The 70873-nt window shown below is 48.1% G+C and overlaps 2 protein-coding genes across 21 annotated transcripts; one reads left to right on the plus strand and one right to left on the minus strand.

The window, feature by feature from the left end:
* The first annotated feature begins 23762 nt into the window (after positions 1–23762).
* LOC135320876 (GDP-fucose protein O-fucosyltransferase 2-like) lies at positions 23763–31264 on the plus strand. 9 transcript variants are annotated; one of them, XM_064484021.1, is made up of 5 exons: positions 23782–23990; positions 25376–25612; positions 27736–27902; positions 28730–28859; positions 29768–31264. In XM_064484021.1, exons 1-3 carry the CDS (start codon positions 23792–23794, stop codon positions 27741–27743), a joined length of 444 nt encoding a protein of 147 aa, XP_064340091.1. In that variant the 5' UTR covers positions 23782–23791; the 3' UTR covers positions 27744–27902; positions 28730–28859; positions 29768–31264. The 9 variants fall into 9 exon arrangements, with proteins under 9 accessions (XP_064340090.1, XP_064340083.1, XP_064340085.1 ...); XM_064484022.1 differs by having other exon boundaries at positions 27736–27837; XM_064484020.1 differs by lacking the exon at positions 27736–27902 and having other exon boundaries at positions 23763–23984; positions 28802–28859.
* Positions 31265–43855: 12591 nt separating this feature from the next.
* Positions 43856–51319, minus strand: LOC135320873 (GDP-fucose protein O-fucosyltransferase 2-like). 12 transcript variants are annotated; one of them, XR_010380212.1, is made up of 5 exons: positions 51132–51316; positions 49509–49741; positions 47218–47384; positions 46261–46390; positions 43856–45352 (listed from the first exon to the last, which is right to left on the minus strand). XR_010380212.1 is itself a non-coding variant. In XM_064484010.1 (5 exons), the coding sequence occupies exons 1-3, from the start codon at positions 51241–51243 to the stop codon at positions 47377–47379; spliced, it is 357 nt and encodes a 118-aa protein (XP_064340080.1). In that variant the 5' UTR covers positions 51244–51314; the 3' UTR covers positions 43856–45352; positions 46261–46390; positions 47283–47376. The 12 variants fall into 12 exon arrangements, 11 of the variants coding, with proteins under 11 accessions (XP_064340080.1, XP_064340079.1, XP_064340078.1 ...); XM_064484010.1 differs by having other exon boundaries at positions 47283–47384; positions 49509–49745; positions 51132–51314; XM_064484009.1 differs by having other exon boundaries at positions 49509–49745; positions 51132–51314.
* Between the last annotated feature and the right edge of the window lie 19554 nt (positions 51320–70873).

Below are 70873 nucleotides of genomic sequence, written 5' to 3' on the forward strand. Positions count from 1 at the left end.
GTCAGATTTGTTCTTTTCTATTACCAGGGCAGAAGACACATGAGGATTTAAATCCCTTTAAGTTAAAAATAAGTAATATTTTAAAGGAATTTACATACATAGGTCGGAATGTGCATAGCATATCTGGAAAACACACAAAGGTTTGTAAACAGTGGCATCTCCAGGGAGGGCTGAAAGAAGAGAGGATGAGGGAAAACTTCTTTCACTTGTGTATTTTTGTGCTCTGTTTGAAATTTTTTAACCACATGCATGTATTTCTTTTTCAGTTAAAAAAAATGTGTAATGGAGCAAAGGAGTAGCAAGCTCAGCAAATAAAGCAGCCATGGAATCACTGAGCCATCACTTTTGATTTCAGCCAGGAAGCATTTATTGACTCTCTCCTATGTGCCCAGTGCTGTTTTAAGACTTCTTTTATTTTTTTTCATAAAATAATAAAGTGCTATTCCTCACCCCTGCCCATGGCTGGTGGAAAACCAACTGAGTTTTTATTGAGTTGTTTTCCAAGAAGTAGAGATCAGTTATAAACAGAACACATCTTCAGGGCAAAACAGGCGGAGTGGTTTTCCAGCAGGCCAGATAGCTATGAAGGGTTTTCAACAGAGGCACACAGAGGCTGAGAGAGAAAGCCTCCAGGACCCTACAAAAAGCTGCCCAAACTGCCTTCTCCATGGCACTACTGAAATAGGAAAGAAAAAATCTGACTCCATATTAGATCTGTTCCTTTGACTTTAACCCTGTGCCCTGTTTCCTAGGCTTAGTCTTGTTGGTTCTGCACCTTTTGTAAAACAATGTTGCCTAGAGCCTGAAATATACAGGAGACCCTATTCTCAAGGCTCTGACTTTGAAGGATATTAACACTTTTCTATTCACATAAAGATAACAAGTTACAGAATAGAAAACAACATTTGTTTGTTGGAGGTTTACACGGATGTGACCCAGGTGAAGAGCTGCAAGAACAAAGGATTCTAACAACAAAGAATTCATACACCAAGTTTGCAACAACCAAGCATTCCCACTTCCCATTTTTAATATAAGAAGAGCCTGAAATCTGACTTGGGGTGATGGTTCCCCAGGACATTATTCTACCATTTCTCAGCTGGCTTTCCAAATTAAAGTCGCTATTTCTTGCCCCCAAAACCAGGTCTCCTGATTTATTGGCCTGTAATGCACGAGCAGAACAAGCCTGGACTCGGAAACACACACATTGAAAGTACCCATTTGGTATATTAAATGACCTGCTTCTACTCATCTTCCTGACGTTTTATTCTCTTGACCACTCCTGCTATGTTTATGAAAAACCTGTCATGTGGACACATTTCCACCTCTAGCCACTACCCTTCCAGGTAAGAACTGATGCCAAGAAGGCAATGGAAGTTGCTAGAAGGTATTACCTGGACAAAATAGAGCAGAAGTGGGTTCTGGCTGATGTTCAGGAGCAGGCTGGAACACCTGACAAGATGTTATAAGTACGGATAGACAGCTGGGCACCAAAGGAGAAGCTTCTAAACTTCCATGAGGGACTTGTTGGATAGGAAGGAAAAGTCCCAGACTATAGCTCGGATCCCACCACGAGCTTCCTGGGCGAGTCTGGGCAAGTAATTTAAAATCTCTAGGCCCGTGCTGTCCAACATGGGAGCTACCAGCAACATGCAGGATTATGAAGTTATTCTGTAGCCAGACAGAATTATAAAAAGACATTTTATTGCAAAGGCCCAGCAGGTATAATATTTAAAAACGTTATTGGTTATCTTGACCTAACGAGATATTTTTGTATGTGTAGGTTTCTGTGGTTTGTAAGGCCTGTGACTAATGATTCCGTTACAGTGAAGTATTTTGAAATTATAAGTTACTGGACACAGTACCCTCATATCACAGTTGAAAAAAACTGATCCACATAAGCAAGGTGATCTGACTTATTAGTTATGAGCAGGGGCTCTGGGGCCAGCCTGCCTGAGTATAAATTCTCACTCTGCCTCCAGGGGGTTCTGTGTGAATCTTGGACAAATTATTGTTGTTTTTGTTGTCGTTGTTATTATTTGTGCCTCTTTTTCCTTACCTTTTAAGTAGCGAGGAATATGTAGACTCTATCTCCTACTGTGTTGGCAGGATTAAATGAGTAAACGTCTGTGCTGCCCACTTCCCTGGGTTTCAGCATTCTCCAGGCAATCAGTGCCAAACTCAGAGGCATTCTCCACTGTCTTCGTCAGTCTGGGGTGCTGTAACAAATTACCGTGGGTCGGGTGGCTTAAACAACCAGCATATTCCTTATGGTTTGGAGGCTGAGACTTTCAAGGTCAATGTATCCTTGAGAGGATTGCCAGCTCGAAGATGGCTGTCTTCCCAATATCTTCATATCCCAGAGAGCAGAGAGAAGCAAGCACTCTGGGGGCTTGTATAAGAACACTAATCCCATTCATGAGGGCTCTACTCTCATGACCTCATTTTATCCTACTAATCACGTCCCAAAGGCCCCACCTCCCAATACCATCACCCTGGGAGATGGGGTTTCGACATATGGATTTTGAGGGGATGCAAACATTCAGTCCACACATCGGCTAAGTCTCCCCAACATGCAGTCATCAAACCTGTAGCTAATTTCAAAGTAATATTTATGTCTCTCTGCCCATTTCCATTCCTACATCCACTATCACTGAAGCCCTGTTACATTTTATTCCTTATTTTTCTGGTAGAGATTTAATTGATTCCTCTAACTCCAATGCTCCCCTCGCTCCAGTCTGCTTAATAGCCCTGCCAGGTAGGTCTTCCTTAAAACACCTTCCACTTCACCTGGTTGTTTTTTAGTTGTAAATGTCAGAATCCTCTCCACACCCCATCCTATACCTTTAATCCGTTACACTACGGCTCACTATGTTATTTTCCTCTTACCAATGTAAGAAATTTCCATAAGCTTAAGAGCTTAAACCAGCACAGATTTATCAGCTTATGGCTGTGGAGGTCAGAGATCCAACACAGTTCTCATTGGGCTAAATTCAAGGTAGCAGCAGGGTTCCTTCCTTCTAGAGGGTCTAGAAGAGAATGTTTCCTTGTTGTTGTTGTTTTTTTCCAGTTTCCAGAGGTCACCCACCTTCCTTAGCTTGTGCCCCACGACTTCCTCCATTTTCATGGTCAGCAGCCTTTCTGAACATTGCTCTATGGCTACACCTCCCTCTGATTTTAAACTCAGCTGGGAAATGTCCTCCATTTCAAGGACCCCTGTGATTACATTCAGCCCACCTGGACAATCCAGGCTACTCGCCCTATTGTCTCATCTCAGGATCCCCTTGTCCCATCCCATTCAGGCATTATGAATGTGGCTGTGACACTCACCTTGTGTAACATTTCCTCTCATGGGCATTTTATGGTTCAAGGCACATATGAATGACTTTTTGTTTTTCTTCCTTAGCCTTTCTACATTCAGTATGTCTGGTGAGATTATATGAATCCTTTTTATTTGTCCCCCTGCACTAATCTTTAATAATGTATCATGGGTTTAAAATGCTAACTGATAGACAATTTAGAAGACAGAAATCCTCTAAGATTTTTGTCCTAAAATATCTGTCATGCATTTTGCCATGTACAGTAACATGTCACAGGTGGCTACCCTGTGGCCGGGGAGGGACATGATTCTGCCATAACACTCCCCTCATTCTCACCAATGTGCTGATCACCTAACCAAGGACCTATGCTCCCCGCTTCGCTCACTTCCTCCTCCTTTCCATTGACTACCCTGTTCCCATCGCTTCCTTCATTCAGCACATCAGGATTTCATGACCACATTCTTCTCTAAATGGAATGGGTATCTTGAATCTAATGTCTGACAACTGTTCTTACTGTATATGCACACACTGACCTGCACATAACCCCGTCCAGCTCTTTATTTTCCTAGAATCTCCCAGAGGAATCAGTTCCATGATGATGGTGATGATGATGATGATACTGACAATGATGACAGGGACCTCTCAAGGATTCTGATAAAGAGGGAATTAATAAAGGGAGGGAATCATTGCAAAATTGCCCCAGAGACAGGCTTAAAAGTAAATAACTGCTGTAGTGTTTAATGAAATTGACTAATATTTAACTATTTTTAAAACTTTATATCACTGAATTTAAAATTTTAACGGGAATTCTCATTCACCAGTAACCAAGATTCAACTCTAGGACCAAAGTCTAAGGATTTCAATCTTCTAACAAATTGTCCACTAGCCTTTTAAACACGTGATCCTTTTAAAAAGCTTAGTGCTGGGCTGAAAATAAGCAGGATTCATATAATCTCACCAGACACAGTGAATGTGGAAAGACTAAGGAAGAAAAACAAAAAGCCATTCATAACGTCTTGAACTTCACGTTGCTCACAGGAGAAAATGTTAGCCAAGGTGAGCGTCACATCAACATGACGCCTGAGTGGGATGGGGAAGCTGATCTTCCTCATCAGACATTTATCCTGATTTGTTAGATGCCAACACAGTTTCCTCATTGGATTTGCTTCTAACAAGTATGGAAGAATTTACGTTCTACCAAAAGCAGTCTAAACATTTTCCCCTGCTGTCAGGTCTCTGGACTGAATGTCCCCACAAGAAGGACATGAATATGTTTCATAGGGAATTCTTCCTGAGAAACAACAGGATTTTCGAGGGAAGAACTGCAGGCCCCCCATGGAGGGCTGGAGGAGTGCTAGAGGGGGCACTGGAAAAACAGCAGGAGTGAGTTCAGATACTACCGCTCAGGTTGCCAAAGACAGCATTGCTATCTCTGAGGATATGACATTCTCCCAAAAGTTCCATGAGTGAAGGTACCTGTGAACACTAAGCAGGTTGTTAAGAAACAGCAGCACATAATTTGCGTCACAGCTCAATTACAGTATGTTTAGATATTTGGAAAATAATTAGCCCATTTTCCTTTGAAACTGCAGCAGTAGCAATAGAAATAAAAAAGGCTGAGCCGTCTTGGAGACAACAATCAATAAACAATTCTAAATCGGCAGGATTCCTTGACGATATGCAAGCAATGAGCTAGATGTGTGCTGCAGATACCTCTTACTGCAGGGCTCACTCCTGCAAAGCATAGAACTAGTTTTCTCAGCAGACAGAGGGAACCAAGTCAAGATTCCAAATCTTGAGAGATTTACTATATGGCAGGAAAGATCACACAAGTACATCCAGCCAAATATGAATAAATGTAATCAAATATTATCAAATGTGATTGGAGCACAGATGAAACAGAAATTCCTTTCACCTGGGATCTAGAGAGACTTCTTCAGAAAATGTGGCTTTGGAGATGGCCAAAGACATGGGTGGAAATTTGGCAGAACAGGATGTAAGGAATTTTAAAACTGATTCTAAAATTCATATAAAAATTCAAAGGATCCCAAATATCCAAAACAATTTTGAACAAGAAAAACAAAGTTGGAAGACTTGCACTATCTGATTTTCAGCCTTTTTTTTTTTTTTTTTAAACTACAGTAATCAGAAAGTATGGTGTTGGTGTAAAACAGGAAAATAGAATAATGGAGCAGAATAGAATGTTCAGAACTAAACCAACACTTATATAGACAATTGATTCTCAAAAAGGATGCAGTGGAGAAAGGATCTTTTCAACAAGTAGTGCTGGAAGAATTAGATAGTGATATGCAAAAAAAAAAAAAAATGAACTTTGATCCACACCTCACAAAATATACAAAAATTAAGTCACAATGGATCATAGATCTTAATAGGAAATCTAAAACTATAAAACAGCTAGGAGAAAAAGCATAGGCTTAAGCTTTATGACCTTGGGTTTGGCAAATATTTCTTTGCTATGACACCAAAAGTATAATCTATTTTAAAAAGAAACTGATAGAGTGAACTTTATCAAAATGAAGACTCTTCAAAGCTGTTCTAAACACTGCTAAGCAAATGAAAAGACAAGCCTTAGACAGAAGCTATTTGCAGATCATATATCTGATAAAGGTCTCTCTTTGTATCTGATCCAGAATAAAGAGGTCTCAAAACTCAATAATAATGCAAACACCTGAATGAATGAATGAGGCCAGAAAACACACTTCAGTAAAGATATCCAGATGGATAATAAGCATATGAAAAGATGCTGATTAAAGATGCCATTAGTCATTAGAGAAATGCTTTCAAAAACCACAGTGAGATACTAGTACACATACATACAAGAATGAATACGATTAGAAAGACCGACCTTACCAAGTGCTGGTAAGGAAGTAGAGCAACCAGAGCTGATACACACCACAAGGAATTTACAATAGTACAACCATTTTGGAAAAGTCTTTAACAGTTTCTTTAAAAAAGGTAAATACCTATCTACCATATAACCCAGATATTCCTCATGTGGTGCTTTAGAAAAGAAAAGCATATGTCCATATAAAGACTTGTAACCAAATATTCACTGCAATTTTATTTATAATAGCTCAAGTTGTAAATAACCCATGCATCCATCAAGAAGTAAATGGAGAAACAAATGATGGTCTATCCAAACACTGCTCACAACAAACTCTTCAGTAAAAACTCAGCACTAAACAATACTCTGCTATAAGAAAAATAAGCTATTAATACAGCAACACAGATGACTCTCAAAATAATTACACTGAATGAAAGAAGTCAGACAACATAGAGTAGATACTGCATTAATCCATTCATACAAGGATCTTGAAAATGCAGACCAATATGTTGTGATGGAAAGCAGATCAATGGTTTCCAGGGGAAGAGATGGGGAGGGAGGGAGGGACAACAAATGGCAGGAGAGAAGCTTTGTGGGTGATGGGTATGTTCACTCTCTTGAATGTGGTCATGGTTTCTTGGGGATATACTTATGTCAAAACGTATTAGCTGTACACTTTATACGTGTGAAAATTACTTTGCCAAGTATACCTCAAAGCTGTTTTAAGAAAAAAGGCACTTCAGTCCTGATCCACCTCAGCGCCTGATTGGAGCGACATGATCAGTCCCTCACCCTGTTTGCCTAACAGGAAGGTAGAAAACCTCTCACGGAAAATAACATATGGATTTTTCATTTGCAATGTCTGCCATGTAATAAAGAATTTCAAGACATGCAACATGTCAAGACTATATAACGGATAATATGAGAATAAGAAACATTAGACAAAGGATGCAAACCCCCAGGTGATGTAGGCATCAGAGTTACCAATAAAGGCTATAAAATACTTTTAATATATTCAAGAAAATAAGGAAATTATGGGAGAATAGACAACAGGGTAAAGACTTTCACCAGAGAAATATACTGGAATGTATTTTTAAGAGAAATCAAACAGATAATCTAGAACTGAAGCCTTCAGCTCTGGAAACAGGTAAACAGAGCTAATTAGGATCCATTTTAAGTAAAACTTTCAGTAATGCCGGGTAAAATACAACAACAAATGTAACACAGAGCTAACTATGGAAAGAGAAGTTCCCAGGTGTCAATACAAAGAGGACACTTAAAGCCCAGAGTGGTAATCTTGTGAGCTGATGCCACCACACCCTGGAGGGAAGGGGTTTTAATCTGCACATAAATAGAGATACAATGTCCATTTAGGAAAAAGGGTCCATACCAGATGTCGAAGACTCTTCCTTTATATCTATATAGTCAGAGACAGAGATGTAAAGTGGCAGCAGAGGTCACAGTGACACAGGGCCCTGGGCCAAGGAGTGTGAACACCTCTGCAAGCTGGGAAAGGTAGGAAGACGAATCCCTCCCTAGAGCCTCGGTGTGGAACGTAGCCTTGGCCACACGTTGGTTTAAGCCCACTGACAATGACTTTGCACTTCTGCACAAAAGAACAGTGAGATGATGAATGTGTATTGCTTTAAGCCACTGAGTCTGTGGTCCTTTGTTAGAACAGCAAAAGGAAAGAAACTCAGGAACCAACATGAACATGAACCCCAAGCTGCCTGCTGTGCTGGCAAGAAGTTCTTTGTCTCTGAACCTGGGGGAGTCTCCTGTCTTCTGGCAGCATCCACAAACTACCTCATGCTAACTTGAGAGCTTGCAGAGGGTTCAATCTTAACCCTGCACAGTTCTTGATATTTAGTTAATAAAAATGATGGTGTCATCATGGGTATTTTTCCATCTTTTAAATACCCTTCAGTCTTCTAATAAAGCTACCTCTAATTGAGAGACAGTGTAAATAGTTTTCAAACTTCATAATAAATAACTGTGGTTTTATTTGGTTACTTAAATTATGAGTAATAATATTCACATTAGTAAAAGTTATTAAAATCAACATTGTTTAATGAAAATATCATTTCTTTTTGCATGAACATGTATTAACTACAATAAATGTTCCATGCTTTGTTCTACGATTTACTGTTAGAGCCTTAAAGAATAATATTTTCCTCAAAAGATATTATGGCAAAGGGATTTCTTTTGGTGGAACAGTTCCTACATCAAATCTGGTGCATGGCTCAGGCCACTGGGAACCTAGAGATGATAGATATTAGGAGGCATTATAAACACAAAATGATTTTTAAAGGAATTAAACAACTGGATGTGTGAAAACAAAGAATCTGAGAATATTCTAGTGAAATAAATGTATTTTTCAGCTTAAGCAAGACACTGGGTGAATAAATCTAAAATGAAAAAACCACCCAGAGATCAGCAGTGAGTCATGCATGCAGTGTGACTGATCAAAACCAAGTTGTTTCCAAACCAGTGTGCAGGCTTGATGCCTTCATGAATCAAGTCTGTGTGGCACCAGGCCATCTCGAATACATGTTGATGAGGTATTTATAAGCCCTTCACCATCCCAGCACAAAGCCCACACATGAGCCACAAGACCATCACCTACACATCTGCAAAAGACACAGCATGGTGAATAGCACTTTTCTTGTTCAGTAGCCGGTGGCAGGGCACTGTGAGCAGACAGAGATACAGGGACACAGAGACACAGAGGCACTTCCCCTCACTCAGCTGATAACCTTCCGTGCATTCCTGGGGACAGGATTGTCATAAAATGCACCATGGATTGATCCTCCTCCTAGGAAAGGAACGGTAGGTCTGTCCTCAGGTTGGAGCAAGGGTGGCCGGAGGATCTCAGAAGAGCTGTTTCAGCACAACCAATAGAAATGTCTGCCACCGTGACCAGGAGAGACAGGTCTCCTGCCATCCCGGTAGGCACTTGGGCTCCTGACAAAAGCTGGGCTCAGTAAAGGCTTGAGTAGAAGGCACAGACCTGAGGGATGCCCCAGCAAGAGACAGGAGGTAGGGCCTGGTTTATGCTGCTCTGGGTGTATCCCAGCCTCATCCGAATACGAAATCAGAAATTTGCAAAACAGCAGAGCTGGGATGGATCATCTACTCCAGACTCCTCACCTTACAGTTTAAAGGGTGGCAGCCCTGGGAGGCAAAGCAACGTGCTAAAGGCAGAGCGTGGAAGTGGCAGCGCCAGATGAAAAGCACCATGGCAACCCCGTTCAAGGCCGCTGACACTGAGGACGGGGCCAAGGTTTCCAACGAGGAGAATGAGACAGTGTAAATACTTTGTTCCCCCCAAAACCCCAAATGTTTACTAAGGCACAAAAACTCACCTTAACTAGCTCTCTTCTGAGGGGGCTCTCTTCTGTCTCCGTCTTTCTGTCTGTCTCCATTTCTCTCTCTCAGACACAAACACATACAATTTTGTGAAAGGGGACTTCCTGCCATACAAAGACAGACTTCACATCTTCAGAGAAACACTTGACAAAGCACATTTCCAATTCAAGTCTTTGTGTGAGGTCTGGGCAACTGGCTTATTTTCTAGAACAATCGGTGGTTCCAAAATCAGGAGATCATCTTCCCCAAAGGAAGAGTTCTGGTCCGTGTTGATGAAGCTGGGGGTGTCACATTTCATGAGCCCGTTAGGCTCCTTCTCTGGCCACCTGCTGCATCTGATGGCTTCCTGGAGCCGAACATCACTGTCAAGGGCTATGGTTGGGATACCAGCTTTGGCCTTGTCCATGCGGTCCACTTCATTGACGTAGCAGTGAAAGAGGGACCTAGATTCGTCATTGTGCTGCCAGAGAACCCCTTGGGCACCAGCGGTCTTCCAAAGTCCGACACAAAGCTGTTCAGTCTGAATCTCTTCTCGGGAGACTCCGCATTGCAATAAAGAAAACCAAAATAAAAGATCGCCCACACTCTAGCTCGGTGACCTGAAGACTTATAGTTTTTGATATCTGCTGAGAGCAAATCCCTGCACAGAGCATGCTGACAAGCACTGGAAGTGAGAGACATCACTTTCGAACACATACAATTACACCCAAGGCAAAAGTCTCGTGAGGGCCCTTGGACCATCCTGAAAAAACATCGCTCCCTGAGAATCCTCAATACTGGTGCATCGCACACCAGTGTTTCTCAGTGGGACACTCAGATCATCTTCATCAGAATTAGTTAAAGTGCTTCTTAAAATGCAGAATTCCGGGGTGCACACCCTCAGAGTCTCCAGAATTAGGGACCGGCAGTCTGTATTTTCATAGCCACCAAGATCACTAAACATGCTCAGATTTAGCACCGCGGTCTACATCGGGTCACCTAAGCATCGACAATGCTGTCTCATGGGGTGGGGGAGGGTGCCATATGTGTCAGTGTGCTGTCCTACCCACGTGTCTCCCCTGATTCTCAGAACTGACAGTGCAGTCCCATTGGGCAAGAAATACCACCATTTCACAATGCATACGCAGGGCGCCTGACTGACAGATACAATCAGTGCTAGGAAAGGGGACAAAACTCAGGTTCCTCATCGCTTGTTTCACTTACTGTGGGACAAATGATCAATTCAAGGGTAATAAATCAGTGTATGAGTGAATAACATGACTCTCGTTAGTCCCACGAGTGCCTGGAAGAGCGAGCCTGGGCACACTGAGAATCATAACAGCCCATCTACTTAATTGTCATCCTCCCCAGATTTATGTAAAGGTTACTTCCACCCAGGCAGTGACCCCTGAAGGGCAAGAATCATGTCTGAACACACTCTCAAATCCAGAACAGAACCTGACAACAATTAGGCTCTGGGGTCTGTGTTTAGCGAGTGTGGAATCTCAGTGATGCCAGCTCTTAGACCCTGCCTTCCCATCCCACCCCTCACGATATGGCCCTTATGACCAGCTCTCCCGGGGCTGGGGCCACGGAACCCATTTACAGGACTGGAAGAATCTGATCATATAAACCATCCCCCAGATTATCATCAAGAGTCACCTGCATTTCAGGGATCAGTAATCCCAGAAGCTTTGCAGTTCAGGCAGGTGAGGGATTTTTATATCAGCTCTGTCTTCTACTGTGACTGCCTGGGTGACATCAGACAAGGAATTCTCAAAAGCCTGAGCTTTTCCTTTCAGGAATAATCTAAATAACAAATCTCGTTTACCACTCAACAAGTGTGATGTGAAGATCAATGATTTACACAGGAGTACAACATTCACTAGGTCATGGATTTAGAATCAGAGAAAAATCATTTGAGAAAGATTGACAGAATGTAGCTTTAATGCAAATTTAAGTATTCTTACCTTTCAGTAAATCATCTTCTTCCCCAACTTATCACTTCACCCAAGTTTAAAAGATGTTTGAGAACAGGGATGAGTGTGCCAGCAATCTGGGACCCAATAACCTAAAATGTCACCTAGGAAAAAGAGGGGAGTAACACATTTTTAAAAAGCATGGTGAGGATGGCGGGGCCATCCCCCAACTCCAGACTAAGAAGCTCTAAGCAATACATTTCCTGCCTGCCTGGGGCATCAGCTGATGTGAAAACCCACCCAGAAACCTCACTGTCCAGCAGCTCCTCCGTAACACAGGCTACACTTTCTCAGAATTAAGAATTGGGGCCAGTAACCACTTTGCTGAAGAATAAAGACAAAGAAGAAGAAGAGCGTTCTGCCCCTCCCCAGGGGAGAGCCCAGACCTTGGGCTGCATGCACTGAGCCTACCTCCCAGGAGAAGGATAAACTGGAGAAGGGCGTCCTGCGAAACTGGGACAGCAAATGTTGAGATGGGAACAAATTGACCGGCTGGCCAGGGACAGCCCCCTCCGTCGCTGCCTTGGCGGCTGCCTCCGCCCCCTCAGCACATCCTGCCCACTTCCGGTGGTTAAGCTGTCAGGGAAACAGTGCTTTGCGACCTGGGGCAACAGAGGCTGCCCCCAGGCCAAGCTGCGGGGGAAATGGGATCTAAACCACCAGCTCCCAAGCGGCAAGCTCCATACCCCCGCCAACAACCCGCCGCCCCCGCAGCCTACAGCACCCCCGGGGCAATATGTCCTGGAGAAGGGTGACCCAGGAATGAGGGGCAGCAGATGCCACCCCCACGTCAGGCCTCCAGAGAGATGGGAGCTTATCCTCCAGCCCGCCAGGGGCAGCCCCCCTCCTCTCCAACCCTTGATGTCACCGCGCCCACCTCCCAGGAGCAACCTGACCGGGTGTGGGGTTTCAGGCTAATCTTGGGCGGGAGAGGCCGTCCCCAGGCCAGGTCAGGGGAGAGGAGAAGAAGTGGCCCCATTAGGCGGGGCAGCCGGCCGTCGCAGCTGCCTCTGCCCCTCGACAGCATCGCGCCCGCCTCCCAGGAGCAAGCTGACCTGGAGACGGGCATCCGGCTTCTTGGGCAGCAGAGTACGCCCCCAGGTTTGGCCGTGGGGAAGAGGAGAGCAAATTGACCGGCTCCGCGCTGCAGGTCCTCTACGCCTGCCGTCGCCTCCCCCACACTTTAAAGGCACTTCCCAGGGCGCCCCTCCCCCAGCAGGCTAAATGGGACAGGTGTGTCTGGTGATCTGAGGCAGGAGAGGCCACTCCCACACCAGGCCATCGGGGAGACGGGAGCCAATCCACCAGCTCCCCAAGGCAGCCCCCTACCCCCACAGCAGCCACCGCTCCTGCCCCCTGACCTCACGGTGGCCGCCTCTAGGGAGCAGGCTGACCTGGAGATGGACGTCCGGCGAACTAGGGACAACAGGGACCGCCCCCAGGGCAAACCACGGGGAGAAATGGGAGCAAATGGACCGGCTCCATGGGAAAACCTGCCGCTGCTGCCACCACCCCCAACGTAACACGCCCGCCTCCTGGGGCCAGGCTGACTAGGATACACGTGTCTCTTAACCCAGGGCAAGAGACACCGCCCCCAGGACAAGCCGCGGGGAAGATGGGAGCAAATGTGCCCGCTCCCCCGCTGCAGGCCCCCGACCCCCGCCACCCGTGCACCCTGACTACCCTGCCTCCCGCCCCCAGCAGGCAAAGTGGGAAAGGGTTGTCCCAGGACCTGGCGCAGCAGAGGCCGCCTGCAGGCCACGCGGCACAGACATGGGAGCTAATCCTCAAGCTCCCCCGGGGCAGCCTCCCTATCCCCGCAGCCACCACCATCCCAGCCCCCTGACTGCACCGCACCCATCTCCCAGGAGCAAGCTCACCTGGAGTCGGACCTCAGGCAAATCTCTGGCGGCAGAGGTCGCCCCCAGGCCAGGCCGCGGGGGAGAGAAGAAATGGAGCAGCTCCCTGGAACGGACCCCAACCCCCAGCCGCCGCCGCCGCCGCCGCCTCCCAGGACCAAGCTCACCTGGAGACCGGCGTCCCGCCTCTACGGCAGCAGAAGCCGCCCCTGGCTCCGCCGCGGGGGAGAGCGGAGCGAATTGACCGGCTTCCGTGCGGCAGCCCCCCTATCCCCGTGGGCCCTGCACCTTAACCACACCGCCTCCACTCCCCACTCAGCTTGCTGAGTGGGACAGGTGTGTGCAGCGACCTGGGGCAGCAGAGGCCGCTCCCAGGCCCGGCAGCCGGGAGAAGGCAGCTATTCCATCAGTTCGCCAGGGGCAGCCCCGCTCCGCCCCCTTGCCGCTGCCACCGCCCACTGACCTAACCGCCCCACCACCCAGGAGCAAGCTTACCTGGAGTCCAACATCTGGCGAATCTCCGGCGGCCAACACCCCCCCAGGCCAGGCTGCAGGGAAGAGAAGAAATCGACCGGCTTGCCCGGGCAGCCTCCCACCCACCGCCGCCGCCGCCGCCGCCGCCGCCCCCTCCGCCACCCCAGACCATTGCACTAATCTCCCGGGGTCAGGCTGACTGCGAGGATGTGCACTTGCCTTCTGACCCTGGCCACGTGCCGGAGCACCTTCCTGCACCCCTACACTCCCTGTACCTCTGCACCCCTGCCACTCTCTGCCCTTCCGCACTGCCTGCACCCCCGCATCCCCTGAACTGCCTGCACCCTCCACAGCCCCTGCACCCCTGCCACCATTTACACCTTTGCACTGCGTACACTCCTGCACCCCTGCTTGTCCCACACACCACCTCTTGGGCCTGTGGCAGTCTCTGCTGTTAGACCAATGCACAGGAACTCACATCTTTGCCAGTATATGATGCATCAGTGGACGTCTGGGGTTGGCTGCAGGAAGGTACATGTTCCCGGTCACTAGCCTGGGCCACTAGGGTGATCTCTGTGAGGTCACCCAGGACGGGCTCAGAGATGCTGTTCTCTGGGAAGAGAGGAGTTGAAACCGGTCTTGAGGGCAGAGCTGTGCTCACCAGGTCGTCCACGCTTCATGTTTTACACAGGGTTTCGGAGAAGTGAAATTGATCCGGCCAAGTAAGACCGGCCTGCTGTGCGCCCACCTCAGTCCTGGGCTCTGAGGCAGACCGACTGGCTCCCACCATCAGGACACAGTTTGGGCATCTGAATGGTCCCTTGGAGGCATCCTATCACTTCTCAGGAAGAAGTCTGGCTGCTTCCACCCTATGGCCCTCCCTCCCACTGTGCTGGCCTCAGGAAGGTTCCTTATTTGGGGAAGAAGGCAGCCCACCCCCTACCCCACCCCTCACCTTTCTCTAACCCAGGCTGGTGCTTTCTCTGCCCTTCAGAGTCTGGAAAGCCATTTCTCTTCAGGTATGTCCCTTCTGAGATGGACTTGCTTCCACTCAATTCTAGGCGAGGATGCACCATGGAATGCACTGGGTAAGAGAACCAAAATAAATAGTTTCTTCTGTGAGGTTTTCTGTTTATCTACTGGGGCTGGGCTGTGTGTAGTTTGCTACAGCTATTCGTGCGAGAGGCTAAAGCCACCCGTGAGTCCTTGTTTCCATCTCCCCGCTGTCTTTGGGTTTTCCCTAGACACTCCTGAGACATTTACTTCTTTTAATTTTATTCCTGTTATAACACAGGGGCCCTACTGACATGGAGGTAAGGTGTTGGGGGAGCGGGACAGAGCAGGGCATCTGTAGTCCTGTGATTAGTTCTCATTGAGCCTGTGCCCTGAGCTGTGACCTCCACAAGTGTGTCTCTTTCCCCCACCCCAATTTGGGTGACACAGAAGGTATTTCCCTTCCCCCAGGTAGGTTAGGCTCTGGGAAAATAATTTCTCATTAAAAAAAACAAAACAAAACACAACCACCCACAATGGAAGAGAATGATCTGGGTGTATTTCAATAGAGCTATTTTTTCCTTTCCTGGCAGGAACCATGAGGAGTTTTCCTATGATCTTCACTCTGAGAACAGGAAACGGTCCTGGAAGTAAAATGCATGAAAAAGAGCAGGGGGCCCCTCTGACTGGCCCCCTGGAGTTGTCACACTCGGACTTCCCCACGCTGAGCCTCCAGCTGGCCTCAGGGACCTGTTAAATCTGCCTGCCCCCGGGGTTCTTACAAAAGCGGGTTCTGCCCTGGGAGCTGTGACTCTCCAAGCCTGCCCGGCTGCCTCTCTGTGTTGGGAGCAGCTTTCCCCCTCAGTTTTCTTGTGGATCTAAGAAGAGCAGTGGGTTTGCAGCTCCCTCAGCTCTGGTGTTGTTTTCAGGACAGAAGGAGCAACTTCTGAGCTCCACACGAGCTGGACCAGAGGCTGGAAGCCTCCCCTCCTCTGCCTCCATGCAGACAATCAGTGGCTGTGGTTCTGGCCGAGTTTCTGAAGATGTGGATTTAAACACACACATCCCAGCCCCCACAGGAGCACACAGTCCCATAAATCCCTACAACTTCCACTGGTAACTACGGAACTGATGAGGACACGGGTTTCGGGGCTGCAGAGGCCTGACTGCATGACTTTCTCCGTGGCCTATTAATGTGGTTGTTATGGGCCTTGTCTGAAGTGGCTTGCTTACCGCACCTGGTACATGGGAAATATAAAATAAGTACTAGAACCTCCACTTTTTCTCCCTCTTGGGCCTTCCAACCTAAAAAGTAATACGTGAACTCAGACGGCCTAGTCACCACAATGAGGTCCGACCAGCCCGGCTCTCCTGAGTGATGGACACTGACTTGCGCATTAACTCGGAACAGTAGGGGAACCGCCTTCCTCTAACTGGGCATCTCCCCACACCAGGCACGCCCTCAGCTGAGAAGGGGCCAACTCCCCCATTGAGGTGTGTGCTGGTGGCTTCAGTGTGACCTGGCCCTGCCGGGACATGAACCTGCAGTGAGGTGGAGTGTCAGGAGGAGTGGGGTCCCTGCTGGGGCAGCAGGGGGCCCGGTAGCACCCTGCGCAGCCTGGTGCCTGAGGCTCCCCAACATCTCCTACGGCCCCCGGGTCGGCTCTGGTCTGGGCCACTCCATGCACCCTCCCAGTATCTTTTCATTAAGTCCCTTTTTTGCTTTTATCAGCCAGAGGTGGCTTCTGTTGCTTGTTCAGTGAAACAGTGCATCAGGAAAGCAGACTATTTCTAAGATCAGTAAACTACGAACTTTGGTCAGCTCGCCGGGCAGACCGTGCAGCACAAATTCCCGCACAGGGCTGTGCAAATGCCTTACGTGAAGGGTCCTCATCATCTGTCTTCAGAGATACAGAAGCTCGTGGTTCAGGTAAAACCTCAGGGAGGGATTGAGGAATCCAAAGCTGGTTGGTTTCAAAGACTAACCGGTCAGAACAGACCCCTGAGCTGTGGTCAGAAGCCTGGCTCAATGTCACGCAGACTTAGCACCCTAATGTCCAGTGGGGCCGGTGCTGTTTCCTTTACAGGCTCTCGTTGGGGAGTCACTGTAGCCCCTTACACTCAGCAGGGAATCCAGCCCTCTTAGCCCCCACCCTGAGTGTTCCATGACACAAATCTCGGGAGTGTTCAATTTTCATCTTTGTTTAGGAGGATGAATGTGGGGCAAGAGGAGAGATAAATTCACACTTAGTGACACCAAGTCACAGCCAGTACCTCCTCCTCGGAGAGCTATGTGCTCCCACAGTGGTGGCTGGGGGGCTGGGCAGAGCCCCTCCTCTGGTCACAGAGGGACTCACTCCTCTGACTGCAACTGATGGGTTGGACAACCAATCCAGAGGGGACAGAGCATCTTTCCCGGGAATTTGGAACTGACACACAGAAATTAATTTCACTCATCTGGGGATTGGGAGGAGGGTGGGAATCAAATGAAACCAGAGCAGTAGAGAAAGTTACAAGTGAATGAGAGAGACAGAGAGACTGAACTTGTGAGAGTAAATAGTGTGAAGGAAGGATTACAATCAGGGCACAGAGGAATTCCAGCTCCTGGCAGTCTAGTGTGTCCCAGCCCATCAACAAACCTGCGGGATGGTTAACATCATTCCAGTTTTGCAGATTAGGAAACAGGCTGAAAGAGACGGGGGTTGGCTTTGGGTGCACAGTTAATTTAATTGCCACTGGACCCCTCACTTCCCACTGCCTGAAGGCACCATGATCCTCACAGGGACCCTGCAGTGCTGACAGCCTAGCACCCTGATCAAAGGGACCCTGCGGGAGTGGGAACCTCTCTGAGTTTGGAGAGTTCCCTGCACCGAGATTCCATGCATCAGCCGGCTCCCGCTCACCCCAGGTTAACGTCTCCCCAGCTGTGTAGTCCCCCGACCCGCTTCCCTCCCTGCCAGGCACCCCCGTTCTTACCACCGAGTGTACTGCAGGAATTCAGGCACAGGGATGCCCAAAGCAACACGAGCCCACCGGCTGTACAAACAGCAGACTCCCAGCCCCACCTGCGCTCCATGGGGATAGTAGGTGTCCTCACCTTTCATGTACCTAAGGCAATCTGTTTCTTCAGCTGGAGGCTATAGAGAAAAATAAAAGGTCCAAAACATTGTTCAGTGAGGAATTCCTCCAAGGACCTGACTTCAGAGTCTACAAACAGTTGTGCTGGCCGCTCTTACCCCCGGACATTGGGTGAGGTGGATTATTGATCAGCACAATCGCCGGTGGCCCAGCTCCTGGGCTTGGCTGCCCAGAGGGGACTGGGGGAATGGGTAAGGCCAGGGCACTCAGGAAGAGCACAGAGGACCTGACATCTCGCCTCCGCAGTTGTAAACCCTTCCCCAAATCTCAAGGCATCGGACAGAGTGCAGCCACCACAATAATGAGATGTTCCCATCACTTCACTCACTCCTGTTGGTTCACTTACGTGCTGAGCATCCACTGGGTCACAGGACATGACACACAGGATGGCCGATGGGACAGGCTTGGTACTTCCCCCTGGATCCTGTTCAATCTGATGGAAGAATGATCACTCATAAATGGTTTCTCAAAAGGATACATAGACAGGAGACAAACTGCAGAGTGAATCAAATTTTAAAATATAAATGAAGATCCCCCAGTCTCCCCGCCTAAGGTTAACAGCATAAAGAAAATAGATCTTGCCTTTGATCACCAAGGAAGTGGTCACCCTCTCTCAGGAGGAAAGGAGAGTTAATCTTTGAGCAGGACACAGAAGTGCTCCATCGAATTGGACCAGGACCTCTGCTTTCATTCAGCAAATCTGTATAAGCTCCTACTACTTATGGGAATCTAGTAACTATACCCATTCCCAAGGCTCTTGGGCTTTATTAGTCAACAAAATAGACACGACTCCCCATCACTGGGGGCTCAGAGTTTTAGCAGAGAAAACAGGCAACATGATGGGGGTAGCAAGAGCTTGGGGAAAAATAAGAGTGATATGAGCAAACTCAGGTGATGGTGGTGGGGTGGGAGGCAGGCAGGAGGGAATAAGGCAATCCTGGCAGATCTCAAGGAGTAATGAACTTGAAGCAGAATAGATCCGGAGGAAGAAGGAAGAGCCGGAGCCAGAGGCCCCCAGAGTGGTGGGGAGAGTGTGGGCGGAGAGGCAGAGCAGGCCGGGTCCTCGAAGACTTTGGGACGACTTTGGCTCCTAATGGAATGGTGACCCTTTTAGTGAGTTTTGATGGGATGGGTGATGTCCAATTTATGCTTTTGTTTTGAGTTTTCTTGGGAGGAGGTTAATTTATTTATTTTAGTGAAGGTGCTGTAGTTTGAACCCAGGATCTCATGCATGCTAAGCATGCACTGTATCACTGAGCTACACCCACCCCCTCAATGTATGCTTTTAAAGGCTCCCTCTGACTCTGTGTGGATGAGATTGTAGAAAAGCAAAGATGGAAGAAGTAGGCTAATTGGTGTCCAACAAGGGGTTGAAGGTGGCTCCTAGGAGGGTGGGGAACAGGGAGTATGTGGTTAATGATTTCAGAGTAGCCAGAATTTTCTAACAAGCTGGATTTGCTGTCTGTGTGTGTGTAAGAGAAAGAGAGAGAGAGAACATGGTTCCAACATCTGGACCTGGAAAATGGGATGGATGTCCTCTCCATCCACAGGGGATGGGACAAGATGGGGCTGAGCAGGTGGAAAGGGGCTGGAATCAGCTCAGTTCTTCAATGTCATGATTAAGGAGTCTATTAGATATTGCCACAGAAATGCCTAATAGGTAGAGGAGTCTGGGGTTTTTTTTCTTTCTTTTTAACATTAAAAAATATAATTTAAATGTATTAATTTTATTATGTGAATGGATTTGGAATTTTATTTCATGCCAAGGTATATGTTATAATAGCCAAATGGAAAATATATCAGAAAAGGGGAGAAATGAGGGCTTTCACATAAACTGACTGTCCATAACGTAGGTAAAATTTCAATGAAACAGTCTTCAGTGCAAAAACCTCATCTTGGTGTTACATAAAATTAAATGAAAAAGGACTATGTTGATGTATCATTATTTCATGTTACATAGTAGCCCCAAACAAACACACTGTTTAACTATGAGGCTTGTAGAAATACTATTCACTTTATTGACATAAATACAGAAATGCAGAAAGGTTCTAAGGTAGAATAAGCATCTTAGTGGAAATAATAGAGATCTGAGCATTTCACATGATATGTATGGACTGATTCAAAATTTGGAAAAGTAATTTACACAGTAGAACATATGTATGAATGTGAAAGCAAGATGAATGAAAGAAAAAGAATATGAGTATCAGGGAGAGAGTTCCAAATGGAAAAGGCCAATCAGGGAGTTTTGGACAAATCGAGAAATTGATGGCATGTCAATTTCCAAGTCTGGTTGCTTCCACCAAAAGTATAGCAGTGAGATAGAGGAGAGACCCAGGACCCAACTCCGAGGCACATTCGCAGTAAATATTTGGAAAAAAGAGGAGACGTTGGCAAAAGACCAGCCAGTGGATCGAAAGCAGAGCGATGGGCTGGAGGCCAAGTGAAGCAGGAACACGGGGGAGGAGAAATGGAAGAGCTGGGTCAAATGCTGCCAAAGGGCCACGCATGATGAAGACTAAAAACTGACCACTATATTTAGCAACGTGGGGTCACTGATGGCCTTGACAGAGCAGTTTCCATAGAGCGAGGGATCAGGGGGAAAGCCAGAGTGGGTGCCAAAGGGAATGGCTCAAGAGAATATGCAGACAGTGAGTTTAAACGACTCATTAAAGATTTGCTGCAAAGACATGGGGTGGCAATTGGTGGGGGCCAATTAGAGTCAAGGAGTGCTGTTTGTTTCTTTTAAGAGGATGGACTTTTATATACTGATAGGAGCCAACTAGCAGGAGAACAAAATAGATGAGGTAGTGACAGAGAGGATGGATGTGGGAGTGACAGCCCGGAGAAGATTGTATGGATGGGCCCCCTGGTGACTTTTGGATGATCTGGCTTTCGATGTCACCTGTAATAAGAGGTGGGGCAGCGAGAGTGAGGTCACAGACATCAGAAGGCGAGCGGATGTGCTGGGAGTTGCTGGTGAAAGTTCTCTTCTGTTGGCTTCAGTTTGCTTGGTCAAAGTAGAAAAGTAAACTTACCAGCTGAGGGACGAGAAGGAAGAGTTACTGGAGTCATGAGCAGAAGATACAAAAGAGCCTTCAGGGACAATGGGACAGTGAAAAGAGCAGAGGGAGACGGGGGGAGTGTGCTCCCAGAAAGTTACGTTTTATCTTTGAGGTCCCCAAGTGTTGGATGTGTGATTGCCCTTCCTGCTGTCTACGAAATAAAAATTGAGTATGGTTCAGGGAAAATGCTATTTCATTCTAAGAGGCTGCCTGTTTCTCAGGAACGGTCATCTTAAACTGCAAACACTACAAAAATGTTGAAAAGAAGAACTTGTGTACCCAATGACCCACTATTTTCTATAAATTTGGTTGCTATTTAGTTCCCCTATCAATACCACAGAACCGATACTGCCTAGGATGGAGATACATCGATGCTTAAATGGAAATGAAATCTGTATCTTTTTCCTAAACTCCATGGCTTCCTTAACATCCCATTCCCCTTGGAATTTAGGGGTGTCCGGTATAAGAAATAAGAAACAGTTTGAGAAAATCCCGGCTCAGAATTACACAGCACAACCTCAGCTCAGAAGTATAGAGCCATAAAAATGTTTAGAAGCAAAACTCCATAACTACTCTTAAAGAATTTTGCAAACCTGGGCCTGCCCAGATGTTTCCAAACTGGAAAGGTACTCCAATCAGTTGACCGGTACGGGAACCAGAGGCTGGTCAGCCTTTTCTGTAAAAGCCAGAGAGTAAATATTTTCAGTTTTGCAGATCATTTTGTTGTAACCATGCAGGTCTGCAATAAGAAAGCGAAGAGCACTGGGAGACACGAAACAAATGGGCATGCCCACACCCTCCCTTCCACTCAGGGCAGCTTCTCTGTGGTGGGGAGCTTTGCCACAATGACTTGTTTCTTTGTTTCCATTGGTTTCTTTGTTTCCACCTTACTGCTCAAACTCAGAACTTCAAGTGAGCCTGGTCCTTCAGCATCCATGCAGAAAGAAGGCTGAGCGGGGGTGGGGATCCCACCTGACAGAGAAGAGAGATGGCTTGTCACCATGACATGAGACAATCACACCTTCCGGGGTGAAAGGGAACAAAGATAAGGGAGGGGCACAGCAGTGGGACCCCTGGGTCACCTGCCAGGCTTGCTCTCCCTCCACGGCCACCCTGGGGGCCTGGGTGGTGTTGGAACTCAGCTACAGTGATTAGGCTGAGGGGACTCAGGATAAAGGACCCTCCGTCTCCACACCGGGTTCCAAACGCAGCCTCTCTAAGTCTACCCTCTGAATTTCTGGAACTCAGCTGGAAGAATACATGATCAGGCCAGACCCAGAGCCCAAGCCAAACACGACAAGGGTCACGTGGGGTTGTAACCCGGTGCTCAGCGGTCGGGGTCTCCTTGCAAATCTGCAGAAATCCCTGTTCTGCCTCATTCCTGGGAGAAACCCCACATCTCTTCCTGCTCTGTCTGTTCTTCTCTTGAGGCTATTGTCCTGGAGGGATGCAGAGTCCTTGAACCTGGCCCTCCAAACGTACATAAGCAGCCTGTTCAATAAAACAAATTATGCACTTTTTCACATTTGCCAGTTTTTTGATTCCAGAAAGGCTGCGGGACTCTTTCTCACTGTCTCCTGTGCCCCCACCACTTGGTGGCCCTCTCCTCATGGAAACACGATTTCCCACAACTGCACCCTGCCTCCCAGCTTGTCAGAGGGGAGTGACCCACAAAGACACAGGTGTTTGTGAGGATCCTGTCCCCCAGCAGAAAGCCTACTCCTGGAGCCACGGACAGGGATCTGGCCTCCTGAGCCGCTCAGCTCTATTTGAAAGCCTAAACTGGGGACCCCGAACATTGCTGACTGACTTTCTGAGTCACCTGGGCTGGAAGGGCCTGATTTTTCTTTCCAAGAATGGATGTAGCACAGCCTCCATTTTCAGGGCTGACATTCATGACGTATCTAGTTCCCCCAAATGCACCCCAGGAAGGAAAGGCCCTTCCATCCCACTGGTTAGAAACCCAGCCCAGGGGAGTTCCGAAGCACTGCATTGCTGTCAGGTCCAGCATCCCTGCAGAGTGGCCCCTGCCCCTGAATGAGCCCCTTCCCTGGGCCTTCCCTGCCTCGACATGACCACACCCCAGGTGGTGCTGGGGAAGGCAGGGAGTGCAGTGAGGGGAGGGGGGAAGCAGAGCCCCTTGCTCTGGAGTGAGGAGACCACGGAGAAAGGCACACACCACCCCGACCCTATACCCCAAACTCTTAGCCCCGCCAACACAGGGGCCGCTCTGCGCCCTCTCACCGTGGCTCTCCTGTGAGACTGCACCCAACCCGACATCTGGTACCCAAGCCCTACCTCCCCTCTTATGACAGATCCCGTCTTCTTGGAAACTGCCTAGCAGCGCGTATTCAAGGCCGGCAGCGGGCCTGGCGGATCTGCACTTCAGGTGCCCTACCTGGCCAGCCGTGCGTGCCTGGGCTCAGTCCTCTATCTTGCCCACCGGTAGCCTGGGTCCACGTCCGGTGCAAGCGGAGGCCACGGAGCCCAGGCTGATCCCCACACACGGACAGGTGAGGGTGCCCCCGCCCCGCTGCCCCGCTGCCCCGCCCACTGGTGGCAGCAACGCCCCAGCCTCCGGCCGGCGCCACCTGCAGGTCAGGACTTCCGGGCGGCCCTGCCCTCCCCGGCCCCGCCCAGCTGTCCCATAAGCCTCCCCCCACCCCCGTCCTGGCTGCGCCCTGGCTCCCATTGGCTCTGCAAGTTCTGCCCTCGCACAACTAGACTCGGGAGGACGCACGACGCAAGCGCTAGGGGAGGGTCCCGCGGAGTTGCCATGGTTACAGGCGCCACGCTCTGCGCGGGCCGGCGTGCGCTTCTGGGGCGGGTAGCGGGCTCCGGAAGTGTGCAGCTGCCCGGGACCATGGCGGTGCTTGCTGCTGGGGATGGCGGCTTGCTCGGCCGGGCGACTAGTTCTGGCCTGGTCAGTCGGCGGCCGACATCCTGTCTGGGGCGGCGTCCCACAGACGGTAAACGTACGTCCGCGCCGTCGGCGGGGCCGGCGGACATGAACCGGGGTGGGATCGGGGTTGGGGCGGTGGCCGGGGAGGGCTGTGGTGCCGGGGAGCGTGTTGGGGCGGGGCGGGGCAGGGCTTGGGCACAGCCTCAAGCTTTCCTCCCCCTCAGGCAATGGGGCTGGGGCCGCGAGTCTGGGTCGCCCTTGGTGGCCGCGGCCTCCCAGAACCCCCCGGGAAGGGCAGGCGGAGGACCCATCTTAGATGAAGCGGGGCCTTACCCGGGTTTTGAAGAGCCCCAGAATCAGATGTTGGAATGGGGTGGCTTATCAGCCTTGTTTATCTGCAGGGAAATTTCAGTTCCATCCAGATGTTGGTTCCTTCAGTCAACCTCAGGAAAAAGACACAAGGGTCAGTGCCGATAAGCAGTTATCTAGGGCTTGACTCAAAATAAACTATGCGGGGTGTAGGGATGGTAGATGGGACCCTCCCTCTTGAAGTTAGCAGTCTTCTGGGATTAGAGGCCCCAGTTGAGGATTACATCCTCATCTGCAGTAATGGAGCTTGTGAGAAACACACAGAGAAGGGAGGGGTGTTTTGGCGGTAACTCATTACAGAATCCAGGACCCTTGCCTGGCTCTTGTGTAGAAGAGTCTCGCCTTGGATAGGGCAACAGTTATCAAAGTGTATCCAAGGCCCCTGAGGTGCAAGACCATTTTCATAGAAACGCCGGGATGTCACCTGCCTTTTGCACACTCTTGCTCTCCCGAGTTCCTGCGGGGTTTTCCAGGGAAAACCTGGCCTGCGATATCACTAAACAGGGAATGCAGAGGCAGATAGGAGAATTCAGCTCTCACCAGTCCAAAAGAGATTTGCAGAAATTAAAATCACTGCTATTCTTCTCACTAATGATTTTTCTTTTGAAAAATAGAAATATATTTTGTTTAAGAGTATTAATGGTAACATACAGTAGATTGTTAATATTTTTAAGTGAATTCATACACTTTCTCTAACTTCTTATTTAACTTCTAACACAGGAAATAGTGATAGATTAAACTCACATAAATAGCAGCCTTTTGGAGTTCTCAGTAATTGTTAAGAGTGTATAGGGTTCTGTAGAACAAGAAGTTTGAGAGCCCCTGGAGAACGGGTGCTCAGATGCTAGTCGGGTGCTTAGTGGTGTTAGACGGATGCCAAGATGTCTTCCGCAACTGCTCCCGGACTTGAAGTAATTGGCCACATGGAGATGGGTGGGCAGTGCCTCCACTTTACAAACCAGAAGCTGCTGAATGTGTCTGGAGTCTAGGCCATGGGCTGTGCAGGGATTCCCGTTGTATCTGTTCTATCTAAGCCGGGATTCCTGTGCAGAGGCCTGGCCCTGAAGACCCGCTCTCCTTTGCTCCCAGCCAGGTACCTTCTGTGTGACTTCAACCCTCCAGAGGGCTTCAACCTCCTTAGGAACGTCTGCATCCACATTGCCTTCCTCCTGAAGACCCTGCTGAAGATGGAGGAGCCGGTACTGGTGCTATTCCCTTGGGGCCACCTCTACCACTGGCAGAGCCCCGATCCCTGGTCCGACTCCTTTGACCTCCCAAGTCTCAACAGAAACATCCCTGACATTGAGTACGAGCAGTTCGTTGCAGGTGAGGTGGTGGTCATTTAACTGGGGCCAGGTGGTCTTTGTTCTGGTTCCGATCTGAACATCGGGCCATCTTACTTTGGGCTTGTCGGTCTGCTTAGGGGCCCTGCTCATGTTTCCTACACTGCAGGTGAATTTGGTTTTTCCATAGTTTTTTCGGGAAGTCAATTTGAAGTGTATGAGCTCTATGTCCCCTCCCCTCTGAAAACCCTGGCCTCCTGGTGAGATGCAGCGGTGACAAGGAGGCCACTGCCACAGAGGCCCTTGTCCCAGAAAGAGTCGCTCGCTGTGCAGTCAGGGCTGTTCTTACCTGTAGGAAAACACGATGTGTGTGTAGCATGGGCCACGTGCTGGAGAAGATATGTAACTGCCCATCCAGTATAATTTGGTCCTGCTCAAGCTACCCATTTTAAATTTTGTAAGAGGGAAGAGTTCAAGATTTTCTTTGAATAAAGGTATTTAGAGCTTATCAATTTTTTTTAAATTGAAATGTGTTTGATTTACAATGTTTTGTTAGTTTCAGTTATACAGCTGTTTTGTTAGTTTCAGGTATGCAGCATAGTGATTCAGTTGTACATATACATAGTTTATTCTTTTTCAGGTTCTTTTCCATTATAGGTTGCAAGATACTGAATATTCTTCCCTGTGTTCTACAGTGAATCCTTGTCGTTTGTCTGTTTTACATATAGTAATTTGTATCTGTTAATCCCAAACTCCTAAGTTTGTTTTATAAGTCTGTGAGTCTGTTTTTTGTTTTATAGATAAGTCCATTTGTATCATTTTTTTAAAAATTCCACATATAAATGATATCATATGATACTTGTCTTTGTCTAACTTATTTCACTTAGTGAGATAATCTCCAGTTCCATCCATGTTGCTGTAAATGGCCTTATTTCCTTCTTTGTTATGACTGTTATATCTAAATACCGCATCTTTATCCAGTCATCTGTCAGTGAATGTTTAGGTTGCTTCTATGTCTTGGCCATTGTAAACAGTGCTCCTGTGAAAATTGGGGTGCAGATATCTTTTGGAATGAAGGTTCCCTCTGGTTATATGCCCAGGAGTGGGATTGCTGGATTAGGTAATAAGCCTTTTTTTTTTTTTTTTTTTTTTGTCTTTTGAGGAATCTCCATACTGTTTTCCACAGTGGCTGCAACAAACTACATTCCCACCAACAATGTAGGAGGGTTTCCTTTCCTCCACAGCCTCTCCGGCATTTATGGTTTGTGGACTTTTGAATGATGGCCATTCTGACTGGTGTGAGATGATAACATTGTAGTTTTGAGTTGCATTTCTCTGATAATTGAACGATATTAAGCATTTTTTATATGCCTATTGGCCATCTGTGTGTCTTCATTGGAGAATTGCTTGTTTAGTTGTTCTGCCCATTTTTGGATTTGGTTGTTTATTTTTTTCTTATTAAGTTGTATGGACTATTTATATAGTCTAGAAATTAAGCCATGGTCAGTCTCATCTTTTGCAAATATTTTCTCCCATTCCATAGGTTGTCTTTTAGTTTTACTTATGGTTTCTATTGCTGTGCAAAAGTTTATAAGTTTAATTAGGTCTCATTTATTTATTTTGGCTTTTATTTCTGTTGCTTGGGTTACTTAGATTGCCCTACGAAAACATTGCTGAGATGTATGTCAAATAATGTTTTGCCTATGTTTTCTTGTGAGAAGTTTATAGTGTCGTGTGTAATATTTAAGTCTTTAAGCCATTTTGAGTTTGTTTCTTTTTGGTTTTTTTGCGACTCTAATGTATGCTTTTGATTTGTGGTTACCTTATTCTTCAAATATATCAGCCCATTACTATATCTATTTCCTTTAGACTGATAATCACGTAGGCTCCAACACATCCTAAGAATAACGAAGAAAAAAAAGAAAGAAAAAAATCTACATTTTCTTGCTCCCCTCTCCCATTCCCAACTCTTTTTATTTTGATGTCCTTTTTCATTTTTACATCTTTATGTTTATTCTCTTGCAACTCGTTATTGCATTTCCAACTATGGTTTTCCTGTTTCTATAGCATCCTGCTTCCTTTCTGTTTAGAATAGAACTTTTTAATGTCTCTGTTAGGTTCAATATTGCTGAGTTATCTCACCTCCCCCTCCCCCCTTCCCCCCAGGCCTCTGAATCCTCAGTCCAGGGAAGCTAAACCATTCTAGCCTTCATCGGTTCTGGGAAAGCAATCTTCAGAGTGGGAAAAGACATTGAAAAATAATATTCTGTGAGTTGCATTCTACCCTTGCCCAGAGATGAGAAACATCTGAAGGTGGAGGAAAACAGTTGGAGGTGGGGAACACAAAGTCTTTTCTCCTTTTGCTACTGAAGAAATGATTGCTTTTGTAATTAGTGATGATGCCCTTTAAATTGGTGAGATCGAGATTCCACAGCTTCAGCGCCTGTGAATAACCAGCTGGGAGAAAGCTCTCTAGGGCCCCTGCAGTGGGAAAGGCAGCCCCTCTGAGCACCTGTTGTTCTGTATTCTTCCTGCCTCCACACGGGTTCCCTAGGCACCGTGCAGGACGATGCAGTTACCCAAGGTGGAGGACGGGGAGACCCCTGCTGTGTGGCGAGCCACAGAAGCCCACACTTGAAGGACAAAATGTAGAGTAGTGGGGCGGTCATAGGAACAGGGGATGGTTGAGACCCAGGATGGTGTCCTGGAGTCCAGCAGCCAAGGCTGGTGGGGCAGATGGGGCCCTGGGGCATGGGCAGTCCTTGAGGGATCTGAAGCAAAGATAGGAACCAAGAGACTGGATTCGTGTGGGGGTACGGCACCCCTTGGAGGCTGCGGGGCAGCTCAGTGGGCCCAGGGGGAGCAGGCACTTCCCCAAAGCTGGGTTGACAGGTCACAACCAACTCACTGGGGACCGAGAGGCACTGAGTCATTTTTAACTTTTTGTCCCTCTTCCTGGAAAAGAAACTGCTGCCTGTTAAATAGCCTGTGTCGTTAGTGAGAATTAAAGACATGAAGCAAGATTGCCTCAAAAGTCATCCATTGTGTAGTTGTTAATAAGGGTCAAATGAAAACTTGAATAGATGAAATGAAGCATTCATCAGAGGATTTGAAACTCCTTTAAAATAAAAATTCTTGCTGCCTTTGTTCTTCATTTCAGGGTTCACTTGGTGATAATAATCATAACCAAAGCAACAGCAAACCCTTACAGAACTCTGTCCTGCTGTTCCAGGAACGCTGTGTTCATGACAACCCAATGAGTTGGCACCACTATGAGTTCCACTTTAAAGGTAAGGACATTCATTAGTCACACGGCTAATAAATGGCAGAGCTGGGACTTGAATCCGAGCTCTCTGGAACCAGAGACCCCTCTCAGCCCCTTCACTGCAGCTCATCACTTGGCATGCCCGACACAGGCCAGCATTTACGAGCAGCGTGACCTTGGCCAAGGCTGCTTCACTGCTTGGTCTCTGATTCCTCATCTGTAGAATGGGGGTGTGGGCAGTGAACTCTGTGAGCTCAGTGGTCACTTCCTCCAGCTCTGCAATTCTACTGCTTTGAGTTAGTATAGTAAGTATCCGAGCCCCTACATGGCCCACACATGGGCTGGCGCTTTGCTAGGCCCTGGGTTACGGAGCAAAGTAAGATCCGCCTGCTCCTCCGAGGAGCCTGTGTCCCTCCACGGCAAACAGCTGCGAGGCCCAGGCTCCCTCGCTGGCGGTCGGGGGCTGGGCAGGAAAGTCTGATAAGAGAAGATGGAGGCAGAGCCCCTCCGGGAACAGTGGTGGCCACACAGCTCTCAGGAGCGAGAGCCTCTGTCCAGGCTGCTGAGAGGGGGATCCTCATGAGGCCAGTAGTCCCCCCAACCTAAGCCCTCAGGACAAAGATCCAGCCATCCCTGCAGTGTCACCATAGAGCCAGTCCATCCTCATCACTGTGCCTCTGTGCTCCTTTGTCCTGGGGCCTCTCTTCCCCCTACACCCAGAAGACTCTTCTCCCTCTCTTCTCTGAGTGCCCCCTCACTTCACCCGTGGTCCCTGCTTCCTGGGCCACCATCACTGGAGTTGACGCTTTGCACCTTCACAACCCCCGTTTGATCAGGAGCCTGGGTTGGCCTCCTTGTGCTCACTTTCCACCTTCAGATGATTGCTCCTCCCCTCGTGGGAGCACCTGGAAAACACGGATCCTTTCCTATCAGTGCCTGCCACCCTGGCCTCCCTGCTCATCTGCCTCAGTCAGGAGCACCTGGACCACCAGCTCTGTATTGCCTCGCCTCCTACCATCAAGACGTCAAAGTTCATTCTCCTTCCACCACCCAGTATGGTCATTGTAGGGTCTTCTTCTCTGTCAGCCTGAGCCAGCCACCCCCCATTCACCCTACCCCCGGGCTCATACCCGGGCGTGTCTCCACCCAAGGTCCAGCCTCTCTCCTTTAAGTGCCCACCTCTAGCCGTCCAGCTTCTTCTCCACCAGCCTCCCTGGCCCTCCTTCACCCTCACTGGGGCATCATGCGCTGACTCCTCTGCTTTCCTGCCTGTCCACGTTCCTCTTACTTCCACTTCCCCACCTTCCAGCTCTGCATCCACAGTCAGCACTCTCTTTATGACAGACAAAACCCCCTTGAGCCTTGACCTTTTCAGTTCCTCACCAGGCCGACTTCCATCTCGGTTCACCCAGCTCTACTTGTTCTGAGCCTGCAGGCAGCAGGCTCTCCCAGCACAGATTTCCAAGACTACAAATCAATGCCCACCATGTTGCCGCTGCCAGGCAATCCTCCAGGATTTCTCTAGTGAGCACATTTCCCCACTTATCACTCAGTGGTGTCAACATTCTCTGCTCTCTGCACACCTCTAACCTTCCCTCTGTCTCTTCCCTGACTCCCAGCAGATGGCCTTGCCTCCTGCTTCAGAGAGAATGACATGTCACTGGAAAGGAACTGGCTCACCTGCAGCAAACCTGCTCACCTCACCTTTTATCTGTCCCTCTCCCACCTGGACTCTAGCTGTAGTTGTTCTTAATTCAGTGAGTTTAGTTGACATATATATACACAGTTAAAAGCATAGCACACTATCGGCTACCTTCTAGGGGTTACTTTTTCAATTTAACATGGAGTGTGTGATTCATCCACTTCATTGCATGTACCTGCAGTTCATTTGTTTTAACTGATCTTAAATGTTGTGTGTGTGAAAGTAACACAAGGCAAGGGTAAGCCAGGATTCAGGATGCTGGTTACTTCCTGTGAGAAAAGGCCAAGAGCAGGATAGGGAAAGAGGACACAGTATGTCACTGTCAATATTCCTGTTATGATGCTGGGTGATAGGTTCATAACTGTGTCTTATAATATTAATTTTAATACATAAATACCTCTGACAGGCACCTAAGATGAGAATGTGTCATGAACCAAGACATACAATGGGTAATATTACATCATTATTGTTATGTAATCTTGTTATATTATATATTAATCATAATCTTACATTATTTGTTATGGGTTATATATTATATAGATGCATGAATTATATATTATGTGTATAAACACCTACATATGTATTATATACTATCTGCTAATAAATAAACAGAAGATAATATGCTAGTATATCTTCTATTATGTATTATTTAATAAATAATAACATACTCTATCCTGTTATATGACATGGAACATAATCTTTAATAAAATAAGAAATCTGTCAATATATATTGGTAATTAATAAAATTAAAAAAAACAGCCCGCAGCTTTTAACGCCGACACCGCTCCAGCTGTCACTGTGATTTCTCTTCCCTTTCATGGCCGAGGCCCTCACAGTGCTGTCCGTTCCCCCTTTCATCTCCTTATCCTGAACCTTCCTCCTCCTCCCATCCCATGCTGCCTTCTGCCCCGTGGCCCCTCTAGTCACCAGCGGCCTCTGGGGCACTGACCTGCGGGCACGGTCTCAGGCCCCAGCTCACCTGCCTGTCCGCCGCCTCTGCCACCGCTGGTGGGGGCGGGGCGGGGGTCAGAGTGCACCCCTTGTCCTGGAAGAGAACACAGCACAGACTGTGACCAGCAGCAGGTGTGGCCCAGAACTGCAGGACTTGGGGGAGAGCCAGACTGTCTGCATCCAGACCTGGGGCACTTGGAGTGTGAAGAAGCCCCGTCCTCACTGCCCCTGAAGTGAGGAAAACACCCTCAGGTGAGTTAAAGTGCTTATGACCTAGGTCTGTTGGCTGGAAAGGACAAACGGGCCCCTAAGGGGAGGGTAGTTGATGTTCCAGGCCCCACCAAAGCCCTAAGGGCTGGCGGGGAACCAGGCTGGACGCTCCACTGGACCCAGTGCCCCCTCGGGGGTGGGGCCTTCGGGAACAAGCAGAAAGCCCTCTGTCTCTGGGGGGGAACGGGGCAGTGTGGGAGCATCCCTGCAGCGAGTCAAGTGAAGTCAGGGCCTGTGGGATCCATTTGTATGGCCACATCGAGCCTCAGCAGAAGCCACAGCAGGAGTGGATTCCTGTCTCTCCAGCTGTCATCCTCGTGTCTGAGTGCCAGGCTTCAGACCTGATCCCCTGGGGTGCTAGGACAGTTATAGACAGAGGCGGCTCGGGGAGGCCTCAAGAGGGTGGTACTGGCCTTCCTGCCAACACGATTACATGAAGATCAAACAGTCCATCGATGGGAAGAAAATAAGAACCATGGTCACCTCTGGACCCCAAGCTTAGACGTGGTGCATGGGGGACATCTATCGACAATTCAGCGAGGTTCTGGCCAGAGCTAGAGGCCAGGGCAGCAAGCCGGGAGTGACACTGGGGAGCATCATTGTGCAGAGGCTGGACTGGGTGTCTGCAGGCTCCTCCCAGGAGAAGCCTCAGAGTTTGGGAGGTGGCTAACATGGTTCCTTCATGTCACCAGCAAGTGGTGCCACCTGTGGAAAATCAGCTGTGATCCTGAGATGGGTCAGCCCTGGGTGATGTGATAAAGGCTCCTACAAGAGGGGGCGCCAGATGGACAGTGAACCAACCAACAGGCTGATGAGATTCCCACCTGTGTTTATCGTGCTTTCGTAGCCAAGAATGAGGAGAGAATTGAATGGCTCACCATGAATATTTTAACAACTTTAGAGAGTTCCATGTCTCACTGCATTTAAGTGTCACCTGGAAGAATTCAAGCAGTGTCTAGACCCAGGGGAGGCAAACGGCCTCTCGGTTCCTCTTCAACCTGGCAAACCCAGCAGCCCTCTATGGCCAGACCTTGGCAAGTGCCTTCCCTTGTTATAACAAAACCCTTCCCCCGCACGCCTGTGGTAAGCTTTTGTTTTATTTAATTAATGGGAATGAAGGTACCTTACAGCCTCCACAGACTTTTCCTTAGGGCTTCTCTCCTTAGACCCGGGCCCCCCGCTGCCCTGGGTCCTGCACTGCAGAAGGTTCCCCTGGCCCTGACACTTCCTCTGGCCACGCCCTCCATCGGGTGGAGTCAGCAAGGCCAAGGGGACATGGTCATTGGCTCCATCCCATGCTCTAGAAACCCAGGACGCCGAATGCCCTGCCTCAGCAGCCCCTGACCCATTTCTAGTGCCTGCACCGGCTCTCCCCGGAGTTCAGATTCCCAGGACTCACAGAGAGGCCAAAGGGCAGCTGTTTGCATGGAGGTTATAGGCAGAGCCCGGACGTGAAATCTGAGTGTCCCCCTGTGCACATCCAAGGCCACTTATGGCAAGGGATGGACCCAGCATTGGGAAGAAAAGGGTCAGGCTAGTGATCAGAGTCTGGGAATCAGCTCTCCCCACACACTCACTTTCTTTGCAGGACTCCCCTGAGTCTGGTTGTTCTAATTTTGAACCTGGCCTTCCCCCTTATAATGAATGTATATTTGTAAAGGCAGGACTTTAGAACCTACTGCACTTAAAATGTTTAGATATATAGAATGTGAGCTCCCAGGTATGCTCTGGCCCTGCACTTCCAAGGGTCCAGAGCATTTATGTTGGCTCTACTGAGACTGTAAGTGGCAAAGACCATCTCCAGAGAGGAGGGGCTCCTGCTTCACAGTCCGAAGTCAGGATCTTCTGAGCGGATAAAACAATGGACACTGAGACCCTCAATTGTAAATTGATTTAGAATAACGCCAAAGGTGTGTATGACGTGTGTGTGCGCACGCACGCACCTGGGGAATTGTGTGGTACATGACTGTGAGTGTGTGTGTGGCTGTGCGCGCACGCGCCTGGGGATGTGTGTGGTTGTGTGTATGCTATGTGTGTGTGTGGTACATGAGTCCATGTACGTCTGTGTGTAGGGAATGTATGTGGGCCAGAGTCAGTGCATCTGCACGTGTGTTTGTGTGTATGTGCATGCATTAGTATTAACAGTAGAAGCTGTCCTTTAGAATTATGAAGTAGTAAAATTTGTATGATGTCTTTTGCTGTATAATTCAAAATTAAAAAAATCTTCAGTCACTAGAAATTTATTCCCCCCCGATTCTGACTTTATTTTTCCATATTGATATGTCTTCATTTTACTGATGAAGAAACTTAGCTTAGAGATGTTAACTGACTCAACCAAGGACATGGAGCTCGCGCACCCAGGGCCAGGACGCAGTCCAAGCCACGCTGCTCCAGAGGCCTGGAGCCCTACTCAAGATCACGCGTTGCCTCTTGGCGGGGGAACAGATTCTGATGGGCTGTGGCCAGCGTGCAGGCTGCCCAAACGGGACACGGGAAGCCGGGCAGAGAGTACCAGACAGCAGAGAAGAGTGAAGCCCTGCTCAGAAATTAGATAGGTTCCTAGGTCTTGGATGAGTAAAGAGGCTCACTGCTCATCCTTGATCCCTTTGCTGGTGGCCAAAAGGGACCAAGGTCCACGAGAGCACTTCTGGGAGCTGCCTGCCAAAACCTGCAAAAGGACTGCTCAGGACTGGCTCTGCAGTAGGAGCAGAGGAAGGAAATGTCACCTCTTGGTGGACATTATTGGTGATGGCAGTAGGAGGCCTAGCAGCCTCGGTATAGTGGTGGCAGGACAGGGTCCTAGTGGATGATCGTTTTCACCTCTCTTAAAAATCATTGCTTCATATATTGTATCCATTTTGTGGTTTATTTTAGGGTGGTAAATATGGTCTCTGTTACTCCATATTAGCTGGATTGATTAATTTTTTTATTGTTAATTTTCTCTTCAATGATTTGGAAGCTATATTGCCTTTTAATGAAAATTCTCTCTAAATTTTTATAAATCATCTCTAAGTTCATAACTTTATATGTAATTGGACCAGTATTCCTATAACACTATCAAAACTGAAATAACCTATTAGATCCTGTTCCTCAATAATGATAAATTTAGCATATTTTACCTCTCTGCTCTTCCAGATTGTGTGTGTGCGCGTGTGTGTGTGTGTGTGTGTGTGTGTGTGTGTGTGTGTGTGTATGTGTCCTCCAGTTACTATGTTTAGACAGTTGCTTCCAGTTTGTTATATTAACAATGAAATATAGCTATAAACTTCCTGGATTTCATTGCTCACTACCACTATTTAATACCATGTCTTTCCCACTTTTGAGTTATTTACTTATCGGGATTTTCAAATCAACTGGACACATGATTGGCTAAGTTTTTTTGAGAAGTGGACTTGGAACACTTTCATGTCTATATGAAGCTTTATGTTCTCCTCCTCAACAACTCTCAGGGTGTTGTTGATGGCCCAAGCCTTGTTTTAAAATATGGCATTGTTTTTCATCACCAAAAAAACAAAAAAGTTTTCTTGATTTAAATTGCTGTCTTTTTATGACTGGCTAGTCTTTTCTGGTGGATAGAGATTTACTTAACCTTCCCCCTTCTTTTCGCCATAACTCGGATTCACTGAGATGCATGTTTTTACCATTTCTCAGACGGGCTTCCGCTTTGACTTCCACTTTAAACCATCACCCCACTCTTTTGCTCCATGCTTATTCCTGAAAAAGTGAGCTCTCTATCGGATTAAAGGTGGTTCCCGTCAGAGATGTGTGGCTCCCTGTCCAAAGGTCCAAATGAAGAGAAAAGGAAAGATTCCTGTTTCTGGTGGTTACATTTTGTCAGCTTAGAGATCTAGTTATCCGTGTGGCTGCGGTGGAATCTGCAATATCTTGGCTCAGAGTTTCCTTTTTCTGGCTTACTAGGGGAGCCGCAATAGCTGGGGTCACGGCGCTGTGGCCGTTGTCAGGATCCCGGGACTGAGGCAGCCCCTCTCCCCCCTTGTTATTTTGATCTTGCAAACTGGGCCCCAGCTATGCGAACCCTGCATCTGGCGGCCAGGATCGCCCCCCACGTGACGTGTCCCCAGTTCCTCGGCGTCCCTCACTGCTATCAGCTAGCTCCAGTAGGGTGCGAGCTGGCTTCCACTGCGGTCTTTCCTCCTTCCTCTCCAGGCAGGCCGTCCTTTCCCACTAGATGTCCCTATACTTTCTCTCCTGTGCTACATAAGCTGAAGGAATTCCTCAGGGTTTCCAGCAGGTACATGGCGCTCTTCTATGTTTGGACCCCTTCAGTGCTTGTAGTGGAAATTTAGGAGGTGGAAAGGAAGAGCTTGGGGGTTCTCCGTATCTAGGGGCTCCCTATCCAGCAGATTCAACTAACTGTGGTTTGAAAATATTCGTGAAAAAACAGTTTCAAAAAGCAACACTTGAATTTGCCATCATTGACAACTACTTACATAGCATTCATGTTGTATTAGATACAGTGAGTAATCCAGAGATGATTTGAAGATATAGATAAAGTACATGGGAGGGTGCACATAAGTTCCATGCAAGTCCTATGCCATTTTATACAAGAGGCGTCAGCATCCATGGATGTTGACTTCAGGGGGGAGTCCTGGAACCAGTGCCCCATGGTTACCAAGGGATGACTAGAAGTCCAGGCTCCTTATCCCAGCCTGTCAGGTCCCCATGTGGTCTGAAACCTACCTGTACCACACTTCCCTTGTCACTCTCCTCCAGCCCTGGCAGGACTGTCCTTTGATTTTTGAACAGGCCACACTCACTGTGCTTCATATCTGGCCCCTAGAAATACCCGTTACTTTCTGAGCATGGCTCTGCTTTCACAAAAAGGGCTGCATTGTCACTAGAGAAGACACTGTGGAATTTCCTTTAAAAACTGAAAATAGACTTAACTCATGATCCAGCCTTCCCACTCCCGGGCATATGTCAGAAGAAAACTCTAATTCAAAAAGTCACATGCACCTCAATGCTCAGAGCAGCACTATTTATAATAGCCAGGACATGGCAAAAACGCAAATGTCCGTCGACAGCTGACTAGATAAAGATGTAGTAGTATATTTATACAAAGGAATACTACTCAACCATTAAGAAGAACAAAATAATGTCATTTGCAGCAACATAGATGGATGTAGAGATAGTCATTCTAAGTGAAGTAAGCCAGAAAAAGAGAAGAATGCCATATAATATCACTTATATGTGGAATCTAAAAAAAGACACAAGTGAACTTAACTACAAAAGTGAAACAGACCCACAGACATAGAGAAACAAACTTACGGTTACCAGGGAGAGAAGGGGATGGGAAGGGATAAATATGGTAATTGGAAAAGTGTCCCTCTTGGAGAGTTATGGAAATGTTAGCTATCTTGATTGCGATGATGTTTTTCTGGGTGTAGACATCTATCAAATTCATCAAATAGTACATGTGAAATATGTGTAATTTACTATACAGGAATCGTACCACAATAAATATGCCTGTAAAAAAAAAAAAACAAGAAAATATTGGCGGCATTGTGTCCTACGTTTTTATGTGTCTTTAGTGAGTGGGTCTTCAATTTTCCGGTCTGCCATATTTTCTGAACCAGAAGTGCCCTCCTTCCCTTTTCTTTGATAAACTGTCAGTGGGTGGCATTTATTCCCGTGGCTTCAACTGCTCTCTGTCCACTGATTAACTGTCAAATCTTTTCTAGCAAGGACATTTCATTTCAGTCCCAGAAATATACTTATAATTGACAAGTAGACATGCCATTGTTTGAAGAAGTAAACCTAGTTCTGAGCGAGTGTAAATTCAAACACACAGAGCTTGAGATTTTTATGGGCTAAACAAGTGGGAATGTCTACTTGTCAATTATAAGTATATTTCTGGGACTGAAATGAAATGTCCTTGCTAGAAAAGATTTGACAGTTAATCAGTGGACAGAGAGCAGTTGAAGCCACGGGAATAAATGCCACCCACTGACAGTTTATCAAAGAAAAGGGAAGGAGGGCACTTCTGGTTCAGAAAATATGGCAGACCGGAAAATTGAAGACCCACTCACTAAAGACACATAAAAACGTAGGACACAATGCCGCCAATATTTTCTTGTTTTTTTTTTTTACAGGCATATTTATTGTGGTACGATTCCTGTATAGTAAATTACACATATTTCACATGTACTATTTGATGAATTTGATAGATGTCTACACCCAGAAAAACATCATCGCAATCAAGATAGCTAACATTTCCATAACTCTCCAAGAGGGACACTTTTCCAATTACCATATTTATCCCTTCCCATCCCCTTCTCTCCCTGGTAACCGTAAGTTTGTTTCTCTATGTCTGTGGGTCTGTTTCACTTTTGTAGTTAAGTTCACTTGTGTCTTTTTTTAGATTCCACATATAAGTGATATTATATGGCATTCTTCTCTTTTTCTGGCTTACTTCACTTAGAATGACTATCTCTACATCCATCTATGTTGCTGCAAATGACATTATTTTGTTCTTCTTAATGGTTGAGTAGTATTCCTTTGTATAAATATACTACTACATCTTTATCTAGTCAGCTGTCGACGGACATTTGCGTTTTTGCCATGTCCTGGCTATTATAAATAGTGCTGCTCTGAGCATTGAGGTGCATGTGACTTTTTGAATTAGAGTTTTCTTCTGACATATGCCCGGGAGTGGGAAGGCTGGATCATGAGTTAAGTCTATTTTCAGTTTTTAAAGGAAATTCCACAGTGTCTTCTCTAGTGACAATGCAGCCCTTTTTGTGAAAGCAGAGCCATGCTCAGAAAGTAACGGGTATTTCTAGGGGCCAGATATGAAGCACAGTGAGTGTGGCCTGTTCAAAAATCAAAGGACAGTCTGCCAGGGCTGGAGGAGAGTGACAAGGGAAGTGTGGTACAGGTAGGTTTCAGACCACATGGGGACCTGACAGGCTGGGATAAGGAGCCTGGACTTCTAGTCATCCCTTGGTAACCATGGGGCACTGGTTCCAGGACTCCCCCCTGAAGTCAACATCCATGGATGCTGACGCCTCTTGTATAAAATGGCATAGGACTTGCATGGAACTTATGTGCACCCTCCCATGTACTTTATCTATATCTTCAAATCATCTCTGGATTACTCACTGTATCTAATACAACATGAATGCTATGTAAGTAGTTGTCAATGATGGCAAATTCAAGTGTTGCTTTTTGAAACTGTTTTTTCACGAATATTTTCAAACCACAGTTAGTTGAATCTGCTGGATAGGGAGCCCCTAGATACGGAGAACCCCCAAGCTCTTCCTTTCCACCTCCTAAATTTCCACTACAAGCACTGAAGGGGTCCAAACATAGAAGAGCGCCATGTACCTGCTGGAAACCCTGAGGAATTCCTTCAGCTTATGTAGCACAGGAGAGAAAGTATAGGGACATCTAGTGGGAAAGGACGGCCTGCCTGGAGAGGAAGGAGGAAAGACCGCAGTGGAAGCCAGCTCGCACCCTACTGGAGCTAGCTGATAGCAGTGAGGGACGCCGAGGAACTGGGGACACGTCACGTGGGGGGCGATCCTGGCCGCCAGATGCAGGGTTCGCATAGCTGGGGCCCAGTTTGCAAGATCAAAATAACAAGGGGGGAGAGGGGCTGCCTCAGTCCCGGGATCCTGACAACGGCCACAGCGCCGTGACCCCAGCTATTGCGGCTCCCCTAGTAAGCCAGAAAAAGGAAACTCTGAGCCAAGATATTGCAGATTCCACCGCAGCCACACGGATAACTAGATCTCTAAGCTGACAAAATGTAACCACCAGAAACAGGAATCTTTCCTTTTCTCTTCATTTGGACCTTTGGACAGGGAGCCACACATCTCTGACGGGAACCACCTTTAATCCGATAGAGAGCTCACTTTTTCAGGAATAAGCATGGAGCAAAAGAGTGGGGTGATGGTTTAAAGTGGAAGTCAAAGCGGAAGCCCGTCTGAGAAATGGTAAAAACATGCATCTCAGTGAATCCGAGTTATGGCGAAAAGAAGGGGGAAGGTTAAGTAAATCTCTATCCACCAGAAAAGACTAGCCAGTCATAAAAAGACAGCAATTTAAATCAAGAAAACTTTTTTGTTTTTTTGGTGATGAAAAACAATGCCATATTTTAAAACAAGGCTTGGGCCATCAACAACACCCTGAGAGTTGTTGAGGAGGAGAACATAAAGCTTCATATAGACATGAAAGTGTTCCAAGTCCACTTCTCAAAAAAACTTAGCCAATCATGTGTCCAGTTGATTTGAAAATCCCGATAAGTAAATAACTCAAAAGTGGGAAAGACATGGTATTAAATAGTGGTAGTGAGCAATGAAATCCAGGAAGTTTATAGCTATATTTCATTGTTAATATAACAAACTGGAAGCAACTGTCTAAACATAGTAACTGGAGGACACATACACACACACACACACACACACACACACACACACACACACACACACACGCGCACACACACAATCTGGAAGAGCAGAGAGGTAAAATATGCTAAATTTATCATTATTGAGGAACAGGATCTAATAGGTTATTTCAGTTTTGATAGTGTTATAGGAATACTGGTCCAATTACATATAAAGTTATGAACTTAGAGATGATTTATAAAAATTTAGAGAGAATTTTCATTAAAAGGCAATATAGCTTCCAAATCATTGAAGAGAAAATTAACAATAAAAAAATTAATCAATCCAGCTAATATGGAGTAACAGAGACCATATTTACCACCCTAAAATAAACCACAAAATGGATACAATATATGAAGCAATGATTTTTAAGAGAGGTGAAAACGATCATCCACTAGGACCCTGTCCTGCCACCACTATACCGAGGCTGCTAGGCCTCCTACTGCCATCACCAATAATGTCCACCAAGAGGTGACATTTCCTTCCTCTGCTCCTACTGCAGAGCCAGTCCTGAGCAGTCCTTTTGCAGGTTTTGGCAGGCAGCTCCCAGAAGTGCTCTCGTGGACCTTGGTCCCTTTTGGCCACCAGCAAAGGGATCAAGGATGAGCAGTGAGCCTCTTTACTCATCCAAGACCTAGGAACCTATCTAATTTCTGAGCAGGGCTTCACTCTTCTCTGCTGTCTGGTACTCTCTGCCCGGCTTCCCGTGTCCCGTTTGGGCAGCCTGCACGCTGGCCACAGCCCATCAGAATCTGTTCCCCCGCCAAGAGGCAACGCGTGATCTTGAGTAGGGCTCCAGGCCTCTGGAGCAGCGTGGCTTGGACTGCGTCCTGGCCCTGGGTGCGCGAGCTCCATGTCCTTGGTTGAGTCAGTTAACATCTCTAAGCTAAGTTTCTTCATCAGTAAAATGAAGACATATCAATATGGAAAAATAAAGTCAGAATCGGGGGGGAATAAATTTCTAGTGACTGAAGATTTTTTTAATTTTGAATTATACAGCAAAAGACATCATACAAATTTTACTACTTCATAATTCTAAAGGACAGCTTCTACTGTTAATACTAATGCATGCACATACACACAAACACACGTGCAGATGCACTGACTCTGGCCCACATACATTCCCTACACACAGACGTACATGGACTCATGTACCACACACACACATAGCATACACACAACCACACACATCCCCAGGCGCGTGCGCGCACAGCCACACACACACTCACAGTCATGTACCACACAATTCCCCAGGTGCGTGCGTGCGCACACACACGTCATACACACCTTTGGCGTTATTCTAAATCAATTTACAATTGAGGGTCTCAGTGTCCATTGTTTTATCCGCTCAGAAGATCCTGACTTCGGACTGTGAAGCAGGAGCCCCTCCTCTCTGGAGATGGTCTTTGCCACTTACAGTCTCAGTAGAGCCAACATAAATGCTCTGGACCCTTGGAAGTGCAGGGCCAGAGCATACCTGGGAGCTCACATTCTATATATCTAAACATTTTAAGTGCAGTAGGTTCTAAAGTCCTGCCTTTACAAATATACATTCATTATAAGGGGGAAGGCCAGGTTCAAAATTAGAACAACCAGACTCAGGGGAGTCCTGCAAAGAAAGTGAGTGTGTGGGGAGAGCTGATTCCCAGACTCTGATCACTAGCCTGACCCTTTTCTTCCCAATGCTGGGTCCATCCCTTGCCATAAGTGGCCTTGGATGTGCACAGGGGGACACTCAGATTTCACGTCCGGGCTCTGCCTATAACCTCCATGCAAACAGCTGCCCTTTGGCCTCTCTGTGAGTCCTGGGAATCTGAACTCCGGGGAGAGCCGGTGCAGGCACTAGAAATGGGTCAGGGGCTGCTGAGGCAGGGCATTCGGCGTCCTGGGTTTCTAGAGCATGGGATGGAGCCAATGACCATGTCCCCTTGGCCTTGCTGACTCCACCCGATGGAGGGCGTGGCCAGAGGAAGTGTCAGGGCCAGGGGAACCTTCTGCAGTGCAGGACCCAGGGCAGCGGGGGGCCCGGGTCTAAGGAGAGAAGCCCTAAGGAAAAGTCTGTGGAGGCTGTAAGGTACCTTCATTCCCATTAATTAAATAAAACAAAAGCTTACCACAGGCGTGCGGGGGAAGGGTTTTGTTATAACAAGGGAAGGCACTTGCCAAGGTCTGGCCATAGAGGGCTGCTGGGTTTGCCAGGTTGAAGAGGAACCGAGAGGCCGTTTGCCTCCCCTGGGTCTAGACACTGCTTGAATTCTTCCAGGTGACACTTAAATGCAGTGAGACATGGAACTCTCTAAAGTTGTTAAAATATTCATGGTGAGCCATTCAACTCTCTCCTCATTCTTGGCTACGAAAGCACGATAAACACAGGTGGGAATCTCATCAGCCTGTTGGTTGGTTCACTGTCCATCTGGCGCCCCCTCTTGTAGGAGCCTTTATCACATCACCCAGGGCTGACCCATCTCAGGATCACAGCTGATTTTCCACAGGTGGCACCACTTGCTGGTGACATGAAGGAACCATGTTAGCCACCTCCCAAACTCTGAGGCTTCTCCTGGGAGGAGCCTGCAGACACCCAGTCCAGCCTCTGCACAATGATGCTCCCCAGTGTCACTCCCGGCTTGCTGCCCTGGCCTCTAGCTCTGGCCAGAACCTCGCTGAATTGTCGATAGATGTCCCCCATGCACCACGTCTAAGCTTGGGGTCCAGAGGTGACCATGGTTCTTATTTTCTTCCCATCGATGGACTGTTTGATCTTCATGTAATCGTGTTGGCAGGAAGGCCAGTACCACCCTCTTGAGGCCTCCCCGAGCCGCCTCTGTCTATAACTGTCCTAGCACCCCAGGGGATCAGGTCTGAAGCCTGGCACTCAGACACGAGGATGACAGCTGGAGAGACAGGAATCCACTCCTGCTGTGGCTTCTGCTGAGGCTCGATGTGGCCATACAAATGGATCCCACAGGCCCTGACTTCACTTGACTCGCTGCAGGGATGCTCCCACACTGCCCCGTTCCCCCCCAGAGACAGAGGGCTTTCTGCTTGTTCCCGAAGGCCCCACCCCCGAGGGGGCACTGGGTCCAGTGGAGCGTCCAGCCTGGTTCCCCGCCAGCCCTTAGGGCTTTGGTGGGGCCTGGAACATCAACTACCCTCCCCTTAGGGGCCCGTTTGTCCTTTCCAGCCAACAGACCTAGGTCATAAGCACTTTAACTCACCTGAGGGTGTTTTCCTCACTTCAGGGGCAGTGAGGACGGGGCTTCTTCACACTCCAAGTGCCCCAGGTCTGGATGCAGACAGTCTGGCTCTCCCCCAAGTCCTGCAGTTCTGGGCCACACCTGCTGCTGGTCACAGTCTGTGCTGTGTTCTCTTCCAGGACAAGGGGTGCACTCTGACCCCCGCCCCGCCCCCACCAGCGGTGGCAGAGGCGGCGGACAGGCAGGTGAGCTGGGGCCTGAGACCGTGCCCGCAGGTCAGTGCCCCAGAGGCCGCTGGTGACTAGAGGGGCCACGGGGCAGAAGGCAGCATGGGATGGGAGGAGGAGGAAGGTTCAGGATAAGGAGATGAAAGGGGGAACGGACAGCACTGTGAGGGCCTCGGCCATGAAAGGGAAGAGAAATCACAGTGACAGCTGGAGCGGTGTCGGCGTTAAAAGCTGCGGGCTGTTTTTTTTAATTTTATTAATTACCAATATATATTGACAGATTTCTTATTTTATTAAAGATTATGTTCCATGTCATATAACAGGATAGAGTATGTTATTATTTATTAAATAATACATAATAGAAGATATACTAGCATATTATCTTCTGTTTATTTATTAGCAGATAGTATATAATACATATGTAGGTGTTTATACACATAATATATAATTCATGCATCTATATAATATATAACCCATAACAAATAATGTAAGATTATGATTAATATATAATATAACAAGATTACATAACAATAATGATGTAATATTACCCATTGTATGTCTTGGTTCATGACACATTCTCATCTTAGGTGCCTGTCAGAGGTATTTATGTATTAAAATTAATATTATAAGACACAGTTATGAACCTATCACCCAGCATCATAACAGGAATATTGACAGTGACATACTGTGTCCTCTTTCCCTATCCTGCTCTTGGCCTTTTCTCACAGGAAGTAACCAGCATCCTGAATCCTGGCTTACCCTTGCCTTGTGTTACTTTCACACACACAACATTTAAGATCAGTTAAAACAAATGAACTGCAGGTACATGCAATGAAGTGGATGAATCACACACTCCATGTTAAATTGAAAAAGTAACCCCTAGAAGGTAGCCGATAGTGTGCTATGCTTTTAACTGTGTATATATATGTCAACTAAACTCACTGAATTAAGAACAACTACAGCTAGAGTCCAGGTGGGAGAGGGACAGATAAAAGGTGAGGTGAGCAGGTTTGCTGCAGGTGAGCGAGTTCCTTTCCAGTGACATGTCATTCTCTCTGAAGCAGGAGGCAAGGCCATCTGCTGGGAGTCAGGGAAGAGACAGAGGGAAGGTTAGAGGTGTGCAGAGAGCAGAGAATGTTGACACCACTGAGTGATAAGTGGGGAAATGTGCTCACTAGAGAAATCCTGGAGGATTGCCTGGCAGCGGCAACATGGTGGGCATTGATTTGTAGTCTTGGAAATCTGTGCTGGGAGAGCCTGCTGCCTGCAGGCTCAGAACAAGTAGAGCTGGGTGAACCGAGATGGAAGTCGGCCTGGTGAGGAACTGAAAAGGTCAAGGCTCAAGGGGGTTTTGTCTGTCATAAAGAGAGTGCTGACTGTGGATGCAGAGCTGGAAGGTGGGGAAGTGGAAGTAAGAGGAACGTGGACAGGCAGGAAAGCAGAGGAGTCAGCGCATGATGCCCCAGTGAGGGTGAAGGAGGGCCAGGGAGGCTGGTGGAGAAGAAGCTGGACGGCTAGAGGTGGGCACTTAAAGGAGAGAGGCTGGACCTTGGGTGGAGACACGCCCGGGTATGAGCCCGGGGGTAGGGTGAATGGGGGGTGGCTGGCTCAGGCTGACAGAGAAGAAGACCCTACAATGACCATACTGGGTGGTGGAAGGAGAATGAGCTTTGACGTCTTGATGGTAGGAGGCGAGGCAATACAGAGCTGGTGGTCCAGGTGCTCCTGACTGAGGCAGATGAGCAGGGAGGCCAGGGTGGCAGGCACTGCTAGGAAAGGATCTGGGTTTTCCATGTGCTCCCACGAGGGGAGGAGCAATCATCTGAAGGTGGAAAGTGAGCACAAGGAGGCCAACCCAGGCTCCTGATCAAACGGGGGTTGTGAAGGTGCAAAGCGTCAACTCCAGTGATGGTGGCCCAGGAAGCAGGGACCACGGGTGAAGTGAGGGGGCACTCAGAGAAGAGAGGGAGAAGAGTCTTCTGGGTGTAGGGGGAAGAGAGGCCCCAGGACAAAGGAGCACAGAGGCACAGTGATGAGGATGGACTGGCTCTATGGTGACACTGCAGGGATGGCTGGATCTTTGTCCTGAGGGCTTAGGTTGGGGGGACTACTGGCCTCATGAGGATCCCCCTCTCAGCAGCCTGGACAGAGGCTCTCGCTCCTGAGAGCTGTGTGGCCACCACTGTTCCCGGAGGGGCTCTGCCTCCATCTTCTCTTATCAGACTTTCCTGCCCAGCCCCCGACCGCCAGCGAGGGAGCCTGGGCCTCGCAGCTGTTTGCCGTGGAGGGACACAGGCTCCTCGGAGGAGCAGGCGGATCTTACTTTGCTCCGTAACCCAGGGCCTAGCAAAGCGCCAGCCCATGTGTGGGCCATGTAGGGGCTCGGATACTTACTATACTAACTCAAAGCAGTAGAATTGCAGAGCTGGAGGAAGTGACCACTGAGCTCACAGAGTTCACTGCCCACACCCCCATTCTACAGATGAGGAATCAGAGACCAAGCAGTGAAGCAGCCTTGGCCAAGGTCACGCTGCTCGTAAATGCTGGCCTGTGTCGGGCATGCCAAGTGATGAGCTGCAGTGAAGGGGCTGAGAGGGGTCTCTGGTTCCAGAGAGCTCGGGTTCAAGTCCCAGCTCTGCCATTTATTAGCCGTGTGACTAATGAATGTCCTTACCTTTAAAGTGGAACTCATAGTGGTGCCAACTCATTGGGTTGTCATGAACACAGCGTTCCTGGAACAGCAGGACAGAGTTCTGTAAGGGTTTGCTGTTGCTTTGGTTATGATTATTATCACCAAGTGAACCCTGAAATGAAGAACAAAGGCAGCAAGAATTTTTATTTTAAAGGAGTTTCAAATCCTCTGATGAATGCTTCATTTCATCTATTCAAGTTTTCATTTGACCCTTATTAACAACTACACAATGGATGACTTTTGAGGCAATCTTGCTTCATGTCTTTAATTCTCACTAACGACACAGGCTATTTAACAGGCAGCAGTTTCTTTTCCAGGAAGAGGGACAAAAAGTTAAAAATGACTCAGTGCCTCTCGGTCCCCAGTGAGTTGGTTGTGACCTGTCAACCCAGCTTTGGGGAAGTGCCTGCTCCCCCTGGGCCCACTGAGCTGCCCCGCAGCCTCCAAGGGGTGCCGTACCCCCACACGAATCCAGTCTCTTGGTTCCTATCTTTGCTTCAGATCCCTCAAGGACTGCCCATGCCCCAGGGCCCCATCTGCCCCACCAGCCTTGGCTGCTGGACTCCAGGACACCATCCTGGGTCTCAACCATCCCCTGTTCCTATGACCGCCCCACTACTCTACATTTTGTCCTTCAAGTGTGGGCTTCTGTGGCTCGCCACACAGCAGGGGTCTCCCCGTCCTCCACCTTGGGTAACTGCATCGTCCTGCACGGTGCCTAGGGAACCCGTGTGGAGGCAGGAAGAATACAGAACAACAGGTGCTCAGAGGGGCTGCCTTTCCCACTGCAGGGGCCCTAGAGAGCTTTCTCCCAGCTGGTTATTCACAGGCGCTGAAGCTGTGGAATCTCGATCTCACCAATTTAAAGGGCATCATCACTAATTACAAAAGCAATCATTTCTTCAGTAGCAAAAGGAGAAAAGACTTTGTGTTCCCCACCTCCAACTGTTTTCCTCCACCTTCAGATGTTTCTCATCTCTGGGCAAGGGTAGAATGCAACTCACAGAATATTATTTTTCAATGTCTTTTCCCACTCTGAAGATTGCTTTCCCAGAACCGATGAAGGCTAGAATGGTTTAGCTTCCCTGGACTGAGGATTCAGAGGCCTGGGGGGAAGGGGGGAGGGGGAGGTGAGATAACTCAGCAATATTGAACCTAACAGAGACATTAAAAAGTTCTATTCTAAACAGAAAGGAAGCAGGATGCTATAGAAACAGGAAAACCATAGTTGGAAATGCAATAACGAGTTGCAAGAGAATAAACATAAAGATGTAAAAATGAAAAAGGACATCAAAATAAAAAGAGTTGGGAATGGGAGAGGGGAGCAAGAAAATGTAGATTTTTTTCTTTCTTTTTTTTCTTCGTTATTCTTAGGATGTGTTGGAGCCTACGTGATTATCAGTCTAAAGGAAATAGATATAGTAATGGGCTGATATATTTGAAGAATAAGGTAACCACAAATCAAAAGCATACATTAGAGTCGCAAAAAAACCAAAAAGAAACAAACTCAAAATGGCTTAAAGACTTAAATATTACACACGACACTATAAACTTCTCACAAGAAAACATAGGCAAAACATTATTTGACATACATCTCAGCAATGTTTTCGTAGGGCAATCTAAGTAACCCAAGCAACAGAAATAAAAGCCAAAATAAATAAATGAGACCTAATTAAACTTATAAACTTTTGCACAGCAATAGAAACCATAAGTAAAACTAAAAGACAACCTATGGAATGGGAGAAAATATTTGCAAAAGATGAGACTGACCATGGCTTAATTTCTAGACTATATAAATAGTCCATACAACTTAATAAGAAAAAAATAAACAACCAAATCCAAAAATGGGCAGAACAACTAAACAAGCAATTCTCCAATGAAGACACACAGATGGCCAATAGGCATATAAAAAATGCTTAATATCGTTCAATTATCAGAGAAATGCAACTCAAAACTACAATGTTATCATCTCACACCAGTCAGAATGGCCATCATTCAAAAGTCCACAAACCATAAATGCCGGAGAGGCTGTGGAGGAAAGGAAACCCTCCTACATTGTTGGTGGGAATGTAGTTTGTTGCAGCCACTGTGGAAAACAGTATGGAGATTCCTCAAAAGACAAAAAAAAAAAAAAAAAAAAAAAGGCTTATTACCTAATCCAGCAATCCCACTCCTGGGCATATAACCAGAGGGAACCTTCATTCCAAAAGATATCTGCACCCCAATTTTCACAGGAGCACTCTTTACAATGGCCAAGACATAGAAGCAACCTAAACATTCACTGACAGATGACTGGATAAAGATGCGGTATTTAGATATAACAGTCATAACAAAGAAGGAAATAAGGCCATTTACAGCAACATGGATGGAACTGGAGATTATCTCACTAAGTGAAATAAGTTAGACAAAGACAAGTATCATATGATATCATTTATATGTGGAATTTTTAAAAAAATGATACAAATGGACTTATCTATAAAACAAAAAACAGACTCACAGACTTATAAAACAAACTTAGGAGTTTGGGATTAACAGATACAAATTACTATATGTAAAACAGACAAACGACAAGGATTCACTGTAGAACACAGGGAAGAATATTCAGTATCTTGCAACCTATAATGGAAAAGAACCTGAAAAAGAATAGACTATGTATATGTACAACTGAATCACTATGCTGCATACCTGAAACTAACAAAACAGCTGTATAACTGAAACTAACAAAACATTGTAAATCAAACACATTTCAATTTAAAAAAAATTGATAAGCTCTAAATACCTTTATTCAAAGAAAATCTTGAACTCTTCCCTCTTACAAAATTTAAAATGGGTAGCTTGAGCAGGACCAAATTATACTGGATGGGCAGTTACATATCTTCTCCAGCACGTGGCCCATGCTACACACACATCGTGTTTTCCTACAGGTAAGAACAGCCCTGACTGCACAGCGAGCGACTCTTTCTGGGACAAGGGCCTCTGTGGCAGTGGCCTCCTTGTCACCGCTGCATCTCACCAGGAGGCCAGGGTTTTCAGAGGGGAGGGGACATAGAGCTCATACACTTCAAATTGACTTCCCGAAAAAACTATGGAAAAACCAAATTCACCTGCAGTGTAGGAAACATGAGCAGGGCCCCTAAGCAGACCGACAAGCCCAAAGTAAGATGGCCCGATGTTCAGATCGGAACCAGAACAAAGACCACCTGGCCCCAGTTAAATGACCACCACCTCACCTGCAACGAACTGCTCGTACTCAATGTCAGGGATGTTTCTGTTGAGACTTGGGAGGTCAAAGGAGTCGGACCAGGGATCGGGGCTCTGCCAGTGGTAGAGGTGGCCCCAAGGGAATAGCACCAGTACCGGCTCCTCCATCTTCAGCAGGGTCTTCAGGAGGAAGGCAATGTGGATGCAGACGTTCCTAAGGAGGTTGAAGCCCTCTGGAGGGTTGAAGTCACACAGAAGGTACCTGGCTGGGAGCAAAGGAGAGCGGGTCTTCAGGGCCAGGCCTCTGCACAGGAATCCCGGCTTAGATAGAACAGATACAACGGGAATCCCTGCACAGCCCATGGCCTAGACTCCAGACACATTCAGCAGCTTCTGGTTTGTAAAGTGGAGACACTGCCCACCCATCTCCATGTGGCCAATTACTTCAAGTCCGGGAGCAGTTGCGGAAGACATCTTGGCATCCGTCTAACACCACTAAGCACCCGACTAGCATCTGAGCACCCGTTCTCCAGGGGCTCTCAAACTTCTTGTTCTACAGAACCCTATACACTCTTAACAATTACTGAGAACTCCAAAAGGCTGCTATTTATGTGAGTTTAATCTATCACTATTTCCTGTGTTAGAAGTTAAATAAGAAGTTAGAGAAAGTGTATGAATTCACTTAAAAATATTAACAATCTACTGTATGTTACCATTAATACTCTTAAACAAAATATATTTCTATTTTTCAAAAGAAAAATCATTAGTGAGAAGAATAGCAGTGATTTTAATTTCTGCAAATCTCTTTTGGACTGGTGAGGGCTGAATTCTCCTATCTGCCTCTGCATTCCCTGTTTTGTGATATCGCAGGCCAGGTTTTCCCTGGAAAACCCCGCAGGAACTCGGGAGAGCAAGAGTGTGCAAAAGGCAGGTGACATCCCGGCGTTTCTATGAAAATGGTCTTGCACCTCAGGGGCCTTGGATACACTTTGATAACTGTTGCCCTATCCAAGGCGAGACTCTTCTACACAAGAGCCAGGCAAGGGTCCTGGATTCTGTAATGAGTTACCGCCAAAACACCCCTCCCTTCTCTGTGTGTTTCTCACAAGCTCCATTACTGCAGATGAGGATGTAATCCTCAACTGGGGCCTCTAATCCCAGAAGACTGCTAACTTCAAGAGGGAGGGTCCCATCTACCATCCCTACACCCCGCATAGTTTATTTTGAGTCAAGCCCTAGATAACTGCTTATCGGCACTGACCCTTGTGTCTTTTTTCCTGAGGTTGACTGAAGGAACCAACATCTGGATGGAACTGAAATTTCCCTGCAGATAAACAAGGCTGATAAGCCACCCCATTCCAACATCTGATTCTGGGGCTCTTCAAAACCCGGGTAAGGCCCCGCTTCATCTAAGATGGGTCCTCCGCCTGCCCTTCCCGGGGGGTTCTGGGAGGCCGCGGCCACCAAGGGCGACCCAGACTCGCGGCCCCAGCCCCATTGCCTGAGGGGGAGGAAAGCTTGAGGCTGTGCCCAAGCCCTGCCCCGCCCCGCCCCAACACGCTCCCCGGCACCACAGCCCTCCCCGGCCACCGCCCCAACCCCGATCCCACCCCGGTTCATGTCCGCCGGCCCCGCCGACGGCGCGGACGTACGTTTACCGTCTGTGGGACGCCGCCCCAGACAGGATGTCGGCCGCCGACTGACCAGGCCAGAACTAGTCGCCCGGCCGAGCAAGCCGCCATCCCCAGCAGCAAGCACCGCCATGGTCCCGGGCAGCTGCACACTTCCGGAGCCCGCTACCCGCCCCAGAAGCGCACGCCGGCCCGCGCAGAGCGTGGCGCCTGTAACCATGGCAACTCCGCGGGACCCTCCCCTAGCGCTTGCGTCTTGCGTCCTCCCGAGTCTAGTTGTGCGAGGGCAGAACTTGCAGAGCCAATGGGAGCCAGGGCGCAGCCAGGACGGGGGTGGGGGGAGGCTTATGGGACAGCTGGGCGGGGCCGGGGAGGGCAGGGCCGCCCGGAAGTCCTGACCTGCAGGTGGCGCCGGCCGGAGGCTGGGGCGTTGCTGCCACCAGTGGGCGGGGCAGCGGGGCAGCGGGGCGGGGGCACCCTCACCTGTCCGTGTGTGGGGATCAGCCTGGGCTCCGTGGCCTCCGCTTGCACCGGACGTGGACCCAGGCTACCGGTGGGCAAGATAGAGGACTGAGCCCAGGCACGCACGGCTGGCCAGGTAGGGCACCTGAAGTGCAGATCCGCCAGGCCCGCTGCCGGCCTTGAATACGCGCTGCTAGGCAGTTTCCAAGAAGACGGGATCTGTCATAAGAGGGGAGGTAGGGCTTGGGTACCAGATGTCGGGTTGGGTGCAGTCTCACAGGAGAGCCACGGTGAGAGGGCGCAGAGCGGCCCCTGTGTTGGCGGGGCTAAGAGTTTGGGGTATAGGGTCGGGGTGGTGTGTGCCTTTCTCCGTGGTCTCCTCACTCCAGAGCAAGGGGCTCTGCTTCCCCCCTCCCCTCACTGCACTCCCTGCCTTCCCCAGCACCACCTGGGGTGTGGTCATGTCGAGGCAGGGAAGGCCCAGGGAAGGGGCTCATTCAGGGGCAGGGGCCACTCTGCAGGGATGCTGGACCTGACAGCAATGCAGTGCTTCGGAACTCCCCTGGGCTGGGTTTCTAACCAGTGGGATGGAAGGGCCTTTCCTTCCTGGGGTGCATTTGGGGGAACTAGATACGTCATGAATGTCAGCCCTGAAAATGGAGGCTGTGCTACATCCATTCTTGGAAAGAAAAATCAGGCCCTTCCAGCCCAGGTGACTCAGAAAGTCAGTCAGCAATGTTCGGGGTCCCCAGTTTAGGCTTTCAAATAGAGCTGAGCGGCTCAGGAGGCCAGATCCCTGTCCGTGGCTCCAGGAGTAGGCTTTCTGCTGGGGGACAGGACCCTCACAAACACCTGTGTCTTTGTGGGTCACTCCCCTCTGACAAGCTGGGAGGCAGGGTGCAGTTGTGGGAAATCGTGTTTCCATGAGGAGAGGGCCACCAAGTGGTGGGGGCACAGGAGACAGTGAGAAAGAGTCCCGCAGCCTTTCTGGAATCAAAAAACTGGCAAATGTGAAAAAGTGCATAATTTGTTTTATTGAACAGGCTGCTTATGTACGTTTGGAGGGCCAGGTTCAAGGACTCTGCATCCCTCCAGGACAATAGCCTCAAGAGAAGAACAGACAGAGCAGGAAGAGATGTGGGGTTTCTCCCAGGAATGAGGCAGAACAGGGATTTCTGCAGATTTGCAAGGAGACCCCGACCGCTGAGCACCGGGTTACAACCCCACGTGACCCTTGTCGTGTTTGGCTTGGGCTCTGGGTCTGGCCTGATCATGTATTCTTCCAGCTGAGTTCCAGAAATTCAGAGGGTAGACTTAGAGAGGCTGCGTTTGGAACCCGGTGTGGAGACGGAGGGTCCTTTATCCTGAGTCCCCTCAGCCTAATCACTGTAGCTGAGTTCCAACACCACCCAGGCCCCCAGGGTGGCCGTGGAGGGAGAGCAAGCCTGGCAGGTGACCCAGGGGTCCCACTGCTGTGCCCCTCCCTTATCTTTGTTCCCTTTCACCCCGGAAGGTGTGATTGTCTCATGTCATGGTGACAAGCCATCTCTCTTCTCTGTCAGGTGGGATCCCCACCCCCGCTCAGCCTTCTTTCTGCATGGATGCTGAAGGACCAGGCTCACTTGAAGTTCTGAGTTTGAGCAGTAAGGTGGAAACAAAGAAACCAATGGAAACAAAGAAACAAGTCATTGTGGCAAAGCTCCCCACCACAGAGAAGCTGCCCTGAGTGGAAGGGAGGGTGTGGGCATGCCCATTTGTTTCGTGTCTCCCAGTGCTCTTCGCTTTCTTATTGCAGACCTGCATGGTTACAACAAAATGATCTGCAAAACTGAAAATATTTACTCTCTGGCTTTTACAGAAAAGGCTGACCAGCCTCTGGTTCCCGTACCGGTCAACTGATTGGAGTACCTTTCCAGTTTGGAAACATCTGGGCAGGCCCAGGTTTGCAAAATTCTTTAAGAGTAGTTATGGAGTTTTGCTTCTAAACATTTTTATGGCTCTATACTTCTGAGCTGAGGTTGTGCTGTGTAATTCTGAGCCGGGATTTTCTCAAACTGTTTCTTATTTCTTATACCGGACACCCCTAAATTCCAAGGGGAATGGGATGTTAAGGAAGCCATGGAGTTTAGGAAAAAGATACAGATTTCATTTCCATTTAAGCATCGATGTATCTCCATCCTAGGCAGTATCGGTTCTGTGGTATTGATAGGGGAACTAAATAGCAACCAAATTTATAGAAAATAGTGGGTCATTGGGTACACAAGTTCTTCTTTTCAACATTTTTGTAGTGTTTGCAGTTTAAGATGACCGTTCCTGAGAAACAGGCAGCCTCTTAGAATGAAATAGCATTTTCCCTGAACCATACTCAATTTTTATTTCGTAGACAGCAGGAAGGGCAATCACACATCCAACACTTGGGGACCTCAAAGATAAAACGTAACTTTCTGGGAGCACACTCCCCCCGTCTCCCTCTGCTCTTTTCACTGTCCCATTGTCCCTGAAGGCTCTTTTGTATCTTCTGCTCATGACTCCAGTAACTCTTCCTTCTCGTCCCTCAGCTGGTAAGTTTACTTTTCTACTTTGACCAAGCAAACTGAAGCCAACAGAAGAGAACTTTCACCAGCAACTCCCAGCACATCCGCTCGCCTTCTGATGTCTGTGACCTCACTCTCGCTGCCCCACCTCTTATTACAGGTGACATCGAAAGCCAGATCATCCAAAAGTCACCAGGGGGCCCATCCATACAATCTTCTCCGGGCTGTCACTCCCACATCCATCCTCTCTGTCACTACCTCATCTATTTTGTTCTCCTGCTAGTTGGCTCCTATCAGTATATAAAAGTCCATCCTCTTAAAAGAAACAAACAGCACTCCTTGACTCTAATTGGCCCCCACCAATTGCCACCCCATGTCTTTGCAGCAAATCTTTAATGAGTCGTTTAAACTCACTGTCTGCATATTCTCTTGAGCCATTCCCTTTGGCACCCACTCTGGCTTTCCCCCTGATCCCTCGCTCTATGGAAACTGCTCTGTCAAGGCCATCAGTGACCCCACGTTGCTAAATATAGTGGTCAGTTTTTAGTCTTCATCATGCGTGGCCCTTTGGCAGCATTTGACCCAGCTCTTCCATTTCTCCTCCCCCGTGTTCCTGCTTCACTTGGCCTCCAGCCCATCGCTCTGCTTTCGATCCACTGGCTGGTCTTTTGCCAACGTCTCCTCTTTTTTCCAAATATTTACTGCGAATGTGCCTCGGAGTTGGGTCCTGGGTCTCTCCTCTATCTCACTGCTATACTTTTGGTGGAAGCAACCAGACTTGGAAATTGACATGCCATCAATTTCTCGATTTGTCCAAAACTCCCTGATTGGCCTTTTCCATTTGGAACTCTCTCCCTGATACTCATATTCTTTTTCTTTCATTCATCTTGCTTTCACATTCATACATATGTTCTACTGTGTAAATTACTTTTCCAAATTTTGAATCAGTCCATACATATCATGTGAAATGCTCAGATCTCTATTATTTCCACTAAGATGCTTATTCTACCTTAGAACCTTTCTGCATTTCTGTATTTATGTCAATAAAGTGAATAGTATTTCTACAAGCCTCATAGTTAAACAGTGTGTTTGTTTGGGGCTACTATGTAACATGAAATAATGATACATCAACATAGTCCTTTTTCATTTAATTTTATGTAACACCAAGATGAGGTTTTTGCACTGAAGACTGTTTCATTGAAATTTTACCTACGTTATGGACAGTCAGTTTATGTGAAAGCCCTCATTTCTCCCCTTTTCTGATATATTTTCCATTTGGCTATTATAACATATACCTTGGCATGAAATAAAATTCCAAATCCATTCACATAATAAAATTAATACATTTAAATTATATTTTTTAATGTTAAAAAGAAAGAAAAAAAACCCCAGACTCCTCTACCTATTAGGCATTTCTGTGGCAATATCTAATAGACTCCTTAATCATGACATTGAAGAACTGAGCTGATTCCAGCCCCTTTCCACCTGCTCAGCCCCATCTTGTCCCATCCCCTGTGGATGGAGAGGACATCCATCCCATTTTCCAGGTCCAGATGTTGGAACCATGTTCTCTCTCTCTCTTTCTCTTACACACACACAGACAGCAAATCCAGCTTGTTAGAAAATTCTGGCTACTCTGAAATCATTAACCACATACTCCCTGTTCCCCACCCTCCTAGGAGCCACCTTCAACCCCTTGTTGGACACCAATTAGCCTACTTCTTCCATCTTTGCTTTTCTACAATCTCATCCACACAGAGTCAGAGGGAGCCTTTAAAAGCATACATTGAGGGGGTGGGTGTAGCTCAGTGATACAGTGCATGCTTAGCATGCATGAGATCCTGGGTTCAAACTACAGCACCTTCACTAAAATAAATAAATTAACCTCCTCCCAAGAAAACTCAAAACAAAAGCATAAATTGGACATCACCCATCCCATCAAAACTCACTAAAAGGGTCACCATTCCATTAGGAGCCAAAGTCGTCCCAAAGTCTTCGAGGACCCGGCCTGCTCTGCCTCTCCGCCCACACTCTCCCCACCACTCTGGGGGCCTCTGGCTCCGGCTCTTCCTTCTTCCTCCGGATCTATTCTGCTTCAAGTTCATTACTCCTTGAGATCTGCCAGGATTGCCTTATTCCCTCCTGCCTGCCTCCCACCCCACCACCATCACCTGAGTTTGCTCATATCACTCTTATTTTTCCCCAAGCTCTTGCTACCCCCATCATGTTGCCTGTTTTCTCTGCTAAAACTCTGAGCCCCCAGTGATGGGGAGTCGTGTCTATTTTGTTGACTAATAAAGCCCAAGAGCCTTGGGAATGGGTATAGTTACTAGATTCCCATAAGTAGTAGGAGCTTATACAGATTTGCTGAATGAAAGCAGAGGTCCTGGTCCAATTCGATGGAGCACTTCTGTGTCCTGCTCAAAGATTAACTCTCCTTTCCTCCTGAGAGAGGGTGACCACTTCCTTGGTGATCAAAGGCAAGATCTATTTTCTTTATGCTGTTAACCTTAGGCGGGGAGACTGGGGGATCTTCATTTATATTTTAAAATTTGATTCACTCTGCAGTTTGTCTCCTGTCTATGTATCCTTTTGAGAAACCGTTTATGAGTGATCATTCTTCCATCAGATTGAACAGGATCCAGGGGGAAGTACCAAGCCTGTCCCATCGGCCATCCTGTGTGTCATGTCCTGTGACCCAGTGGATGCTCAGCACGTAAGTGAACCAACAGGAGTGAGTGAAGTGATGGGAACATCTCATTATTGTGGTGGCTGCACTCTGTCCGATGCCTTGAGATTTGGGGAAGGGTTTACAACTGCGGAGGCGAGATGTCAGGTCCTCTGTGCTCTTCCTGAGTGCCCTGGCCTTACCCATTCCCCCAGCCCCCTCTGGGCAGCCAAGCCCAGGAGCTGGGCCACCGGCGATTGTGCTGATCAATAATCCACCTCACCCAATGTCCGGGGGTAAGAGCGGCCAGCACAACTGTTTGTAGACTCTGAAGTCAGGTCCTTGGAGGAATTCCTCACTGAACAATGTTTTGGACCTTTTATTTTTCTCTATAGCCTCCAGCTGAAGAAACAGATTGCCTTAGGTACATGAAAGGTGAGGACACCTACTATCCCCATGGAGCGCAGGTGGGGCTGGGAGTCTGCTGTTTGTACAGCCGGTGGGCTCGTGTTGCTTTGGGCATCCCTGTGCCTGAATTCCTGCAGTACACTCGGTGGTAAGAACGGGGGTGCCTGGCAGGGAGGGAAGCGGGTCGGGGGACTACACAGCTGGGGAGACGTTAACCTGGGGTGAGCGGGAGCCGGCTGATGCATGGAATCTCGGTGCAGGGAACTCTCCAAACTCAGAGAGGTTCCCACTCCCGCAGGGTCCCTTTGATCAGGGTGCTAGGCTGTCAGCACTGCAGGGTCCCTGTGAGGATCATGGTGCCTTCAGGCAGTGGGAAGTGAGGGGTCCAGTGGCAATTAAATTAACTGTGCACCCAAAGCCAACCCCCGTCTCTTTCAGCCTGTTTCCTAATCTGCAAAACTGGAATGATGTTAACCATCCCGCAGGTTTGTTGATGGGCTGGGACACACTAGACTGCCAGGAGCTGGAATTCCTCTGTGCCCTGATTGTAATCCTTCCTTCACACTATTTACTCTCACAAGTTCAGTCTCTCTGTCTCTCTCATTCACTTGTAACTTTCTCTACTGCTCTGGTTTCATTTGATTCCCACCCTCCTCCCAATCCCCAGATGAGTGAAATTAATTTCTGTGTGTCAGTTCCAAATTCCCGGGAAAGATGCTCTGTCCCCTCTGGATTGGTTGTCCAACCCATCAGTTGCAGTCAGAGGAGTGAGTCCCTCTGTGACCAGAGGAGGGGCTCTGCCCAGCCCCCCAGCCACCACTGTGGGAGCACATAGCTCTCCGAGGAGGAGGTACTGGCTGTGACTTGGTGTCACTAAGTGTGAATTTATCTCTCCTCTTGCCCCACATTCATCCTCCTAAACAAAGATGAAAATTAAACACTCCCGAGATTTGTGTCATGGAACACTCAGGGTGGGGGCTAAGAGGGCTGGATTCCCTGCTGAGTGTAAGGGGCTACAGTGACTCCCCAACGAGAGCCTGTAAAGGAAACAGCACCGGCCCCACTGGACATTAGGGTGATAAGTCTGCGTGACATTGAGCCAGGCTTCTGACCACAGCTCAGGGGTCTGTTCTGACCGGTTAGTCTTTGAAACCAACCAGCTTTGGATTCCTCAATCCCTCCCTGAGGTTTTACCTGAACCACGAGCTTCTGTATCTCTGAAGACAGATGATGAGGACCCTTCACGTAAGGCATTTGCACAGCCCTGTGCGGGAATTTGTGCTGCACGGTCTGCCCGGCGAGCTGACCAAAGTTCGTATTTTACTGATCTTAGAAATAGTCTGGTTTCCTGATGCACTGTTTCACTGAACAAGCAACAGAAGCCACCTCTGGCTGATAAAAGCAAAAAAGGGACTTAATGAAAAGATACTGGGAGGGTGCATGGAGTGGCCCAGACCAGAGCCGACCCGGGGGCCGTAGGAGATGTTGGGGAGCCTCAGGCACCAGGCTGCGCAGGGTGCTACCGGGCCCCCTGCTGCCCCAGCAGGGACCCCACTCCTCCTGACACTCCACCTCACTGCAGGTTCATGTCCCGGCAGGGCCAGGTCACACTGAAGCCACCAGCACACACCTCAATGGGGGAGTTGGCCCCTTCTCAGCTGAGGGCGTGCCTGGTGTGGGGAGATGCCCAGTTAGAGGAAGGCGGTTCCCCTACTGTTCCGAGTTAATGCGCAAGTCAGTGTCCATCACTCAGGAGAGCCGGGCTGGTCGGACCTCATTGTGGTGACTAGGCCGTCTGAGTTCACGTATTACTTTTTAGGTTGGAAGGCCCAAGAGGGAGAAAAAGTGGAGGTTCTAGTACTTATTTTATATTTCCCATGTACCAGGTGCGGTAAGCAAGCCACTTCAGACAAGGCCCATAACAACCACATTAATAGGCCACGGAGAAAGTCATGCAGTCAGGCCTCTGCAGCCCCGAAACCCGTGTCCTCATCAGTTCCGTAGTTACCAGTGGAAGTTGTAGGGATTTATGGGACTGTGTGCTCCTGTGGGGGCTGGGATGTGTGTGTTTAAATCCACATCTTCAGAAACTCGGCCAGAACCACAGCCACTGATTGTCTGCATGGAGGCAGAGGAGGGGAGGCTTCCAGCCTCTGGTCCAGCTCGTGTGGAGCTCAGAAGTTGCTCCTTCTGTCCTGAAAACAACACCAGAGCTGAGGGAGCTGCAAACCCACTGCTCTTCTTAGATCCACAAGAAAACTGAGGGGGAAAGCTGCTCCCAACACAGAGAGGCAGCCGGGCAGGCTTGGAGAGTCACAGCTCCCAGGGCAGAACCCGCTTTTGTAAGAACCCCGGGGGCAGGCAGATTTAACAGGTCCCTGAGGCCAGCTGGAGGCTCAGCGTGGGGAAGTCCGAGTGTGACAACTCCAGGGGGCCAGTCAGAGGGGCCCCCTGCTCTTTTTCATGCATTTTACTTCCAGGACCGTTTCCTGTTCTCAGAGTGAAGATCATAGGAAAACTCCTCATGGTTCCTGCCAGGAAAGGAAAAAATAGCTCTATTGAAATACACCCAGAACATTCTCTTCCATTGTGGGTGGTTGTGTTTTGTTTTTTTTTTTTTAATGAGAAATTATTTTCCCAGAGCCTAACCTACCTGGGGGAAGGGAAATACCTTCTGTGTCACCCAAATTGGGGTGGGGGAAAGAGACACACTTGTGGAGGTCACAGCTCAGGGCACAGGCTCAATGAGAACTAATCACAGGACTACAGATGCCCTGCTCTGTCCCACTCCCCCAACACCTTACCTCCATTTCAGTAGGGCCCCTGTGTTATAACAGGAATAAAATTAAAAGAAGTAAATGTCTCAGGAGTGTCTAGGGAAAACCCAAAGACAGCGGGGAGATGGAAACAAGGACTCACGGGTGGCTTTAGCCTCTCGCACGAATAGCTGTAGCAAACTACACACAGCCCAGCCCCAGTAGATAAACAGAAAACCTCACAGAAGAAACTATTTATTTTGGTTCTCTTACCCAGTGCATTCCATGGTGCATCCTCGCCTAGAATTGAGTGGAAGCAAGTCCATCTCAGAAGGGACATACCTGAAGAGAAATGGCTTTCCAGACTCTGAAGGGCAGAGAAAGCACCAGCCTGGGTTAGAGAAAGGTGAGGGGTGGGGTAGGGGGTGGGCTGCCTTCTTCCCCAAATAAGGAACCTTCCTGAGGCCAGCACAGTGGGAGGGAGGGCCATAGGGTGGAAGCAGCCAGACTTCTTCCTGAGAAGTGATAGGATGCCTCCAAGGGACCATTCAGATGCCCAAACTGTGTCCTGATGGTGGGAGCCAGTCGGTCTGCCTCAGAGCCCAGGACTGAGGTGGGCGCACAGCAGGCCGGTCTTACTTGGCCGGATCAATTTCACTTCTCCGAAACCCTGTGTAAAACATGAAGCGTGGACGACCTGGTGAGCACAGCTCTGCCCTCAAGACCGGTTTCAACTCCTCTCTTCCCAGAGAACAGCATCTCTGAGCCCGTCCTGGGTGACCTCACAGAGATCACCCTAGTGGCCCAGGCTAGTGACCGGGAACATGTACCTTCCTGCAGCCAACCCCAGACGTCCACTGATGCATCATATACTGGCAAAGATGTGAGTTCCTGTGCATTGGTCTAACAGCAGAGACTGCCACAGGCCCAAGAGGTGGTGTGTGGGACAAGCAGGGGTGCAGGAGTGTACGCAGTGCAAAGGTGTAAATGGTGGCAGGGGTGCAGGGGCTGTGGAGGGTGCAGGCAGTTCAGGGGATGCGGGGGTGCAGGCAGTGCGGAAGGGCAGAGAGTGGCAGGGGTGCAGAGGTACAGGGAGTGTAGGGGTGCAGGAAGGTGCTCCGGCACGTGGCCAGGGTCAGAAGGCAAGTGCACATCCTCGCAGTCAGCCTGACCCCGGGAGATTAGTGCAATGGTCTGGGGTGGCGGAGGGGGCGGCGGCGGCGGCGGCGGCGGCGGTGGGTGGGAGGCTGCCCGGGCAAGCCGGTCGATTTCTTCTCTTCCCTGCAGCCTGGCCTGGGGGGGTGTTGGCCGCCGGAGATTCGCCAGATGTTGGACTCCAGGTAAGCTTGCTCCTGGGTGGTGGGGCGGTTAGGTCAGTGGGCGGTGGCAGCGGCAAGGGGGCGGAGCGGGGCTGCCCCTGGCGAACTGATGGAATAGCTGCCTTCTCCCGGCTGCCGGGCCTGGGAGCGGCCTCTGCTGCCCCAGGTCGCTGCACACACCTGTCCCACTCAGCAAGCTGAGTGGGGAGTGGAGGCGGTGTGGTTAAGGTGCAGGGCCCACGGGGATAGGGGGGCTGCCGCACGGAAGCCGGTCAATTCGCTCCGCTCTCCCCCGCGGCGGAGCCAGGGGCGGCTTCTGCTGCCGTAGAGGCGGGACGCCGGTCTCCAGGTGAGCTTGGTCCTGGGAGGCGGCGGCGGCGGCGGCGGCTGGGGGTTGGGGTCCGTTCCAGGGAGCTGCTCCATTTCTTCTCTCCCCCGCGGCCTGGCCTGGGGGCGACCTCTGCCGCCAGAGATTTGCCTGAGGTCCGACTCCAGGTGAGCTTGCTCCTGGGAGATGGGTGCGGTGCAGTCAGGGGGCTGGGATGGTGGTGGCTGCGGGGATAGGGAGGCTGCCCCGGGGGAGCTTGAGGATTAGCTCCCATGTCTGTGCCGCGTGGCCTGCAGGCGGCCTCTGCTGCGCCAGGTCCTGGGACAACCCTTTCCCACTTTGCCTGCTGGGGGCGGGAGGCAGGGTAGTCAGGGTGCACGGGTGGCGGGGGTCGGGGGCCTGCAGCGGGGGAGCGGGCACATTTGCTCCCATCTTCCCCGCGGCTTGTCCTGGGGGCGGTGTCTCTTGCCCTGGGTTAAGAGACACGTGTATCCTAGTCAGCCTGGCCCCAGGAGGCGGGCGTGTTACGTTGGGGGTGGTGGCAGCAGCGGCAGGTTTTCCCATGGAGCCGGTCCATTTGCTCCCATTTCTCCCCGTGGTTTGCCCTGGGGGCGGTCCCTGTTGTCCCTAGTTCGCCGGACGTCCATCTCCAGGTCAGCCTGCTCCCTAGAGGCGGCCACCGTGAGGTCAGGGGGCAGGAGCGGTGGCTGCTGTGGGGGTAGGGGGCTGCCTTGGGGAGCTGGTGGATTGGCTCCCGTCTCCCCGATGGCCTGGTGTGGGAGTGGCCTCTCCTGCCTCAGATCACCAGACACACCTGTCCCATTTAGCCTGCTGGGGGAGGGGCGCCCTGGGAAGTGCCTTTAAAGTGTGGGGGAGGCGACGGCAGGCGTAGAGGACCTGCAGCGCGGAGCCGGTCAATTTGCTCTCCTCTTCCCCACGGCCAAACCTGGGGGCGTACTCTGCTGCCCAAGAAGCCGGATGCCCGTCTCCAGGTCAGCTTGCTCCTGGGAGGCGGGCGCGATGCTGTCGAGGGGCAGAGGCAGCTGCGACGGCCGGCTGCCCCGCCTAATGGGGCCACTTCTTCTCCTCTCCCCTGACCTGGCCTGGGGACGGCCTCTCCCGCCCAAGATTAGCCTGAAACCCCACACCCGGTCAGGTTGCTCCTGGGAGGTGGGCGCGGTGACATCAAGGGTTGGAGAGGAGGGGGGCTGCCCCTGGCGGGCTGGAGGATAAGCTCCCATCTCTCTGGAGGCCTGACGTGGGGGTGGCATCTGCTGCCCCTCATTCCTGGGTCACCCTTCTCCAGGACATATTGCCCCGGGGGTGCTGTAGGCTGCGGGGGCGGCGGGTTGTTGGCGGGGGTATGGAGCTTGCCGCTTGGGAGCTGGTGGTTTAGATCCCATTTCCCCCGCAGCTTGGCCTGGGGGCAGCCTCTGTTGCCCCAGGTCGCAAAGCACTGTTTCCCTGACAGCTTAACCACCGGAAGTGGGCAGGATGTGCTGAGGGGGCGGAGGCAGCCGCCAAGGCAGCGACGGAGGGGGCTGTCCCTGGCCAGCCGGTCAATTTGTTCCCATCTCAACATTTGCTGTCCCAGTTTCGCAGGACGCCCTTCTCCAGTTTATCCTTCTCCTGGGAGGTAGGCTCAGTGCATGCAGCCCAAGGTCTGGGCTCTCCCCTGGGGAGGGGCAGAACGCTCTTCTTCTTCTTTGTCTTTATTCTTCAGCAAAGTGGTTACTGGCCCCAATTCTTAATTCTGAGAAAGTGTAGCCTGTGTTACGGAGGAGCTGCTGGACAGTGAGGTTTCTGGGTGGGTTTTCACATCAGCTGATGCCCCAGGCAGGCAGGAAATGTATTGCTTAGAGCTTCTTAGTCTGGAGTTGGGGGATGGCCCCGCCATCCTCACCATGCTTTTTAAAAATGTGTTACTCCCCTCTTTTTCCTAGGTGACATTTTAGGTTATTGGGTCCCAGATTGCTGGCACACTCATCCCTGTTCTCAAACATCTTTTAAACTTGGGTGAAGTGATAAGTTGGGGAAGAAGATGATTTACTGAAAGGTAAGAATACTTAAATTTGCATTAAAGCTACATTCTGTCAATCTTTCTCAAATGATTTTTCTCTGATTCTAAATCCATGACCTAGTGAATGTTGTACTCCTGTGTAAATCATTGATCTTCACATCACACTTGTTGAGTGGTCAACGAGATTTGTTATTTAGATTATTCCTGAAAGGAAAAGCTCAGGCTTTTGAGAATTCCTTGTCTGATGTCACCCAGGCAGTCACAGTAGAAGACAGAGCTGATATAAAAATCCCTCACCTGCCTGAACTGCAAAGCTTCTGGGATTACTGATCCCTGAAATGCAGGTGACTCTTGATGATAATCTGGGGGATGGTTTATATGATCAGATTCTTCCAGTCCTGTAAATGGGTTCCGTGGCCCCAGCCCCGGGAGAGCTGGTCATAAGGGCCATATCGTGAGGGGTGGGATGGGAAGGCAAGGTCTAAGAGCTGGCATCACTGAGATTCCACACTCGCTAAACACAGACCCCAGAGCCTAATTGTTGTCAGGTTCTGTTCTGGATTTGAGAGTGTGTTCAGACATGATTCTTGCCCTTCAGGGGTCACTGCCTGGGTGGAAGTAACCTTTACATAAATCTGGGGAGGATGACAATTAAGTAGATGGGCTGTTATGATTCTCAGTGTGCCCAGGCTCGCTCTTCCAGGCACTCGTGGGACTAACGAGAGTCATGTTATTCACTCATACACTGATTTATTACCCTTGAATTGATCATTTGTCCCACAGTAAGTGAAACAAGCGATGAGGAACCTGAGTTTTGTCCCCTTTCCTAGCACTGATTGTATCTGTCAGTCAGGCGCCCTGCGTATGCATTGTGAAATGGTGGTATTTCTTGCCCAATGGGACTGCACTGTCAGTTCTGAGAATCAGGGGAGACACGTGGGTAGGACAGCACACTGACACATATGGCACCCCCCCCACCCCATGAGACAGCATTGTCGATGCTCAGGTGACCCGATGTAGACCGCGGTGCTAAATCTGAGCATGTTTAGTGATCTTGGTGGCTATGAAAATACAGACTGCCGGTCCCTAATTCTGGAGACTCTGAGGGTGTGCACCCCAGAATTCTGCATTTTAAGAAGCACTTTAACTAATTCTGATGAAGATGATCTGAGTGTCCCACTGAGAAACACTGGTGTGCGATGCACCAGTATTGAGGATTCTCGGGGAGCGATGTTTTTTCAGGATGGTCCAAGGGCCCTCACGAGACTTTTGCCTTGGGTGTAATTGTATGTGTTCGAAAGTGATGTCTCTCACTTCCAGTGCTTGTCAGCATGCTCTGTGCAGGGATTTGCTCTCAGCAGATATCAAAAACTATAAGTCTTCAGGTCACCGAGCTAGAGTGTGGGCGATCTTTTATTTTGGTTTTCTTTATTGCAATGCGGAGTCTCCCGAGAAGAGATTCAGACTGAACAGCTTTGTGTCGGACTTTGGAAGACCGCTGGTGCCCAAGGGGTTCTCTGGCAGCACAATGACGAATCTAGGTCCCTCTTTCACTGCTACGTCAATGAAGTGGACCGCATGGACAAGGCCAAAGCTGGTATCCCAACCATAGCCCTTGACAGTGATGTTCGGCTCCAGGAAGCCATCAGATGCAGCAGGTGGCCAGAGAAGGAGCCTAACGGGCTCATGAAATGTGACACCCCCAGCTTCATCAACACGGACCAGAACTCTTCCTTTGGGGAAGATGATCTCCTGATTTTGGAACCACCGATTGTTCTAGAAAATAAGCCAGTTGCCCAGACCTCACACAAAGACTTGAATTGGAAATGTGCTTTGTCAAGTGTTTCTCTGAAGATGTGAAGTCTGTCTTTGTATGGCAGGAAGTCCCCTTTCACAAAATTGTATGTGTTTGTGTCTGAGAGAGAGAAATGGAGACAGACAGAAAGACGGAGACAGAAGAGAGCCCCCTCAGAAGAGAGCTAGTTAAGGTGAGTTTTTGTGCCTTAGTAAACATTTGGGGTTTTGGGGGGAACAAAGTATTTACACTGTCTCATTCTCCTCGTTGGAAACCTTGGCCCCGTCCTCAGTGTCAGCGGCCTTGAACGGGGTTGCCATGGTGCTTTTCATCTGGCGCTGCCACTTCCACGCTCTGCCTTTAGCACGTTGCTTTGCCTCCCAGGGCTGCCACCCTTTAAACTGTAAGGTGAGGAGTCTGGAGTAGATGATCCATCCCAGCTCTGCTGTTTTGCAAATTTCTGATTTCGTATTCGGATGAGGCTGGGATACACCCAGAGCAGCATAAACCAGGCCCTACCTCCTGTCTCTTGCTGGGGCATCCCTCAGGTCTGTGCCTTCTACTCAAGCCTTTACTGAGCCCAGCTTTTGTCAGGAGCCCAAGTGCCTACCGGGATGGCAGGAGACCTGTCTCTCCTGGTCACGGTGGCAGACATTTCTATTGGTTGTGCTGAAACAGCTCTTCTGAGATCCTCCGGCCACCCTTGCTCCAACCTGAGGACAGACCTACCGTTCCTTTCCTAGGAGGAGGATCAATCCATGGTGCATTTTATGACAATCCTGTCCCCAGGAATGCACGGAAGGTTATCAGCTGAGTGAGGGGAAGTGCCTCTGTGTCTCTGTGTCCCTGTATCTCTGTCTGCTCACAGTGCCCTGCCACCGGCTACTGAACAAGAAAAGTGCTATTCACCATGCTGTGTCTTTTGCAGATGTGTAGGTGATGGTCTTGTGGCTCATGTGTGGGCTTTGTGCTGGGATGGTGAAGGGCTTATAAATACCTCATCAACATGTATTCGAGATGGCCTGGTGCCACACAGACTTGATTCATGAAGGCATCAAGCCTGCACACTGGTTTGGAAACAACTTGGTTTTGATCAGTCACACTGCATGCATGACTCACTGCTGATCTCTGGGTGGTTTTTTCATTTTAGATTTATTCACCCAGTGTCTTGCTTAAGCTGAAAAATACATTTATTTCACTAGAATATTCTCAGATTCTTTGTTTTCACACATCCAGTTGTTTAATTCCTTTAAAAATCATTTTGTGTTTATAATGCCTCCTAATATCTATCATCTCTAGGTTCCCAGTGGCCTGAGCCATGCACCAGATTTGATGTAGGAACTGTTCCACCAAAAGAAATCCCTTTGCCATAATATCTTTTGAGGAAAATATTATTCTTTAAGGCTCTAACAGTAAATCGTAGAACAAAGCATGGAACATTTATTGTAGTTAATACATGTTCATGCAAAAAATGATATTTTCATTAAACAATGTTGATTTTAATAACTTTTACTAATGTGAATATTATTACTCATAATTTAAGTAACCAAATAAAACCACAGTTATTTATTATGAAGTTTGAAAACTATTTACACTGTCTCTCAATTAGAGGTAGCTTTATTAGAAGACTGAAGGGTATTTAAAAGATGGAAAAATACCCATGATGACACCATCATTTTTATTAACTAAATATCAAGAACTGTGCAGGGTTAAGATTGAACCCTCTGCAAGCTCTCAAGTTAGCATGAGGTAGTTTGTGGATGCTGCCAGAAGACAGGAGACTCCCCCAGGTTCAGAGACAAAGAACTTCTTGCCAGCACAGCAGGCAGCTTGGGGTTCATGTTCATGTTGGTTCCTGAGTTTCTTTCCTTTTGCTGTTCTAACAAAGGACCACAGACTCAGTGGCTTAAAGCAATACACATTCATCATCTCACTGTTCTTTTGTGCAGAAGTGCAAAGTCATTGTCAGTGGGCTTAAACCAACGTGTGGCCAAGGCTACGTTCCACACCGAGGCTCTAGGGAGGGATTCGTCTTCCTACCTTTCCCAGCTTGCAGAGGTGTTCACACTCCTTGGCCCAGGGCCCTGTGTCACTGTGACCTCTGCTGCCACTTTACATCTCTGTCTCTGACTATATAGATATAAAGGAAGAGTCTTCGACATCTGGTATGGACCCTTTTTCCTAAATGGACATTGTATCTCTATTTATGTGCAGATTAAAACCCCTTCCCTCCAGGGTGTGGTGGCATCAGCTCACAAGATTACCACTCTGGGCTTTAAGTGTCCTCTTTGTATTGACACCTGGGAACTTCTCTTTCCATAGTTAGCTCTGTGTTACATTTGTTGTTGTATTTTACCCGGCATTACTGAAAGTTTTACTTAAAATGGATCCTAATTAGCTCTGTTTACCTGTTTCCAGAGCTGAAGGCTTCAGTTCTAGATTATCTGTTTGATTTCTCTTAAAAATACATTCCAGTATATTTCTCTGGTGAAAGTCTTTACCCTGTTGTCTATTCTCCCATAATTTCCTTATTTTCTTGAATATATTAAAAGTATTTTATAGCCTTTATTGGTAACTCTGATGCCTACATCACCTGGGGGTTTGCATCCTTTGTCTAATGTTTCTTATTCTCATATTATCCGTTATATAGTCTTGACATGTTGCATGTCTTGAAATTCTTTATTACATGGCAGACATTGCAAATGAAAAATCCATATGTTATTTTCCGTGAGAGGTTTTCTACCTTCCTGTTAGGCAAACAGGGTGAGGGACTGATCATGTCGCTCCAATCAGGCGCTGAGGTGGATCAGGACTGAAGTGCCTTTTTTCTTAAAACAGCTTTGAGGTATACTTGGCAAAGTAATTTTCACACGTATAAAGTGTACAGCTAATACGTTTTGACATAAGTATATCCCCAAGAAACCATGACCACATTCAAGAGAGTGAACATACCCATCACCCACAAAGCTTCTCTCCTGCCATTTGTTGTCCCTCCCTCCCTCCCCATCTCTTCCCCTGGAAACCATTGATCTGCTTTCCATCACAACATATTGGTCTGCATTTTCAAGATCCTTGTATGAATGGATTAATGCAGTATCTACTCTATGTTGTCTGACTTCTTTCATTCAGTGTAATTATTTTGAGAGTCATCTGTGTTGCTGTATTAATAGCTTATTTTTCTTATAGCAGAGTATTGTTTAGTGCTGAGTTTTTACTGAAGAGTTTGTTGTGAGCAGTGTTTGGATAGACCATCATTTGTTTCTCCATTTACTTCTTGATGGATGCATGGGTTATTTACAACTTGAGCTATTATAAATAAAATTGCAGTGAATATTTGGTTACAAGTCTTTATATGGACATATGCTTTTCTTTTCTAAAGCACCACATGAGGAATATCTGGGTTATATGGTAGATAGGTATTTACCTTTTTTAAAGAAACTGTTAAAGACTTTTCCAAAATGGTTGTACTATTGTAAATTCCTTGTGGTGTGTATCAGCTCTGGTTGCTCTACTTCCTTACCAGCACTTGGTAAGGTCGGTCTTTCTAATCGTATTCATTCTTGTATGTATGTGTACTAGTATCTCACTGTGGTTTTTGAAAGCATTTCTCTAATGACTAATGGCATCTTTAATCAGCATCTTTTCATATGCTTATTATCCATCTGGATATCTTTACTGAAGTGTGTTTTCTGGCCTCATTCATTCATTCAGGTGTTTGCATTATTATTGAGTTTTGAGACCTCTTTATTCTGGATCAGATACAAAGAGAGACCTTTATCAGATATATGATCTGCAAATAGCTTCTGTCTAAGGCTTGTCTTTTCATTTGCTTAGCAGTGTTTAGAACAGCTTTGAAGAGTCTTCATTTTGATAAAGTTCACTCTATCAGTTTCTTTTTAAAATAGATTATACTTTTGGTGTCATAGCAAAGAAATATTTGCCAAACCCAAGGTCATAAAGCTTAAGCCTATGCTTTTTCTCCTAGCTGTTTTATAGTTTTAGATTTCCTATTAAGATCTATGATCCATTGTGACTTAATTTTTGTATATTTTGTGAGGTGTGGATCAAAGTTCATTTTTTTTTTTTTTGCATATCACTATCTAATTCTTCCAGCACTACTTGTTGAAAAGATCCTTTCTCCACTGCATCCTTTTTGAGAATCAATTGTCTATATAAGTGTTGGTTTAGTTCTGAACATTCTATTCTGCTCCATTATTCTATTTTCCTGTTTTACACCAACACCATACTTTCTGATTACTGTAGTTTAAAAAAAAAAAAAAAAAAGGCTGAAAATCAGATAGTGCAAGTCTTCCAACTTTGTTTTTCTTGTTCAAAATTGTTTTGGATATTTGGGATCCTTTGAATTTTTATATGAATTTTAGAATCAGTTTTAAAATTCCTTACATCCTGTTCTGCCAAATTTCCACCCATGTCTTTGGCCATCTCCAAAGCCACATTTTCTGAAGAAGTCTCTCTAGATCCCAGGTGAAAGGAATTTCTGTTTCATCTGTGCTCCAATCACATTTGATAATATTTGATTACATTTATTCATATTTGGCTGGATGTACTTGTGTGATCTTTCCTGCCATATAGTAAATCTCTCAAGATTTGGAATCTTGACTTGGTTCCCTCTGTCTGCTGAGAAAACTAGTTCTATGCTTTGCAGGAGTGAGCCCTGCAGTAAGAGGTATCTGCAGCACACATCTAGCTCATTGCTTGCATATCGTCAAGGAATCCTGCCGATTTAGAATTGTTTATTGATTGTTGTCTCCAAGACGGCTCAGCCTTTTTTATTTCTATTGCTACTGCTGCAGTTTCAAAGGAAAATGGGCTAATTATTTTCCAAATATCAAAACATACTGTAATTGAGCTGTGACGCAAATTATGTGCTGCTGTTTCTTAACAACCTGCTTAGTGTTCACAGGTACCTTCACTCATGGAACTTTTGGGAGAATGTCATATCCTCAGAGATAGCAATGCTGTCTTTGGCAACCTGAGCGGTAGTATCTGAACTCACTCCTGCTGTTTTTCCAGTGCCCCCTCTAGCACTCCTCCAGCCCTCCATGGGGGGCCTGCAGTTCTTCCCTCGAAAATCCTGTTGTTTCTCAGGAAGAATTCCCTATGAAACATATTCATGTCCTTCTTGTGGGGACATTCAGTCCAGAGACCTGACAGCAGGGGAAAATGTTTAGACTGCTTTTGGTAGAACGTAAATTCTTCCATACTTGTTAGAAGCAAATCCAATGAGGAAACTGTGTTGGCATCTAACAAATCAGGATAAATGTCTGATGAGGAAGATTAGCTTCCCCATCCCACTCAGGCGTCATGTTGATGTGACGCTCACCTTGGCTAACATTTTCTCCTGTGAGCAACGTGTAGTTCAAGACGTTATGAATGGCTTTTTGTTTTTCTTCCTTAGTCTTTCCACATTCACTGTGTCTGGTGAGATTATATGAATCCTGCTTATTTTCAG

The sequence above is a fragment of the Camelus dromedarius genome, unplaced genomic scaffold (genome assembly GCF_036321535.1).
Source record: "Camelus dromedarius isolate mCamDro1 unplaced genomic scaffold, mCamDro1.pat HAP1_SCAFFOLD_158, whole genome shotgun sequence".
Classification (NCBI taxonomy): Eukaryota; Metazoa; Chordata; class Mammalia; order Artiodactyla; family Camelidae; genus Camelus; species Camelus dromedarius.

Excerpts from the sequence above, each read along its gene's own strand:
- LOC135320876 (XM_064484013.1), top strand. The coding sequence starts at position 23,792 with ATGGTTACAGGCGCCACGCTCTGCGCGGGCCGGCGTGCGCTTCTGGGG. Across the intron at positions 23,991-25,375 it reads GCGTCCCACAGACGGTAAAC|CCAGGTACCTTCTGTGTGAC; the intron begins GTACGTCCGCGC and ends CTTTGCTCCCAG.
- LOC135320873 (XM_064484003.1), bottom strand. The coding sequence starts at position 51,243 with ATGGCGGTGCTTGCTGCTGGGGATGGCGGCTTGCTCGGCCGGGCGACT. Across the intron at positions 49,746-51,131 it reads GCGTCCCACAGACGGTAAAC|CCAGGTACCTTCTGTGTGAC; the intron begins GTACGTCCGCGC and ends CTTTGCTCCCAG.